This window comes from Lutra lutra, chromosome 10, assembly GCF_902655055.1.
Source record: "Lutra lutra chromosome 10, mLutLut1.2, whole genome shotgun sequence".
NCBI classification, from domain to species: Eukaryota; Metazoa; Chordata; class Mammalia; order Carnivora; family Mustelidae; genus Lutra; species Lutra lutra.
Window position 1 is genome coordinate 41,242,215 of NC_062287.1, and position 72,089 is coordinate 41,314,303.

Here is a 72,089-nt window from a genome sequence, read left to right on the forward strand (position 1 = left end):
ACACATTATAAACCCCACAGTACATTTTCATTTATTTATTTTTTTCTATAGTCAGTTGTATTTTATAAAAATAAGAGACAGGAAATAAATTTTATGTTTGCACACATATATTCCAATCTATCACAAGTTATTTATGCATGTAGATCTGCATATCTTTCTGATCGGTTATTTTGGTATTTGTTCTGGGAATAAATTTAATAATAGATCAGCTTGATCTAAAGATTGTTTTCAGGCTTTGTTAAAGTATATATGGACTAGTACTATTGCTAAGGCATGGAATAGTTGAGCTATCAACTCTCTTTAGTGAAATCTCTACACTCTGCTTCTGAGATGTCTACTATCTCCAAGGACAATATAACCTCTAGAATATATGCTTGTCTCAAAGATACCTGGCAGTTGTTCTTTGCTGAGCCTCAAAGATTTTCATTTAAGTATATGCAGTTCAGTATTCTGCCAAAATCTCCATGCAGACTTTATACTATTTCTCTGGGCCTCTTCCTCTTTTCTGATACCCGGCCTCGACAAATACCACCTACCTCAGCAGCCCTGAGCTTCAATTTCTCTTCACCAAAACAGACTACTGATATCTGTTTTGGTTCACAGCTTTGTGCCATTGTTTAGAGAGGTCAGAACGTCAGGCAGAAGGTCAGGCTGAATTTGGAACTCACTTTGTGTTTCCCTTCTATCAAAAATTATAGCTTTCTGCTGTTTGTTGTCTAGTGAATGGAAAACAGTTATAAACTTTACTTAATTTTATACTTGTTTAAATCTGGAGTAAATCAATCCCTGTTACTCTGCTATGGCCAATACCACTCTTCTCTTTTAAGAACCTAAACTTTTAAAGAAATAACTAAAGAGCTCCTAATAATAACACAATTCGTATATATTTACCTGGTAGGTAATCCTTCAGAGAAAGCCACCATCAAGACCAAAATATATAAGAAAGTGAGAGGTTAGAAAATTATTTTGTCCATTTTGCTACTTTCTTTTTTCCTTTTTTTTTTCATTCTTTCTTAAAGATTTATTTATGTAGCGCCTGGGTGGCTCAGTCAGTTGAGCATCTGCCTTCCACTTAGGTCATATCTCGGGGTCCTGGAATCAAGCCCTGCATCAGGCTCCCTGCTCAGTGGAAAGCATGCTTCTTTTTCCTCTGCTGCTCCCCTTGCTTGCGCTCTCTCTCTCTCTCTGTCAAATAAATAAATAAAATATTTTTTTAAAAATTTAAAGATTTATTTATTTGACCTGTAATTCTGTATTTATTCTGTATTTATTTATTTCTAAGACCTGTAATTCTATTTTAATTTTAAATAGAGGCATGCACTAGTTCAGTAGTACAATGAGTAGCCCAAGCCTTAAAAATCTAGAATCTAAAATTTATCAGTATATGTAGAAGAAATCAGTTACTTTTTGGTGTTCTTATAAATAGTTAATTTCACGTAAGGTTGATGAATCAGTCAAGATACAATTCATTAACTGATCATGAAAGATGATGGGCAGAGAATTGTCTTTGTCCCCTATTTCTCTGTCCTAGACCCTGATGCACATACATCAAAAGAAATGGCCTTCCCTGTAACATGTTTTCCTAGACTAGTTATAGTCCTTCATTGATAAATGTGTCCTTTAGCTTTGTTAATATCATCAACAAAATTGTAGCTCAAGAAAATATTCCTGGCAATCTAGTATGAATTTTGTCTCCAGTTATTATACATTTATCTAAATTATTTAACTCCAGGAAAAATTTTTCAAATCTTCTCTCCAGGTTCTTGAAGCTAACCATCTGCCTTGACAATCCCAATAAGCCACCAGCTACCCAGATTAAAATTATCAGTGTAAGAATTACGCTATAATGAATAAAATTTGGGTGTTTTACATGAAAAGATATACTAGTGTTCAGTATTGTGATGTTACAAGAAGGGCACTTGAATAAAGACTGAAAGACATAGATCAATTACTCTGAAGATTTTGTAAACATTTTAAGGCTCAGAAAATCCTAGGTACAAATGTCAGTGAAAGAATATTCTTCTCACTTGCACATTGTGAAGATCAATGCAGTTTATGTACTAGATTTTCTTAGTCAAATTCTAGGATACCAACAAGACTACTATCACAACTAAAAATAATTGTATTTGAATATTATTAAGAACATTTCTCAATTGCATATGTCCTTCAAGATATATTAATATAAAGGGAAAAAAAGTATTTTAAAGGTGAAAATAAAGCACTAAGACCCCAAAAGTAAAGATATGAAGGCAACTCCTATGCATTAAGAGGGGAATACAACTTTCAAAACATGAAATAATATGTGTATGTGTGTGTGTGTGGTTTGTATTTAAGGGAACATCACATATGGACATTGGGGAGGGTATGTGCTATGGTGAATGATGTGAAATGTGTAAGCCTGATGATTCACAGACGTGGACTCCTGGGGCAAATAATACATTGTATGTTAATAAAAAAAATTAAAAAAAAAAAAAGGAACATCGTAAAAATCCTAACAGAACTGTGGCAAAATAATAGCATCCTAAAACAAAAAGAGTGCTTGTATATTTTCACTAATACAGACTCCCAGATCTGTATGAGATGAAGTAGACTGAAACGTGACAAATGAAAACACCAATCCTAAAAACAGGATGGAAGAGCTTTTGGTTTAATTTATAGATCCAGAGTAAATCTTGCTGTTTCTGTGGCTTTAATGTAAATCTAAAGCACAGAGTAAAAGTATTTATTTTCCATCTTGAATGAAATACAGTTTGATATAACTTACTGGGGTTTAAGACATAAGGAAATAATGGCTATGTCACTCTTCAGCTTTAGCTTAAAAGAATGAAAAGAGGAGGGGCACCTTGGTGGCTCAGTCAGTTAATCCTTTTCCCTTGGCTCCCATAGATGATCCTAGGGTCTGAGGATCAAGCCCTGTGTCTGTGGGCTCACTGCTCACACTCACAGGGAGTGTGCTTCCCTCATCCTCTGCCCCCCACCATGCTCTGTCTCTCAAATAAATAAAATCTTTTAAAAAGAAAATGAGAAAGGGAAAGCGTACAAAAGCTTACACAATCCTTTTGAAAAGCTATCTATATGAAAGCTTTTGGATATTTGAAATTATTTGCTAATAAATTTATTTACAAATGAGTCAATTTCAAGAGTAAAATAACTTTACAATTCACAAGAGTCATCAGGAAGTTTCCTAAATTACCTATACAGCATTTAATCTAATTGGCAGATATGCCGAATATCCCCTTCTAAATTTAATTTTTGGGGCACCTAGGTGCCCCAAACATTCGGTTAACCATCTGCCTTCAGCTCAGGTCATGATCCCAGGGTCCTGGAATCCAGCCCTGCAGTGGGTTCCCTGCTCAGCGGGGAGTCTGCTGCACCCTCTACCCACCCTTCATGCCTGTTCTCTCTCTGTCTCTGAAATAAGGAAACAAAATCTTTGAAAAATAGTTTGAGAAAATAGTGAATTTAGTGTTTAACTTTAGTACTGCGAGCTCCTGAAGGCTTCTCAATATGTTCATTCATTCATTCATTCATTCAGTAACTATTAAGCTCCTACTCGGTGCCACGTAGAGTCCTTCTCCCCAAGGAACTTTCAAACATGAAACAAGTTGGGTGGGTTTTTTTGTCCTCATAAAGCTTTCATGCTGCCTGGAGAGGCTAATATTATAACCAAAGATTCTTGCAAAACATTTTAAATTTCAGCTTAATAGTTTCTGATAAAGTCAGTGGTTCTATGACAGTACCTAATAGGAAATCTGAAATTCTCTTTTTATCTTAATAAATATTAAACTCTTTGAAATTCATAGATGTGATCTGAAACTTGTGCTTATTTTATAAGGAGCTTCTGATTAATTGCAACACTGTCATTGTTTATTTGCAAGTTCATGTTAGTTAGCAGAAGTGAACAGCACAGAGAAATCAATCTAAAGTTAAGTAGGAGAGTATTTATGAAGTGTTTGCTGTTTGCCCACTATGTGCTAGGCATCATTGAATGCTCTAAAAATGTGTAAATGCATAAGGTCATAACAGATCCCATGACAGCTAGAGTGACTAAGGAGATGGGGGAGGCGCAAATAAGAGATGGAATGGGTGCTTGGTTTCGTTTAATTGTTCCAGGATGAGACTATCTTATGTTTACAGGTTGAGTGGAAATAATCAACAACAACAACAAAAGAAAGATATTGAGAATTTAGGAGAGAGATTTATATCGTTGATGGAGTATTTGTGATTTCATACAATAAAATGCGGTGCAAAAACAGAGGGCTTCTTCCTAAATGCTTATTTCTTCCATGAGTTCCTACAAGAAGCAAGCCATCTATCGTATAACAAAAACTAACCTAGGGAACACCGGGAGTGGGAGTGGTGAGGGTTCCAAGCAAGAATAAACTTTATCTGTTTAAATACTGTTATTCCTAAAATGATATAGTAGTTACTGCTACAAAATATGCAACAAATACTGGTATGCATAATGTAAAATCTGGAAGCCCCTCCCATGCATACTCTTAGAGTTAATTTAAGCTAATATTTGTTGCCAAACTCCCCTTCTAAACATAAACTTTGAAGTAAAAATAACAACATAAGTCAACAAGATTTTTTCCTTGAACAGTGAGTTCCAAGAAAACTCTGAGGCCACAGAATAGCAAGACACTGATTATGGAGGAGACTGGAGTACCACCTAGATCAATGGTTTTTCTCATGCAAATGGAATAGAAACAAAAGATAGCATAAATTAATGAAAGAGCACTACAGGAATCACTGGGATCCTGAATTCCAATCCCAGCTCTGCCACAGATTCTCTGTATGACCTTGGGTGAGTCACAGATCTCCTAGATCTCTGTTTCCTCTTTTATAAAATGAGTGGGATTTGCTGGGAGATCACTATGGTCACTCAACATTAATGACTGGTAGATTTTAGAAATTTTATTCCTTCAAGTTGATAAATTGGGTTATATCTTTCATAGGTTCGGGGATTATTAGAAATAGTGTTTTCAAAGGTAGTGATCTTAGATGATAAACAATTTAATGACATTCACCCTAAACCATGAGTCATAGGAGATAAACATAACAACAATGTATTTTTTAAATTCAATTTCACTAGCATTATAAATGGTATCTCTATACAAAACAAAGCCTTTGCCATTGGCTATAAAACATTTAAAGACATTACCTTGGGGCTTCTGGGTGGCTCAGTGGGTTAAAGCCTCTGCCTTCAGCTCAGGTCATGATTCCAGGGTCCTGGGATGGAGCCCCTCATTGGGATCTCTGCTCTGCGGACAGCCTGCTTCCTCCTCTTTTTCTGCCTGCCTCTCTGCCTACTTGTGATCTCTGTCTGTCAAATAAATAAATAAAATCTTAGAAAAAAAGATACATTACCTCAAAAGATTTCTAATATCATAAAATAATTTATATAATCCTTTTCCATTACTTTCAATAAACCATGCTGTAAGAATTCCCCCCCCCCTTAAAATTGACCAAAAATAGGTTGAATTATTATGAAGCATCTTAAATCACATTTTTGGAAAACATGAACATAGCAGAAAGTTACATTAAAAATTTTTTTTAAGATTTTATTTATTTATTTGACAGAGATCACAAGTAGGCAAAGAGGTAGAGAAAGAGAGGGAGAAGCAGGCTCTCCGCCGAGCAGAGAGTCCGATGCGGGGCTCGATCCCAAGACCCTGAGATCATGACCTGAGCTGAAGGAAGGCAGAGGCTTAACCCACTGAGCCACCCAGGCACCCCTACATTAAATTTTTTTAAAGCTTAAAACATTTCACTGATCTGTTTTCTTTGCAACCACCTGATTTATCAGTTTAGATATAGTTCCAGAATAGTAATTTATTGTCATCCATTTAACAAACATTTATGAAGTGCCAATTAAAACATTTAACACTTAGACTCACCTTTCTAATTTGATTGATTTTTATGGAAATATATGTCATAGAGGACTTAAAATATAAATGGATGCTCTTGCTCTCTTGGCTGACTGATAAGAGGAATTAAAGTAATCAATTAGAGAAATACAGCTATTATTTGGGAAAGTAGATGCAAAAATTACCAAACTATTATTTTTAAAATATGCATACTATCGTAATTAAGATCCATTTGTCTGATACTTACAAACTTACCGCTAATTATTATAGACTCATAATTAGCACTTATAATGTCGACTCTCTTGTTAAATATGTGCATGTACTAGATTGTAAAACATCTTTAATGAAATTCAACAAATATTTATTGAACATTTATCATGTGCCTGTTAGTATTCAACAAGACAGTGGTATAAAAATGAGACATGTGTGAATATGTATGTATATGTGCTTCAACAAGTTCATAATCTTTAAATAGGCGGGGCCAACAAAAACATTATGGTTTCAGGAAATGGATGCTCCCTCTTTGGGAGCGTAATGAAGGGAGTAATTAATTCTAATGGAAGGAAATGGAGTTACAGCATTGGATATCCTTTAGTGCCAGATCTTGAGCCATAATTACAACTTCATTGAATACAGGTGATGAGATACAAGAGTATCCTGGGAAAGGAGAATTACATATAATTACTGGGAAGAATGAAGAATATTTCTTGTTTAGGAAATTATAAGGAGCCTAATCAGACTCATGCATAGCATTTATTGTCTTAGGAGAGAAAAAACTGGGGCAATAATTGGGGTCCAAATTTGAAGTATACTGAGTGCCATATCAGATATTTTTACTATCTTATTTTAATTGAAGAGAATATTTTCAACACTGGTTGTGATTAAGAATTACTTCCAGAGCTGCCCTGCTCTCCCCAACCAAGATCAAATAAATGAAAAGGAAAACCCGTAAACTAATATATTTTCCAGCTCCCTAAGTTATTTTCATGCATATTAAAGTTTGAAAAACTACTGTGTGAGAGAAAGGGAGTTTTAGGTTGGCAAGCAGAAATATATATATATATATGTACATATATATATATATATACATATATTTTTTTTTTCACTTTACCTACAACCAGTAGTTGACAAACCTGGATGTGTATCAATAGCTAAAGGGGATCCTATTGAAAATACAAGCATCAGAAGGTGCAACGAAGATTGAGGTCCATAGTGTATGTTGCTAAAAAGCTTCCCAGGCAACTTTTGAAGTAATTTCACCACTAATTTGCAGGGAGGCTTTGAGTATCTGGGAACACAGAATTTTAACACCCAGGTTTGCTAAATAACCTCAGTTCTGCGTTTTATGCTTTCTAAGAATGACCTGAGATTTAGCTGGAAATTATAATTCATTTCAATTTAAAGTTAGCAAAAACCATGCAGCCACTGTATGCCAGGCATTTAAGATTTGGGGGTGGGTGGACTTAAGTAAAAAGATGGCTTTCAAGGACTACAGAAAACAGACCTACAACTGACTATAATACAAAGCAGAGTTAAATAGTACTCAGTGGAAGGAGTAGTTACATACTGGGAAAAAGAAAAAGAACTTATAATTAATTCTGTCTGGTGGAAGTAGACTGGGGGTGGGGATGGCAAATGAAGGAAGCATTGCATGAGAAATTATAGCATAGAAGCTGGGTTTTGCAAGAAAAGATGAATTTCAAAAGGGGGTGCAGATGGCATTTCAGTTAAAAAAAAAAACCAAAAAACTTAGATTCAGAAAAAGTTGTGTTTTAATATTAATAATTTTGCTTCGCATTCCCAAGAGGTAATGTTTTCCGAAATTCTTGTCATATTGAAAGACAAGTGTCTGGTTCTTTTGTACTCATGCAATTTGCAAGATAAGAAGTGCATATTTCAAAACCCGAAGAACTAATCTTAGAAGAATGGAATAACCCTGAGTACTTGACTGTGATTCTCTTTCCTTCTTTTTCTGTCTCAGTTTGCCTAGTTCAAAGAACTCTCACAGTCCATAATGCCTTCCCACATTCTTTTCTTGGTTTTCGTTTTCTTCTTTCGAAAATCCTAGAGATCTGCATAAGAGGCTCCCTGTCCTAAGAAGGGGGAGTGTTATAGCAATGCCGACTGTCTTAACTCCCGTAGAAATGAAGTCTTAATGAAAGGAAAAAAAATCAGTGAAATCCTATGAGAGACAAATTTCACCATGACATTTGAAAATGTTTTCATTGTGAATTTATGCTCAAGTGTGTCTTTTGGCCACATACTTCCAGGATTGATTTGGGGCCGGGGGGGGGGGGTTGTTTTTTTTTTTTTTTTTTTTTTTTTTCATTTTTTTTAATCAGCATGCCCTTTCTTTCTTAGGGCTGGCAAGCAGACCAGTACCCAACAAAAGAGCTGTTAAAATGTGCCAAGGTCCATATAATGAAACATAAATCATACCCATGCAATACCAATTATTTCAAAATTGGGGGTTGACATAAAAATCACTGATTTGTCTCAAATGTTTTAGTTCTTGAGATATTGGAAAGAAATTTAGCTATACCTTTACAAGGCTCCAGCTAAGACAACTGGGCTCCCTAACATTATATGTACCATTTAAATAAGCTCAGAGTATTAATTATAAAGAGTGGTTAAGTTTTACTCAGAAATGCGAAGCATTTATCAAAAGTGCACTCATGCAGTGTATCAGGTAGATTTGTACAAGGAAGATCCTAAAAGGAAAATCAAGAAGCTAGCCTAGTTAATAAATAATTTCCTTCTCTTTTTAGCAATGAAATAATATGGCATAATAAAAAGACTCTAGGTTTTGGCATCAGACGCATTTATGTAAGGATCCCACCACTACTAATAACTATGACCCGGGAAAAATGACTTCATCACTCTGAGTCTCAGTTAACTTCTTCATAAAATGTGGAAAATATAAGTAGACCTCAGGATTATTCTAAGCAATCACGATAATATGAAATAGCATATAGCAATCACAAAATGGCTAGGTATTCAAGTATTTCAAATTGATAGTAAAAGGAACACAGAGTTCCATCACGTAAGCTTTTGTGATGACAAATATCCAAAGAGTAATTCTGTGACTTCGTCGTGTTGAGTTTTCCCATTGATTCATGCTCCAGAATGATAGAGTTTATTATTTCAAGTTATTTCCCTTATACCACAGGGTCCTCAGAGGACACTGGCAATTCTTTGGATTCTGCTGGTACCTGTTCTGCCCACTTGATAGAATGCAACCATTTGTCCAACAGTTCTTTCTCTAGGACTACGCACAGAGTGACTGTGAACTCATGTCCTTAAAACAGCAAGGAAAATTCTCCTGAAAAGGAGTATGGTCCTGCCTAAGTATGCAGTGTGCACACAGTTTAATGACTAGTTTCCCACGTGATGAATCCTGTAATGCGGGAAGAGTTCTTGCCTCTGGGCTCTCTCCACATCAGCCCCCTCCCCCTACTCACTTCCACTCATCCCTGCCAAAGACTCTGAGAGCCAGTCACAGGGAGTTAGCAAATTACTGCTATTCTGAGCTTCTTGTCTGCAAAAGCAGACAATGTCAGAGACACTAAGATCTGTTTAGCATTACAATTTACTGGCTTTGTTGGAGGTAGAAAGATCCTGCATGCAGACACATGCAGGGTGCAAAGACTGATGCCAGAAGAAAGGATAACATCATTGACATCGTCTTGGAGCAAGAGATGGACACATATTAAATGTAATACTGCTGTATACATTTATGCAGAGATGTAACAAAACAAGTAAGATAGTTTATTTAATTACAGACTTTTACTTAGAAATACAAAACATTCTAAATATAGCTAAAAAGAGAATTCTGTATATGAATCCTATTGTTCACCAACATTCCCCCTGTATAGCAACATACAGTTATAGATATAACATACGAAGGCATATTAACTGTACATAAAATATAGACCCTTTATACAAACCCATAAAAAACCCTTTACACAAACATGTATTTAACCTCTATATAAGCATATGTAACCAAAATGCTGTAAAAGAAAATGACAAGATATTTTGATAGAATGAACATTGGTTTTGTTACCACCTAGAAATACAACACTTTGTCAAATGACTCTCTGATGCTCATTTTTAATTACCCTCACTCTCCATAGGAGATCTCTGTTTGCAGAATCTCTACAATTCTCACTCAAAGAAGACATTTCTGCCTCCTGTTACTGAAACGTAGTCCTTCTGCCCTTTCTCAGATTGTTCTTCAAAATCCGTTTCTGTGAGGGACTTTTTTGTGACTTCCTTGCTTGATGTCCTCACTCCTAATAACTTATTTTCTCCTGAAATTTCACTAAGAACATTTTCAAACCCAGAGGTTTTTAGGTGAATACTCATTTATGCATCATCTAGATCCTATAATTAATGTTTTACTAAACTTGCTTTGTCACAGCTTCCCATCAAACCATCCTTCTATCCACCCGCCAATTAATCTCATTTTATTTGATGCATTTTTAAAAATTTGTTATTGAAGTATAGTTGACATACAATGATATATTAATTGGAAGTGTGATTAATTAATTTCATAGTGATTTGACAATTGCCTACATTATTCAATACTTGGAACTTCTTAGGGCTGCCTTCTGTAGAGAGAACTCAATATAGCTTTAGGTCTTACTGAGACAGCAAAATCCCCAATGCGGAGAACTCCTCTATGATAAATTATAAAAATTATAATGTCTTTTAGAGAGACAAGTAAAATAATTCGGCCAAAATTCACTAGGACAAGGTACTATGCGGTGTATTAAAATGCAGGCACTGGGAGGAAAGAGTTCAAGTTCCCATCCTGGTCCTTCCAGTTACAGCCTGCCTAAGCTCATGCAAATTACTACCCACTCTAGTTGTGTTTCATCATCAGGAATGAGGAATATAATAATGTTTGCCCCAGAGGGTGGATCTGAAGATGAAGTGACATGAGGCATTTAAAGTACTTTACACAGTGCTTGACACAAAGTAAGTTCTCAGTAACATCAGCTGTTATTGTTGCAATTTTTTAATTAGTATATGCAAAACCAGATGATAACTGTAATGCAGTTCTGTCCAAGGATATACCTCTTGCATATGCAGATTTAGTGACCTCCAAGGAATTGATTTTAATCACAGTCTGTCCACAGATAGACCTTTACTAGGTATAATTCTTTGAGGTGATTGATAGCCGTCTGTATGATAAAATGTGATAGACAACCCAGATGTTCTATTTCAAGCAATTAAAGGCATGAGCCCCATGTAAGTGGATTCCTCACAGATATGCTGACACAAAATCAGAAAAATAATCCACATCTTCCTTTTTTTTTTCCAGAGCAAAATGTCAGTCTCTCTTAGATTTCTCCGACATCAGCAGAACATTTGCTTTGTTAACTGTTACTCCTGCTGTCAGCAGAAGCTGGAAGATGCCTTGCATGTTTTGCTTTTTGTACAAACCTGAAGCCTTCACAGAGAGGGCACCTTCCCAACATGTGCATATGCACAAGATAACATATTTGGTAGTTGTATTTATTTAGAAAATTATTTTTTCTTGGCTTCCCTGTCCAGTTCCTTGAGTATAGTATACAAAGTATTAAATCATTGATGTAAATAATTTTTTTTTTCAGGAATAATAATCTTATTTGGCAGGGAGGAAGGATGGAGGGAAAGGGAAAGAAAGAGATTTTATGGTCTTTCTGGTTGTTTGGTAGGATCTCTAAATGTGTGTGTGTGTGTGTGTGTGTGTGTGTGTGTGTGCACGTATATGTGTGTAAAATGAGGTATTTTTCCCTGCTCTTGACACTTCTTTGAACGTTCCTGTCTTCCTTCGTCTTCCTCTCCCTTCTCCATTTCATTTTGCCCAGTGAAGCATGCTTATGTCAAGTGAACCAGTGGATGAAAACTTTAATTTATTTGAACAGAGCAAATACCACTGCAATTAAAAGATACCTAATTTGCTTTGTGCAGTGGGAAAGTACAGTCTCAAAAACAGCACTGTTTGTATTTCATTTTAGATTCTAAACATACAGACCGTAACATTTTGTAAATCAGATTTTGTACATATACAATATGGAAATCTTTGTCCACTTAATGTACTTGCTTACTTGATAATTTTGCTTCCTATAATCCTCTATATACCTTAATATCTTGAAACATCAGCATAATTAGCAGCACCTGGAGTTCTCCCCCCCCACCCCCTTGGTTTGAATAATGTAGGGATATTGGTATTTGTTTATTTTCATAAAGCTCACTTAAACCACTTGATCATAAATATGGAATAGAGATGAAAATTCCACCTCTAGCACAATTGGACATATTTTTGTTGAATTCCTCCTGTTTTGCTTTTGTTTTTGTTTTTTTTTTAAACGCATCAGTCCTCCACCTATGTTGAGTTTTTGCTGTCAAGGTTAGTGCCTGTTTCAAGGGCTAGAGGAGAGGAGAGGCTTCAGTGGCTGGCTTTCTGTGTTGGCAAGGCTGTTTCTACAGCTGACTGGATCGACTTTATGCTTGTCCAGCACCATTAATCCTTTGTAACCAGGATCGGTCAATTAACTAAAAAAACAAAACAAAACAAAACAAAACAAAAAAAAAAACAGTTAATGTCATTTGAATTCTTCATGGGAACAATGATTTTGTTCTTAGGCAGCATGGTGTGTGTGCTAAGGGAAGGGGCACATAAAAGCAAATGCCTCCTGAATATTGCAAAACTCTTTTCTTTGTAATATGGCAAACTAACTTCTGTATAATTATTTGCTGTAGTAAAACTATGTGATAATGGGTGTGTGGGGTGGTGTGTGTGTGTGTATACTGCTACTTTTTTTTTTTTAAGATTTTATTTATTTATTTGACAGAGAGAGAGATCACAAGCAGGCAGAGAGGCAAGCAGAGAGAGAGGAGGAAGCAGGATCCCCGCCGAGCAGGGAGCCTGATGTGGGGCTCGATCCCAGGACCCCAGGATCATGACCCGAGCCGAAGGCAGAGGCTAAACCCACTGAGCCACCCAGGCACCCCTATACTACTACTTTTATAACACTTGGTACTTTCCAGTGTTTCTGGAACTATATGCCATCTTTGCCTTTGATTCCTAAAGTGAAAACATGATGCAGAGTGACAAGAAGACATTACCCAGATATCACTGACTCACTGATAAGATTCAGATGTAATAATATTTGCTGACCACATGCATAGAACAGAAATGCAAAGTTTACTTTGCTAGCACTCACTCTTACTCCACCTTCTGTATCTTTAAGATCTTCAGTGGTCAGCTTAATTGTTTATTTATATTAGTACCAAAGATTTATTTTATCTTATATTCTTATCTTAAATCATGGATTCTCTTTTGCAAGGTTGAAATCTCAGGGTTTTTTGCTTTTGTTTTTGTTTTTATTTTTCTCCTGGTATCTTCCTGTATGAACTTCCACAATGATAATTATTTTCTCCAGAGAATGAAATGGATTGATTACATAACATCTGGTTTTGTCAATCATACATCTTTTCAGTTAAATTCAAAGGTGGTTTTAGACACTATTTTCAGAATTATAAGTTGTTGTATGAGGACATCATAATTTCTCACACTACAATGAGTATTAAGTCTTTAAATCATATACTTTTATGGCAAAAAGGAAACGACAAAGAAGAAATAAATAGATTTATTTGGGGATGTTACTATAAACTGGAAACAAAAAGTGTTAGAATTATCAAAATATTATTTTTATTCTTAAGAAGCAATGTATTTTTGCCTAAGTTTACATATGTGTAGGAGTTCTGGTTAAAGATAAAGTTCTGGTTAAAGTTCTGGTTAAAGATTCTGGCACATTGAACATATGGGTTTTTTTTTTTTTCCTCTTCCTAACTATGAAATGGTAGTAAGGATGCATAGATGTACATAATCATAAGCAACCCTGAAAACAAAAATACCTCTCATTAGCATATCAGAGAAGTTGGTTCTTTAGAGCCATCTATAATTGGATGCAATTATATTGACGGAGAAACCAGAGCAGAAAGGGTTGAAACCTAAAATATGCTCAGCAAAAGCAGGAACTCTTCTCCCTAGTGGGCTCTAGAAAGAAGCTCAAAGCCAGAACTGCAACTGCAGAAAAAAATAAAGTATTTGCCTACAGTCAAGATAATTAGTGACTGTCAATCGAATAGCTTCCTCAGGGAGTATCTCCTCTCCTACAGGTGACCACAAACAGAGGAAGGGGTGTTTAGCATTTGTCCCAGGTAAACCCACAAGACTGCTTTCTGTAGAAACTACATAGTTTGCCTGGGGAAAAAAGGTGTGAGTCTTTTTGCCTAAGAGAAAAGCAAAAAAATCAAAGTAACTTAAAGTAAACTTAACATGGAGTGGGGGTGGGAGGAGACAGTGGAGGATCAAAGGTGAGGCAATGGTGCCAACTGCTCCATTCCTGATCCCGCCCTTCTTATTTTTGTGTGATAGACAGTTGATCTGACTGCTTTGGCATCCCCTGCCCCCCTTATGATATTGCCAATACTTTTCTGAATTCTTTATGTAAATTAAATTAGTTCATTTCATTCTCACAACAGCTGTGTGGTATGTCACATTATTATCATCACCTAAGAGAGAAGGAAACTGGCTGGAGCACAGAAACATTAAGTAATTTGCCGAAGTTCACAGCTAGAAAGTATTAGAGCTGAGACATGAACAGAGTCTGGTTCAAGAGTCCAATGTACTTAACCATTGCCCTGGGTCGCCCCGATGTGCTGCCTGCCGTTCAATGTGCCACACATATTCTGTATGCAACTTTCCCATAGAGAGGACAGGACTTCAGAAAAACAGACTAGCAAACCTACAGGAAATACCCATCTCCCTTTACTTAGCTGCTGAGTCTCTTGTTCATAAATATGAATTTGTCTAACCAAGAATCATCAAACATCATCAAACATTTGAGGAAAAGCAGCAGCAAGCAAGAGAAAAGATGAATAAAAGAACTCACATACACACACACACACACACACCCCAGAACCAGAGAAATTTTAAGGAACAAAAGAAAACTTTAAAAATTATGATGATCAATAAAAAGTAAATATTGCGATGGGAGAAAAAGTAATTACATAAAACGAAACTTTCTTGGAAATTTTAAACGTGATTCCTAAAATTTATAAAAGTCCATAGAACGGCTAAATAATACAATAGATCTGGTTTAAATCAAATCGCCCATCTTAAATGACAGAATGATGAACTTTCTCAGAATATGGAGAAAATGAGAGAAATTAAGGAATACAAAGGATCAATGCAGCTATTCCTACGTGTATTAAGTAGAAAATCTGGAATGAAAACAACACAGAAATTTTAAGAAAAAATAAAATTATAAAATTATAAAAACTATAATTTCAGTGATCTTAAGCTATTTTCTATATTAAAGAATTTGCTAACCATCAAGTCAAATCGGATAAAAAGATTTAAACTTGGAGTATTATGGCAAAATTAATGAATTTGAAGAGAAATTCCATGAGCTTTCAGAATGGCAAAAATAAACAAGTTGTTTCTAAAGGAATAAGAACTCAGATTGGGATCACATTTGGCTACCATCCTAACCAAGCTTGATGATAATGGGGCCTTGCCTTTGGGGCGCCTGGGTGGCTCAGTGGGTTAAAGCCTCTGCCTTCAGCTCACGTCATGATCCCGGGGGGTCCTGGGATCGAGCCCCATTTGAAATTGTAAGTCAGAAACATGTATTATTACAAATTAGGAGATCAAAAATTATAAAAATGTATGTACACACATACATCTGTCTATGCATGTCCAGATACGTGTACATAGATAACATGCATATACATAAGTATATGTACATGTGTATATGCATGTCCATACTTTCTGATCTTTTCCCTTTGAGGGTCTTAGTAAAACTCACATAGGCACCTATTTTCAGACATCTAATGTTGTCTTTATTTTTTTTTTTAAGATTTTATTTCTTTATTGGACAGACAGAGATCACAAGCAGGCAGAGAGGCCTGGAGAGAAGCAGGCTCCCTGCTGAGCAGAAAGCCTGATGCAGGGCTGGATTTCAAGACCCTGGGATCTTGACCTGAGCCAAAGGCAGAGGCTTTAACCCACTGAGCGACCCAGCGCCCCCTAACGTTGTTTTTAATTAAGAGATGTATGCTTTCTGCTTGTGCAATCCTGCATCATACTGCCAGTATTTCTCCCTAAGGGTGAAGCAAATTCTAGGGATAATAACTATATATGATGTAGTAAATTATAATCTCTATTAGATACAGAAAAATAATCTCATTACTCTAAGGATGGAGTGGTATATTCAGTTTCGTGGGCTTTATTATCTTCTCATTGATCATGAAGGTTTAAAATGCACAGTTTCTCTCTCATGAAAGAAGCTGAACTGTTACCTATCCAGAGGCTTTCTTGTGTACCAGTTGCTGTTCTGAAGAGTATTTTAATCACTCCACAGAACATATTTGGAGGGTAATTAGTTTAAGATGCTGAAGTCCCACAGCAAGAAATTTGGCCAGAACATGATACAGACAAGACTCAGAAAAACTGTGCAGCTGGAGTATTTGATCAGAATATTCCCTTGCCTCATCCACATTATTCCAGGAGGTAGCTTGGATAAATAATACATACATATATTAATGTGCACATATAATGTATGTATAATGTACATACATGTATGTTATATATGTTTTAAATGTATAAATTATGTATATAGATACATACACATACATACAAAACCACTTTCTTTATATATATAATTTTTAATATATAAATACATTATACTTATACACACACATACATACATGCATAAAACATTTTCTTTACCCAGGCATCCAATGAAGGGCGTTTAGGTTGTTTCCATATCTTGGCTATTGTGAGTAATCTACAACGAGCATGAGAGTGCAGATATCTCTTCAAGATGCTGATTTTAATTCCTTCAGATATATACCCAGGAGTGGGATTACGAGATCATATAGTAGTTCAATGTTTAATTTTTTAAGGAACTGCCATACCGTGTTCCATAAGGGTTATACCAATTTACATCCCCACTGACAGTGTCTAAGAGTTCCCTTTTTTCACATTCTCACCATCATTCGTTCTCTTGTCTTTTTGATACTAGCCATTCTGAGAGGTATGAGGTAGTATCTCATTGTGTGGGTTTTTTAAAGATTTTATTTATTTATTTGAGAGAGAGAGTGCCCACAAGCAGATTGGGGCAGAGTAGAGAAAGGGACAGAGGAGCAGAGGGACAGGGAGAAGCAGGCCTCCCTGATGAGCAGGGAGCCAGGTATAGGGCTTAATTCCAGAACACCAGGATCATGACCTCAGCTGAAGGCAGATGCCTAATTGACTGAGTCACCCAGGTGCCCCCTCATTGTGGTTTTGATTTGCATTTCCCTGATGATCAGTGATATTGAGTAACTTTTCATATACCTGTTGGCCATCTGTATATCTTCTTTGGAAAAATCTCTATCAGGTCTTTTGCCCAGTTTTCCATGGATGACTATGATTAGGATTATGATTATGATTATATTTCTTTTGAGTTGTATGAGTTATTTATATATTTTGGATATTATCCTCCTTTCAGATATATGGTTGGTGAATATTTTTTCCCATTCTATAGGTTGCCTTTTCAATTTATTGATTCTTTCCCTTGCTGTGTGGAAGTTCATTGGTTTAATATGGTCCCATTTGTTTATTTTAGTTCTTGTAGTTTGTGATTTTGGTGTCTTATCAAGGAAATCATTGCCAAGACCAACGTCAAGATTTTTTTTTTCTATTTTTCCTTCTAGGAGTTTTGCAGTTTCAGGTCTTACATTTAAATTTTTCATCCATTTTGAGATTTTTATTATTGTTGTTTTGTTTTGTTTCTGTGTGGTATAAGATAGTGATCCAATTTCATTATTTCACACGTGTTTTCCCAACAGCATTCTGGAGATACTATCCTGCCTGACTTCAAAATAGTGTACAAAGCTGTCGCAATCAGAAAAGGATGGCACTGACATAAAAATCAGGTAAATAGACAGTGAAGCAGCTAAAGAGCCCAGACATAAACCCACGCATAGACAATCAACTAATTTTTGACAAGGGCTAAAGAATACACAATGGGGAAAGGACTGTTTCTTCAATAAATGGTAGTGGGAAATCTAGTATCAACCTCTTCATGAAGCCTTTTCTACTCATCTGAGATCACATGCATTTGTGTGCTCATTCACGAGTGCCATGAATGAACATCATTTACTAAGCACTAATTATTTCTCAGGTAATAAGATACACATATAAATAAAAGTTACAGACGTTGTCCTCAAGCAACCCATAGTCTAGTGAGCAAAACAGGTATGTAGGCAAGTCAACACCTAACATAGTAAAGGAAATAAAGTGCTCTTGATGGAGGGAAGAATAGAATGCTTTAGGAACACAGACTGATATCCAACCTAGTCTCTTGTGAGAAAGAAGAAAAGTCATGGTCAAGATTCTAGACAGAATATCTGAATTTAATTGTAAAAGATGAGTAAGAGTTAATCAGGCAAAGAAGAGTACTGTCTTCTAGGCAGAGGACCCCAATAAAACATATATTAACTGTACTCCTGACTCGTACAGTTTTCTAGTTTGTGTTCCTAAAGGATTTCCTCGGCTGCTTATAGCGCATGAGTGAGTGAGTCAAAGATGGAATCAGTGAACCACATGGAGACTATTTGCAGTAATCTGTGTGAAAGAAGATTGTGGCTTGGACCATGGTTGCAAGAGAAATAAAAAGACCAGGAGGGATTTGTGATACATTTGGGGTGAAGAAATAACATATATAGGTGATGGGTTATTTGCTGGGAAGTGAAGGGAAAATGGAAACAAAAAATCATTCCCGCCAGCCAGATAATAGTGGTATTTTTTTACTGAGAAAAGGCAGTATGATGAACATGTTTGGCATGAGGGAGAAAATTAATAATGTGTTATTTTCATATATATTTTCATATAATAACACATTTTCATATAATGTGTTATTTTCATATATTTCATATAAATATATATATATATTTCATATATATATAAAATATAGAGATATTTTCGTATCTCTAATAAGTGAAACAGAACTCTTAAGAGTCCTCAATATGGCATATTGTTAAAAGAATAACTCTTTCAGGGGTTAGGGTATAGTACTAAGAAAATTAACTTCATTTAAGTTATGTAAAGTAATTTTAGTATCAGTTATGTAGTTAAGTGTAGAAGAAGTTCACAGTCATAAATTATTCGGGAGGACAGGGATAAGAGATGGCTGGAGCCAGGGGCAACTTCATTCAACCAAGGGATATGGCTTTGCCTGGAACATAGCCTTCGTATGTTGGAATGGTGGAGGCATGGGCTGGGAGAGATGGGTAAGCTTATGCATGTTTCTGCATTCTGGAAGCTCCACAAGCCTGATTAAAAACAGTGAATGGCTTTTCTTTGCTCTTAGGAAGTGCAAGCTACTCTCAAACCTCACCCTGTACTCCAGCCCTACTGATCCTTGAACAAGCCTTTCTTCATGATTTTGCAATTGCGAATTCCTCTGCTTTGAGTGCCTCTCATCCAGCCCTTTGATGGTTTGGCTCAGTCCCATTTTTTAGGTTTCAACACAAATCCCCAATCTTCAGAGCAGGTTTTCTTTAGCAGTCTGGCCAACCTTGGCAAGATGTTCCTGCACACCATCTTACTATCATAGTCTGTGTGTTCATATTTCATTGTTCCCAGAATGTAATCTTCACAAAGGCAAACTTTGGCTCTCTTCACTGTAGTTCAAGGTCAGGCACAAAATGTTATGCCTAAGCATTTGTTATTTGGCTGAAAAATAAAGATTGAATATTACAAAGCAAATCAGAGGTACAGTAAATACATGTTTTTAATGATTTCCTCTGCCTAGAAAGCTCTTTACATTCTTCTTTGCATGATTACTCACACTTGTTCCTCAAAATTGAATTCAGATATTATTTCTAGGAATCTCTAACTAGTCACTTTTTCTCCTTTCTCATTAGACCAGGTTTCATGTGCCTCTGTGTCCCTAGAGCATTCTATGTTCTATTGGAACCCTTTGATTTATTTTATTGTGTTGTACTCTCTTGATTTGTAGGGGCTAAATAATCCTTATCCATATGTAAACATGCTGTGATATAGATCATCTTAAAATTATTTTAAATCCCTCCTTTACCACCACATTCATTTCTAGCTGTCACCCTAGTCTATGCATTCCTTTACAAGATAGTTTTTTAAAAAGTTGCTTGTACTTCTGTCTGCTTTCTCTCTCTCTATTTTCTCTTACAGCTTTATTGATCAAATTTTTGTCAAAAAAATCAAGTTAAAAAAAAAACAACCTCTGAGGACATTGCTTTTGTCAAGATCACTAATGACCCCACATTTCTAATTCTGATACCAATTTTCAGACTTCACCTTAAACAATGTATCAATAGCATTTTCAGTGATGACCCCATTTCTAAAGGCATTGCTCAGGCCTCCAAACCACACTACTCATTGATTTTCCTTTTCTATACATGCCAGTTCCTTCTTGTCTTTCTAAAGTCTCAAGGTTGAAGGCCCTCATTCAGTCCCTAATAAGCTTATTATTCCCCAATTCATACCCTTAGCCCTAATATATAATGCCATTGATTTTCTAGTTAATGTTACTAATCTTTAATTTCCACTGAATTTGCCCCAAACTGAAGTCTTTTTGCTCCCACAAACCTGCTCCTTCTCCCATATTCTTTACCAGAGTAGATAGAATCCCCACTCTTCCAGTTGTTGAGGCCAGAATCCTTAGAGTTACACTAAATGGTTCTTTTTCTCATCACAGCATTTAATCCATCAAGCAAATCTTTAGATTATATTTGTAAGTAGACTGCTTTTCTCCACTCCATCAGTGCCACCCTAGGCGATGCAAACCTCATCTATAGCTTGGAACACTATACTGCAATAACCCTGTAAATCACACTGTCTGCTTTTTTGCCTGTTGGGAGTCTGTTCTCCACTCAGCAACCAAAATGAAATAATCCTCATAAAGAGGGGTCTGATCAATTTCTCCTCAGCTCAAAAGCCTGTAAAACATTTGATATCTCTCATAAAACAATCACTGATTTAATATATATATATATATTATATATATATATTCTAGAGCTAGGCTTGTAGGTCTGAATTGTGGCATTCATTGTCTTCCCCTTCAATTTCGGTTAAGTTACTTATTTAAATCTTCTTTGTCTCAGATTTCCCATGTGTAAAATGTTAATAATTAATGCATCAGATACATAATATTACTGTGAGGGTTAATTGACTTAAAACTGGTAAAGCTCTTGGGATGATGTCTGGTGCAAAGTGCTGTGTAACCATTAATTGTTATTCATTGTTGTCTGAAGACCCTACGTGATGTAGGTCCCCAGTCACCGTCTGATCTCTCATCACCCTCTGTCTTGTTCATTTGCTCCAGGCTTGATGGTCTCTAGCTGTTTACCAAGAATGCCAGCAAAATCCACTTACAAATCTCTCTACCTATAAGATATTTCACTCACACATTTACATGGCAAACTATTGCAAATTCCTTGGTTTTGGCTCAAAAAATATTTTATGAAAGTCTCCTTTACTAATCCTCTTTTATAAAAGAGAATACCTTGTCACATTCCATCTTCATGTGCCATTTTTTATATTGTGTATAAATATATATATTTATATTTTATATTATATTTGTGACAAAACACATTTTCCTCTGTTTGTCTGGACATTATCTTCGGTGTCAGAGTTAACGTCCATGAAGGCAGAAACTTTTTGTTCAGTGCGGTAAACCATAAGCCTAGAAACATGTGTGGCACATAAGAAGGGATCAACAAATATTTGTTAAACTTGTCCTTCAATGATTGTAAGCATTTATAATTCATAATGAGGTGTTTACCAAGTGACAATTAATTAACATGTAAAAATGCACCTCATTAGCAGGTTATAATAACAAAGCCAACATAATTAATCAAGACCTATTGATTTTTTTAGATTTCATAAAGTAACTAATTTGCCCATAAGTTGATTAATTAGATACTTTTCTTTTAAGAATTTAATTTCCTGGATTCTTATTGTGTTTAATATTTATTCAGGTCTGAGTCTTACAATAACTATAATTACAGCAATTTTGAGAACATCGTAATTATAATGGCCATATGTCAATAAATCAGTTATTATTAAAGTAAAAATTATGTTTAGTAAATTCCACTTAAGAAGGTAAAAGTGTGGCTCTAAAACATGCCTTCCCTGCCAGCTAGAAAATGTCATTAACCAGAATATCACTGTTACCAGAATGTATCACTCTCATTTTTAGTTGTTGTTGTTGTTGTTGTTTGTGGGGAAGATGTAAAATATATTTAGTATTGTAGCTCTTTAGAAAGAATATTTACCACTAAGAATCTTAGGAGATTTTTTTAAAAGATTTATTTTTTTATTTTTGAGAGAGAGTGTGCGCACTGGTTGTGGTGGGGGAGAGAGGGACAGAGAGTCTCAAGAATCTGTGCTGAGCACAGAGCCCATTGTAGAATTGTAAGGTCATGATCCTGAGATCTCAGTCTGAGCCCAAAATCAAGAGTCCAACACTTAACTGAGCCACCCAGGTACCCCTAAGAATCTTAGGAGAATTTTTAAAACTACAAACCTATTGTCCCATTGCAATCAGGCAGTGTCCCAATCTAAGCTCGATAAAGAAAAGAAAAGAAAAAATTTTTGATGAGGCAGTTTTAATTCAATGATGCTACAGTACCTCCTCCACAGTTGTCTTGCAACCTTCCCCTCTTCCAACCATCATGGATGGAATTCTGAAGAAGTCTTCTTAAGAAACTTGGTACCTCACGATAAATTGAACAAGGAGTAAAATTAACAGTGTCCTTGAAGAGTCCAAGTTATGTACATTTTTCCTTTCAACACTCCTCATTCCTATCAGATCATAGGGGAGAAGACACTAGCAGACTCAAAAGCAAATAAGGCAACAGGAAAACCAAAGTGATAACTAAGGAAACAGTATTAGTGGAGGCTCAGTTTAGGAAATAGACACTGCCTTGGATGGATTAAGCAGTGTGGATTTCAACACAGAAGAATGATGATTATAACTGCTTCAGGACTAGCAGAGAAACTTCAAAGCTGAAGGTTCTGAGTAGAACACCAAGAACACCATAGAACTTGAGGTCCAGTGAAGTTACTACTTCTGATACAACCAGAACCATGGAGAATCAGGAATCACCACCGGAAATATTGAGGGATGTTTTTTGTTTTTTGTTTTAAGATTTTATTTATTTCTGTATTTATTTATTTATTTATTTATTTATTTATTTATTTATTTAGATGGGGAGGGTGACAGAGGGAGAGAAAGAATCTCAGGCAGACTTCATGCTGAGCATGGAGCCCAGCAAGACCTTGAGATCATGACCTGAGCCAAAATCAAGAGTGGGATGCTAGATAGACTGAGCCACCCAAGTGCCCCTGGAAATAATGAGTTTAAGAATATACCAGAGTAGATAGAATCCAAACAGTAGTGTGCTGTTAAGTATGTGGCAACCAGGTTTTAAAGTATTTGCCAGTTAACTGTGGTATTGATTGTCCCACAATGTCCTATAATTAGCACTGAGGTAAAATTATTATGTGAAGCTGTGAGGAGATGAGCAAGTGACATACCATCATGTATTCTTCCCACAGGAGATAGGACAGATGTAAATTCAAAAGCATAGTCTATAGTAAGATGTACTAATTGAGAAGTGATGAGTTTTAAGTAAATATCACCTTGATTTTTTATATAATGTATTTAATTGTAAATTATATAATTTAAATTGTAATGATTGTGTTTAAAAACCAGCTTGTAAAAGTAAAGGACTAATTTGAGTATGTGTTTGGGGAAAAAAATGGTTAAAAGAAAAAAATACCTTTTTGATAGAGACTACAATGTAGTAGAAAAGCTATAAAACACAACTGCAAAAAAAAAAAAGACATCTGTAAAAACATAGCATAATTTGAAATTGTAAAACAAAGCACAACTGAATCAGGGAGAATTCAGAACAAGGATCATTCACATTCAATTTGAAAATGAAGAAAGCTTTCAAGGAAGTTAATGGCTTTTGATAGGGATCTTAAAGGATTAGTAAGAATTTGAGAGATGGATTTGTGATTAAAAACCATATAAACTGACCCTGTAGCTTTAAGCAAAAAAGTAAATACATTGCAAAGTTATTGGGAACTGAGAGAATTAGTAGGAGACAAAGGATCCAACTTAGGAAACAGGGAAGAAAAAGGGCATTTTAGAAAACTGGCTAGAATCTTTCTAGGCAACAAGAAAAATCTAGCCAGAAAGCATCTGGTATACCATTAACCTATCATCATATTAATAATAACAAAAAATGTAAGTTGTAAATGCCTTTAATCCTCACATCACTCATCAGAGTCAATATCCTAGGCAGGGATAATCTGGAAGCATCCATTCAGATAGTTTAGGTCATGGACTAGCAATCTAGACTTAGGAATTGGGAAGTGAAAGAGTGAGAAAAAGGAGAAACCTATCCTGTAATATCATGGGTGAGAAAATGAATATTGCTTTTAGTGATTTGGATATCAAATTTTAGTAATTTGTAATTTGGAATATTATGCTATTTATATGTACCAAATACTGATTTTTTTAAGACTGACTTTTCAGTATTTTTTTAAAATGTGAACCTTGAATAATTTATATTTTGAATCATAACCAAAGAGATATACTTGACATTGATATTTTGGATCAGAAAATACTCATTTGAAAGGCATCCTTCATTGCCTACATAATGCTCAGCAGAAGCAGAAAATAGCTATTCACAATGTATAGTTTTTCTAAAAGGATGATGCAAGTTCAAAGATTTTCTGAACATGTAGAATATAAAAGTGAAATATCAAAATTTGTGCCTGTACCTCTGCTCTGTAATCTCTGTGTTTCCATGATTAATTTGAAGGACAAAGACAAATTAGAAATGTTATCTTCAAAGTGAAACTAAAGCTCACTCTCAGTAAGGAAATGGTTGTTCAAAAATAATGCCCTTAAAGTTCTCAAACAATGGTTTACTTTCTTGTTAGAGTAAAAATCTAGAGTTAGCTAATAACAATTTCTTCAGCATTTTCTTGACTAGACTAGAATCAGAAACCTTGTTGACCAACTAAAAACTGTAATGAAAAACATGCCACAGGGCACCTGGGTGGCTCAGTGGGTTAAGCCTCTGCCTTCGGCTCAGGTCGTGATCTCAGGGTCCTGGGATCCAGCCCCACGTCGGGCTCTTTGCTCAGCGGGGAACCTGCTTCCCCCTCTCTCTCTGCCTGCCTCTCTGCTTACTTGTGATCTCTCTCTCTCTTTCTCTCTCTGTCAAATAAATAAAATCTTTAAAAAAAAAAAAGAAAAGAAAAAAGAAAAACATGCCACAGATTCAACAATGATCTAACACTGACACATTTTGCCACTTGATTGTAGGTTTTTTTAAATGCTCAAATCAGATAACTTCATATTATATTTTTTATTCATAGTTTGAATTCTTTAACTGTTGTATTTTTTCATATAGACAATTTTATTGTAAAAATACTGGTTAAGATACACAGCTTTTATTAATCTAATTTTGATTGTTTTATAAAATGTTAGTACATTTTGTTTTTAGTATGTATTAAATTTTTAGTTTATTGATTTAAAATTCTGAATCCTTTTTAAAATCATGATTCTTTGCAAATAAATACTCAAATAAATACTAGTAATGTCATTTTGCTGTAGTATTTTTATCAGTAACCGCTTTTCAACAGCATTTCCCATAGTAGAAGTATTTCCCCAAATAAAGATGTCTGTGTGAAGTAGAGTAGGAGAAATTTTACCTGAGAGATAACAAATGCAGGATCAGAGGTAGGGAAACCTACTGGGGAATGGTGAGTTATTTAGTAGGACATTTAGTTGTAGATGATAAGCCTTATTTTCTTTGTCATATCTCTATTTCAGCCATGGGAAGCCATATTCTGGAAAAATCTGCCATATATTATACACATTATATTTCATATACACTGGAATGCAGATGATTCATTGATTTAAAAAAAAAAAAAGCTTGAGAATGGGGCAGATGTCATTTCTGAGTACTACGGCTGACTAGATCACATGTTTTCATCTTGATAGAAAGTGGACAGACACAACATGGACCATCCAACCATGCATATGTGGAGACTAATTATATCAGAGTCCAGGTAAGTCAGCAGTGTATATATGATCATCATCACGAGATGTTTAATTATGCTGAAACATTTCCAGGAAAGTGAAAGTTATCAAAGGATTATACAGTGGAAAAGGGTACGTTTCAAGTGATTAAATGTAATAATTCTTCAAGCAAGGAGAAGAAAAGGATTTTTTTTTTAAGGAGGAAAGGATTTGAATGACCACTCAGAAATGAATAAGAAAATATTTTTTAACTTCTTCCCATGCCAAGCCATTGGTTTTCCATAAAAAGGCTAACTAGGAATCCAGAATAATACAATCTTAATGGCAATAACAATACTTAAAAGGTTGCTATTCACTGAACTAGTGGTTTTTTTATTGTCTGAGTTTAGCATTACAATATGCAATCTGCTAGCAACATAGAAAGGAGGTTGTCAGTAGATGAAATATTATACAATCACCTTGTGGAGAAAAACTCCTTTCAGGTAAAGATTCTGCTCAATTTTCCGAAACTTCATGTGCATATAGTAATTCCTTCATGTAGTCTGTTTAACAGTTCACTGCAACAGCACAGAATCATTTTTCTCAAGCAATCAAGCACATTCAGCTAAATGAGACAGAGGATGTTATTCAACCCAGAATCCTAGCTGGGAAAGACTTGATAATCTTACTTCATATAAAATTACCAACTTTTAAGGCCATGTAGAGCTAACACACTGGTTTGAAATCCCAATGAATAAGAGCTGTGGGTCCTTGATACCATAATTTCTGTACCTTGATACAATACGTTTCCTGAGTGAGAGACGGGAAATCGGTCCAATGACCTTTACAGCTACTTCGAGGATTCCTGTTCAGTAAGGAAGAGGCAACAGCTGAAGACTGACAAAGTTACAACAGCATCATCATCAAATGGCACTTCTCTGATTTCGATTTCAGAGGCAGAATTATTCCATTTGAAGAGCGAAATTGGAGGAGGTGATACTTGAATGGCACATGAGAACCTTGTGTCCTATTTAAAAAACCATTTCAGTAACTTTGCAACATCGAACCACATATGCCGCCAACATTTCCCATCAGCAAAATGGCACGTCATTTGCATAATAAGAATGACATCAAGAAATGTATGAAACACATTAAAAGGCAGGTGACTTGGAATCAAGTCTCAGTTTTATTACCGGCAGTTACATAATCAAATCTCACCATCTTCAGGCATCAGTTGCTTCATATGCTAGAAGCAAGAATACTTCTGTCCCTGCATCTAGATTGGACTGGAAATAATAATAACTTCTATACCTGGATATAAATTGAACTGGGTGTTCTCTTGGGGTTCTTTCACTGATGAGATTCATGATTCTCTGATTGAATATGTTCATGCTCCCATAGAAATGAAAGAAAATTAAATTATTTTTCATCCTCTTACCTGCAATACCAATGAATTAAATACCATCATTTTAATTATAATAAAACTACCATGTTGAGGATTAGCAATATGCCCAGCATTGTGTTAAGCACCAGTTAATCCTCAATACAATGCCAAGAGATTGCTTTTAATTTCCCCATTTCACAGATGATGACCTGAACGTTAAAGGGATTAAGAAATGTGTTGAAGGTTACATATGTTCTCAGTAATAAACTGATTTCAACTTGGGTGTCTTGGGGCATCTTAGTGGCTCAGTTGGTTAGGTGTTTGTCTTCGGCTCAGGTGGTGATCCCAGGGTCCTAGGATCAAGCCCCACGTTGGGCTCCCTGCTCAATGGAGAGTCAGCTTCTTCTCCTCCCTCTGCTCTTCCTCCCTGCTCATTCTCTCTCTCTTTCAAATTAGAAAATAAAAAAACCTTTAAACTTGGGTGCCTCAGGTACCAAAGCACCACCTTTCCCTTTTGTGGCAGTTTCTTATTCTTATTACCACTAAAAGACTTTCATTGCAGCAACAAGGCAGTACACATTTTTTCTTCAGCTAGTTATAAGGTTTCCATTATAGCTCTCATCTCATAACAAATTTTCTGCTTAGAAAAATTACAATAGGCTGGTATGGTACTTTTAATTTTTCCAAAACAAATGTCACCTGTTTATTATTATACCAGATTTTTTTTTCCAAATATAACATCTATCTCTGACTCTATTTGTCACTATATATATGTATATATATATATGAAAAGATAAACAACTTTTCCAGAGTTAGGGGATGATGATGGTGTGATAGAACAAGATCTGCACAAGGAGTTAAGCAGAGCTGAATCTAAAGCCTCAGTGTTCCCAATTCCCTTCCAGTTCTTTTCCCAGTGCTTCATAAATTTGTACTTCATGGTTTTCTGCAGGCCTTGACCTTTGCTGAGTTCTGCACCCAGCAGTAACAGCAGTAGCAAGCCTTGAAGGAATAGTATGCGGGGCACAGACTCACCAAAAAACATTTTTCAGTGAGGCATACTAGCCAGTGAAGATCCCTCCAAATTCATGATAGACATCCTAAGGAAAAGTAAATGGAGTTGAATCTCTACTAGAAGCTGGGAGTGAAAAAGCATCTGGGAAACATTTTTATATACTTCTTCTATCATCTGATAACTATTCCTTAGCAAAAATCCAAGACATCTTGTCAAGTAGAAGATTAATCGTATCTAAAATAAAAACAAGAATAAAAAAGATGAGCAAGCAACCTACTTAAAGAGAAGTTATGGTCTGGAAGACAGCGTCTGGGTAATGACAGCCAGCTGAGTCTCCATGAGGCTGATGATGATACTAGGTGTTGAGGGTCTTCTGGCTACCTATACAAGGGCAGCGTAGAGGGAGAGGGAGGGAATCTGTTGCACTCACTTGCTAAGTAACTGGCTCAGCATTTGATCTTCTTGGCTCTTTAAATAATGCATCTAACCTGTGATTATCTCTAGTTTCTTAGAATAGGTTAAACTATGACAAGATGGCCAAGATGATCATTTATGGTCTTATATATGAACATTAAATCCTCGTAAAATCTAATGAATTATCACTAAGAAATCTAAGAGTTCGTGATAATGGCAACTGACATCTACTGAGAGCTACTATTTGCCCGGGACCATGCTTAATGTTTTATGTGACTACCATACCAAAACTACCATACCAAAACAGTATTTTGTAGGAAAGGCAAATGAGGCATATAGACATTAAGTCTTCACCTGCAGTCACACAGATGGTAATGAGAAGAACAAGGATATGAGCTACAAGCCATATCCAGGAGCCAGGATATGGGCTCCAGAGTCTGAACTCTTAACTACTGCAGTAAATAGCAGCTTCTTCTCCCAGAGCATTTCCTATGGGTAAGGAACAATGCCAAGCACATTATTGTATTTCCTCCTTGTATTTATTATCATTCCCATTTTTCCGATGAGGAAACAGAAACTTAGAGAAATGAAGTGAATTACTCATTTAACACAGCTGATTAGTAGTAGAGCCCAGATAAAATCTATTTTTGTTTGCTTATCCATTGCAGTCTCCTTCCAAGTATGCATGTACTCTGCTGTGTTGCCTGCATCTAGTTAGCATCACTACAAAGTAACAGGAAAGAAAATATCTCATCTTGCACCTTCTTTGTTCACATAGAAACTGAGGCTTGGGAGGAACAGGGACTTACTCAAGATCATACAATTATTCACTGCAAAGCAGTGACAAAATGTTTCAGACAATTTATCCAGACAGAGATCATCTAAGTAGGCAATGTTTCCTCAATCTCTCTCCCTCTCTTTTTAAAAAATATTATTTATTTTAGAGAGAGAGGGAAAGCATGGGGGGAAGGGCAGGAGGAAGAGAGAGAATCTCTAGCAGACTCTGAGCTGAGTGTTGAGCCCAACAAGGGGCTCAGTCTCATGACCCTGAAATCAGGACCTGAGCTGAAACCAAGACTGTGTCACCCAGGTGCCCTGATCTTTCCTCACTTAAAGTATGCTCTCTTATTTTTACTCATTAGGTTATGTCTACTATAAGACATACTTAATTTAGAGTTATATGATACTACTTATGATCATTGTTATTATTTTGTATTTGAAGAGAAAAATTTCTCTGAGAACCAGTTTTTCACCTATGTTATTTTTAATCATCTGGAAAAAAAAAACACATGAGAGGGAGGTAATGTTCATTTTCTTCTCAGACCTGGGTTCTGCTTTTACATCTAAAGTTAAAAGATAGACTCTGTCAACGTAATTTCCCATCTAATCAAACTGATAGATTCTTGAAAAGAGTCTGGACAGATTTATACGTGTTATGAATGCCACATCAAGGTTTGTTTCATAAGAGAATTTCTAATATTTGTAGGGTGTATTTAGGCATATTTATAGCATCTTTGGTTGAAAGTACTGGAAAGTAAAAATCTATTCCTCAAGTCACACTCTTACTTTCATAGAGTAGTTTTATTTACAAAAATGGAGTAAGTTTGTGGCAGAGTCAAATTATTTGGGTTTATAATGTTCTTCTTTAGCCAGCAGGAATCTTAACCTGCACAAGGTTGGATGGCAGGCAGGGGGTTCCTGGCGTAAAGGGTGTTGTGCAGATGGTTAATAGCAAAGTGTTCCTAGAATAGGGGAGAAGGACAACCAAAAAATATACTGCTTAATTTATCCAATAAAAAGAAATCAAGGATGGATAATATGGAGACTGAAGATAACTACATCAATAATGATGTTTTGCCCAGTTTCTTGATGTGAATCAGTATAGACTTGGAACCCATTGACTGAAAAAGAGGCCAGCTCTTCTGAAGGAATCACAGTCCAGTTATATCCAGTAATGCTTCCCCCATACCTTCCCAAAAGGTATATTTAGCCAGTTAGTCTGATATTCACACCATGTGAAAAGATGAACACTCCCAACAATTCCAGGATTGTTAGGCCCAGAGAATTAGGAACTAAAAGCACCATCACAGCCTGTGTTATAGGAGGGATATATGCAAGACAGGTAATAAAAGGAGTCCTGACTCAGATCCAGCTCTTAGTGGGTCGGCAGGGTTCCCAAATTCACCTGCTCATCATTTTCCCAGTCACTGAATAAATAATTTGAATGGATATACTTGTAGTTGGTAAAATCCTCATATTGGTTCCTTGATGGGTGAAGGCCATGTAGAAGCTCTGAAAATTTCCCTTTCCTTCAAAAATAGTACATTACGAACAATACTGCATTCTCATGGGAATAACAGTAGTTGATGTCACCCTAAAACAATGAAAAGATACAAGAGTGGTGGTCTCCCTCATATTACCATATATTTTTATGGTAGCTTAGCCCCTGCCAAAACTGGAGGAATCATAGTAGATGACAGTGGATTACTACAATTTTTTCCAAGTAGTCCCATTGAATTTGCTGTACTGGGTATGGTATATTTGTTGGAGAAAATTAGCATAGCCTCTAGCGGATGGCCCTGAGAAATTGACTTGATGAACGCATTCTTTTCTGTCAAGCTCTGCCCTATGAGGTATAGGATATGAACCACATCCATGAGTTCACATAACCAATGATATCTTTTTAGGTTTAGCCATTGAGAATCCTTTTAAAGGTCAGAGGAGGGATTTGATGTCTGCCTGTAAAGCCACCTTGAGCATGTTGTGTTCCTTGATTGAAGGTCACTGATCTTCTCAGCAACTCTGTGTCTCCAGGTTCCAATACTCCCTACCTTGCTTCATTCCTTTAATCCTAAGGGTGTTAATAGCTCTAGCACCACTAATCTCCAGGTTGTAGTTCTAATCTCACATCTTTGTAATTGTTTCTTAATAAACAAACCTTCTTTAATTATTTTATTTTGAATCTTCCTTCTGTTTCCTTTGGGCCTCTGGCTATTTGATAGAAGAGGCTATCACATCTCCCTGAGATATTCAGAAGGAAAAGACAGAGAAGTTGAGAATTAGGAAGATAAAAATTATACAGAATGGTTTGTGACTAATTTTCTTCTCAGTGACTCCTGGACATATTTTAAAAATTTCACCAACATCTAATGAATGATTTGATATGTCTTTGTATTAAAATGATGTTACTCAAGATGTGGCCTCCACATTGATGACATCAATAATACTTGGGAACTTGTTAGAAATGTAATTTCTTGGACTCCATCCCAGACCTACTAAATCAGAGATTCTGGGAGTGGGGCCCAACGTTTTATAATTTAAGAAGCCCTCTAGGTGATTCTGATGCATTCTACAGTTTGAGAACCATTATGTTAAGGTGGATCGTGATCCCACCTTTCTAATACATTACACAAAGGAATACTAATTTAGGTAAAACCAAACACATAGGAGACTCTAATTTAATAAATATATTAAATCAAGATGTGAATAGATAATGAAATATTTATATAATTGCATCTGTTACCAAGCTTTGTCTTTTTTTTTTTTAATTAGAAAGTACATAGAATGTTTAGCTCTGCTATGCCAAGTTTATCATAATTTCCAGTTCTAGAAACCATAGAAGCCAGAAAGAGGTGTCTAGGGAACAAATATAATTACTTAGGCTAGAATTTTTTAATAAATGTTTTCTGTGGTACTACCATGAACTATTTTTTTAAACACAGAAATACAATTTTATTATTGAATATTGATCTTATGTTACTGATCTTACTAAATCCATTTATTCTAAAAGTGTTTCTATTAATTATTTTGGATTTTCTACATAAACAATCACATCACCTGTGAATAAAGACTGTTTTATTTCCTATTTCAGGGTAAATGCCTTTGGTATTTCACTATTACATAAGATATGCTGTGGACTCTTTCTAGAGACTTTATTTTTATTTATTTATCTATTTTTTGCCATGAACAATTAATGAGAAGTATTAGGAAACTAGAAGTGGTGGACTCCAGGTCAAATAATTTAAGAAAACTTTTTGTTCAATGGTATTAAATACATTTATTTATACTATAACTATGCCAGGTCATTAATATGCAGCTGTGCATTAAAATTTTCAGTGAGGCCATGAAACAAGTTACATCTCCTAGAGTGTCATAGATATATTTTTGGAGAAATCTCAGGCCAAGAAATGACATAATTAGTAGAACAGCTAGCTATATCACAGGAAACCAAAGGCAGTTAGTTATAAACTGAAAAATTGAGATAATTGAAGTTATAGGGATAATTCTGGTGAGGATCTCTGATTCTCTGAACTGGATCTTAGAATTATTCTCTAGAATGGTGAAATTGTACCACAGGATTTGAGAAAGCAGAAGGAATGATAGGATCAAGATGAGGGAGGGAGAAATTTGCTTTGTTAGGTCATGACAAATTGGTAGAGTGGCTAAGGTAAGGAATAAGCATAGAAAAGGTACAACTCAGGATGCCTGGGTGGCTCAATGGGTCAAGCCTCTGCCTTTGGCTCAGGTCGTGGTCCTCAGGGTGCTGGGATTGAGCCCTGCATTGGGCTTTCTGCTCAGCGGGGGGCCTGCTTCCCCCTCTCCCTCTGTCTGCTTCTCTGCCTACTTGTGATCTCTCTCTCTCTCTCTCTCTCTCTCTGTCAAATAAATAAATAAAATACTTAAAAAAGTAAAAATAAAAAAAAAGTACAACTCAAGAAAGTTTTATGTACTAAAGGGAATTTTTCACTTAAAGAATAAGGAGAGACATTTATCAATTAATCCATTATTTTATGTGGTCTCAATTAAGGAGTCCATCAGAATTGACCATCGGTGGAATGTCATTGCAAATCCAAGTATACTATGGAATATAATTTGAGATACGTAGGTAAGATTACCTCTTCCATCTCTTTGTGGTCATTGACAGTCGTCAAGAGGAAGGAGTGTCCCCAAAGTTCCAAATAAAGATTTCTCTTTCCCTGGCTTTCCTGCCACCACTGGCAGCATAAAGAGGGAGCCCCAGAACTCTGCCTTCTTCTGTCAAGACTTCCACCTTGCCCTCCTTCATAAAATGTATCCTCTTACCACCATTAATTCTGCCTGGAAATTTTCATTATGACATCAATCCCTGAAAGAGTCAGTGGTCACCAAAGGAAGTCTAGAGTATCCTTCTTTCCCAGACTCTGATCATAAGGTGATAGGGGCAGTGAAGCAACTCACCTTAGGGTGAGCACTGCCTTTCATCCTTGCCTGACTTATTTTCTGTTCAGCACTTAATTCCATCTGATATAATTTGTATTTTACCTATTTAGTAATTTCTCTCTCTCTCTCTCTGTCTCTCTCTCCTCTATAATAAAACCTCCTTGAGGGCAAGGATTTTTTTTTTTTCTAACTTTTTCTCTATCTCCTAAGTCTAAATGGTTTCTAACACATAAGAACTACACATATTTAATGAATAAATGAATAAATGAATGCTTTACTAACACAAAACATGACTAAAGAAGATTCATTGATTCTTCTAAGTATTATTGCTCTGTATTTCCTCCATATTCCAAGAATGCTATATGAAAATTCTGTCATTTCTTACTCTTATTTGTCTATTTACAAATAATCTCTTTTCAACAAACAAAAATTCCTTGGGAAGAAGATCGTGTTTTATCTCTGTATCTCCAGGCTCTTTGGCAGAATCTGCCATATATTTCTTAAACTGGCGAATGCATATATAAAAGTAAGTGAGGAAAATGATATTTGAATTAATAGAAAAAGAACTTTCCTTCAATTTTTAATAGTAATGTAAAGATACACAATGATCTGGGGGGAGGTGGGAAACATTACTTGCAGTTAAAGAAATCTAGTATCTTTTTTTTTAATTTTTTTTTATTTTATTTTTTTATAAACATATAATATATTTTTATCCCCAGAGGTACAGGTCTGTGAATCGCCAGGTTTACACACTTCACAGCACTCACCATAGCACATACCCTCCCCAATGTCCATAACCCCACCCCCCCTCCCAAACCCCTCCCCCCATCAACCCTCAGTTTGTTTTGTGAGATTGAGTCACTTATGGTTTGTCTCCCTCCCAATCCCATCTTGTTTCATTTACTCTTCTCCTACCCCTTAACCCCCCATGTTGCATCTTCTCTCCCTCATATCAGGGAGATCATATGATAGTTGTCTTTCTCTGATTGACTTATTTCACTAAGTGTGATACCCTCTACTTCCATCCACGTCATTGCAAATGGCAAGATTTCATTTTTTTTGATGGCTGCATAGTATTCCATTGTGTATATATACCACATCTTCTTTATCCATTCGTCTGTAGATGGACATCTAGGTTCTTTCCATAGTTTGGCTATTGTAGACATTGCTGTTATAAACATTCAGGTGCACGTGCCCCTTCAGATCACTACGTTTGTATCTTTAGGGTAAATACCCAGCAGTGCAATTGCTGGGTCATAAGGTAGTTCTATTTTCAACATTTTGAGGAACCTCCATGCTGTTTTCCAGAGTGGTTGCACCAGCTTGCATTCCCACCAACAGTGTAGGAGTGTTCCCCTTTCTCCGCATCCTCGCCAGCATCTGTCATTTCCTGACTTGTTAATTTTAGCCATTCTGACTGGTGTGAGGTGGTATCTCATGGTGGTTTTGATTTGTATTTCCCTGATACCGAGTGATATGGAGCACTTTTTCATGTGTCTGTTGGCCATCTGGATGTCTTCTTTGCAGAAATGTCTGTTCATGTCCTCTGCCCATTTCTTGATTGGATTATTTGTTCTTTGGGTGTTGAGTTTGCTAAGTTCTTTATAGATTTTGGACACTAGCCCTTTATCTGATATGTCATTTGCAAATATCTTCTCCCATTCTGTCAGTTGTCTTTTGGTTTTGTTAACTGTTTCCTTTGCTGTGCAAAAGCTTTTGATCTTGATAAAATCCCAATAGTTCATTTTTGCCCTTGCTTCCCTTGCCTTTGGTGATGTTCCTAGGAAGATGAAATCTAGTATCTTTAAAGTCTATATTCCTTTGTCAGTTTTCCCAGATCTTTATAACCACATCCTCTCCAGAGGGGCAGAGATCATGGCCAATTCTACAGACTTGGAGTATCAAAGAGGAAAACTGGGTGGGAAGATGGGCACAATGGGTGAAGGGGAGTGGGAGGTACAGGCTTTCAGTTATGGAATGAATAAGTCATGGAATACAAGGTATAGATAGGGAACATAGTCAGTGGTACTGTAATAGTCTTGTATGGTAACAGGTTGTAGTTACACTTGTGTTGATTTAGTATGAAGTTTAAACTCTTTGTTGTTGTTGTTTTTTTTTGGAAGGCAGCTATGCTCACCACTATACCACCAACGCTGTTGTTTTTTTTTGAAATACAAACTTTTTGAATCACTATGTTATACTCATGAAAATAATGTAATGTGGTATGTCTCCTATAGTTAAAAAGAATTAAAAAGGAGAATATGCCAAAACAGGTTATAAAAGTTATAGGTATTAATACTCAATGTATCAATATCTTTAAAACAAAAAATATGTAGACTGTACAAAACTTAATATTAGTGTGAAAACATAAAAATATAATATGCACATGGACAAAGAAGAAAAGATGACTTGACACAACATTATTTGCAGGATGGGCCTGTCAAAAATTTTTCTTCTTGGAAAATAGCATAGTAGGTTTAACAAATACAGATGAAATTTTAAATAAAAAATGTATAACATTAAAAACTATGTTGCAGATACCATGGTAAATTTTACATATAATAGATGAATTTTTTTAAGTAAATTATTTAAATTAAGATGTATGATATAAATTAACCATGCTATGCACAAGAAAATTACAGAATTTGTGAAAAATTTGAATTCACAATAAACTATACAGCATTGTTCCAAACTAGAACATGCATATGAGTATATACAATGAAGACATTATTTTATTTGTAAGTATATATCTCTGGCTCAATAGTAATTCCCTTGGAGAGAGCATTAATAATCCACATTTCAGGCCTGTTATTGTCATTGTCATGGTTTAATGTCCTGACCATAATGCAAGAGTGAGCCACAAGAGTGAGACACAAGAATCAAGTCAGAAGTGATATTAATACTCCTAAGATTTATGGCCCTGCCAGATGGGAATTATATGGAATAATTCAGAATGAAATCAGGAATTTAAAAAAACAAAAAAAGGAACTTGAATCTATTCTATATGAAGTAATCTAGGATGGTTTGAGACTTAAGAAGGATTTGTGAGGTATCTATTAGCTAACATAAATCCAGGGAATCTGGGATAAAGACCTATTATTTGGAGAGTATGGAGTTGGACTTGATACACAGGAATTATAAATGAGGTCTCTGCGTATTTTTTACGTTCTAAGCAAAGCCATCCAGATGTCAGGACTTCTCCCAATCTCTAGTTGATGTGCAACCCTAGCTAAATTGGGCATATAATCCAAAACTCCATGGGAGAATAGCCTTAAATTGCTTGAAATGTTGTTAATGTTTCCTTGATAGGCAAATATATTTCCTTGGTGGGCAAATCCATTTAATTTTAAATAAATTATAAAAATTTAGAAGTAATGGAGCCAAATGAGCCTGGTGGTGGGTATTAAGGAGGGCACATATTGCATGGAGCACTGGGTGTGGTACATAAACAATGAATCTTGGAACACTGAAAAAATAAAATAAAATAAAAAGAAGTAATGGAACATAAATTTTAATGTTCTTATGTTAAGTTTTAAGAACAATTTGTGTGCCTGTGTGTATACATATATAAAATTATAAATACTGGGATTTTTTAAAAAGATTTTATTTATTTGAGAGAGAGAGTGCATGTGCATACATAAGTACAGGGTGGCAGGGGATGGGGGTGGACTTAGAGGGAGAAGAAGACTCCCCACTGAGCCCAATGCAGGGCTTGATCCCCAGACCCCAGGATCCCAGGATCCCAGGACCCTGATGTCATGACCTGAGCCAAAGCCACACACCAACCAACTGAGGCATCTAGGCACCCCAATACTGTTGTTTAGTAGAAAATTACTCATTAGAATACCTGATAGCTTAATTTTATGAATATAATTAAAATATTTATGTAATTGATGAAACTTTTGATTTTGATATGAAAGTTTACAAAATTACTGAATTTGATAACAGTATTAAATATATGAATTAGCACATTTATGATTTTAAACTGTTGGATTTGTAAGACTCAGTTAAGTACTTGGAGAGGTTCTATTTGTTAGGTAGTTTAAGTACTAAAGGAGAAAATGGATTAAAGGTGATTATTAAAATTTAATAGATTTGTTAAATAGAATGATAACATTTGTAAGTGAAAACTAAAAGCTTAAGTGTTAATAGGTTTTAAAATTTGAAAGTAAAGCAAATGTTAAGTTTAATAGTAAAATAGCTACAAATTTTATTTCCTGTGCACAAAAGCCTCCCTCAAAGACCAAAAAAATTTCCCAATGACAATAATAAATGTGAGATTTGGCAAACTTTGTAATTTATTCTGCTTATAGCCCTAAGATGCTTACAAGTTTTTCTCATTCTGATTACCAAATTCCTGACTACTAATTAATCAAGTTCTTCCCATTCAAATTTATGTATCTTTTGTAGCTTGTAACTACAAGAACAGTTGAATCTGTGATGAAAGCTATATATACTTTTGAATATGTAACTTTTTTACATCAGAAGGAAAAAAATAACTATAAAAATACAGTTATTGCCAAGCTTCATTCTAAGAGAGGAGCAGCATTACCAGAGTAAATAATTGTTCATTAAGGAGAGACACTTAGGTATGTACTGATGTCAGCAAGATGACCAAATAAGATGCACTTTTTTGTGTCCGTTCTCAACATTCTTGACATTACTAATCATCTTAAAGATGCAAATCCAAACCATAATGAGCTATCAGAGCACACCTGTTAGAATGACTGTCATTAAAAAGACAAAAGAGGTGTTGGTGAGGATAGGTAATTAAGGGAAACCTTGTGCACTTTTGGTTGGACTGTAAATTGTTACAACCTCTTGGAAACTGTGTGAAAGGTTCTCAAAAAATGAAAACTTGATGGGGCGCCTGGGTGGCTCAGTGGGTTAAGCCGCTGCCTTCGGCTCAGGTCATGATCTCAGGGTCCTGGGATCGAGTCCCACATCGGGCTCTCTGCTCAGCAAGAAGCCTGCTTCCCTCTCTCTCTCTCTCTGCCTGCCTCTCCGTCTACTTGTGATCTCTGTCTGTCAAATAAATAAATAAAATCTTTAAAAAAAAAAATGAAAACTTGAGAACGACCGTGTAATCCAGCAATTGATGTCACTGTTGGGTGTATATCAAAGGAAACTGTATCACTGTCCCAAAAGATGTCTGCACCCCCATGCTTATTGCAGTTTTATTCACAGTAGCCAAGACATGGACACAATCTAAGTTTCAGTGAATAAAAAGATAAATAAGATGTGGCATATATAAACAATGTAATATTATTTAACCCAAATAAAGAAGGAAATACAGCCGCTTGCAACCATGTGGATATACCTTGAGTGTGTTGGGCTAAGTGAAATAAGTCAGACAAGGACAAATACTGTGTTATGTCACTTATATCTGGAATCTTTAAAAAAATTAAAAAGCTGAACTCATAGAAACAGTAAAGTGGTTATTTGCAAGGGCTGGAGGGTAGAGGGGAGATATTGGTCAACAGGTAGAAATCTCCAGTGGTAAAGTGATTAAGTTCTGGGGATCTAATGTACAGCATGTTGCTTATAGTTAGTAATACCATATTATATATGTAGAAGTTGATTACAGAATAGGTCCTAAAAGTTTTCATTACAAAAAAAGATTAATTATGTGAAATGATGGATGTGCTAACTAATATTTTGTGGTAATCATTACATAGTATATACATGTCTCAAATCATCAACCATACAACTTAAATTTACACAATGTTATATGTCTATTATATCTCAGTAAAGCTATATGGGTGGGTAGAAAACACCTAGATGGATTGTTGCTTAGTTATACAAGGTGATTATTATCCTGTTGTATCTTCTACAAAGTGTGGAAAGGGCTAGTAGCAACAGAAATCAATAAATCGCCATGAATGACAAATAACAGATATTTGTAGGAATAGAGGGAAAATATAGGAGAGAAGGTCACATAAACATGGCATCAGGCAAGGCTTTAAGAAAGGTAGCTGTGAAAAAATTTGTGAAAGAGTTGGACAGAGGACTGTGGCAGGTGTGGCTAAGGGGTGGAAGGACTAAGTTGCTTGATAATTCGATTTTAAGTTCTGACCTTTTCTATGCTGTGCTAGAATTTACCTTTAATATTTAGTGAAACACTTTTGTCCAAATTAGTATAACCAATGGCTGTGGAGTCTGAAGAAAGGGAAGATTTTCCATGCTTAGGGATATAAAGAATAGAGAGAAAAGTACAATCTTAGAATGTAAAATTGAGTATTCAGCAAGAGCAAGAAATTTGATCAAGGTGTGCCTCCTAAACCCACACGAGACACTGGGGAGGTGCCCAAACTTTCCATATGAACTGGTGGGAACTCAGGGTAGTTTGTTTTTAAAGACATAAAGATATGGACAAGAACAGCAACAAAAATAAATAAATAAAGGGGCACCTGGGTGGCTCAATTGGTTAAGTGTCTGCTTTTGGCTCTGTTCAAGATCCCAGAGTCCTGGGACTGAGCCCTACATTGGGCTCCTTATTCAGCAGGGAGTCTGCTTCTCTCTCCCACTCGCCCTCTGCCCCTCCCCCTGCTTATTCTTTCTTGTGCATGCTGTCTCTCAAATAAAAAATAAATAAAATCTTTAATAAATAAATAAATGCCAGAGGGACAGCAGATAATTGAAAGATTTAATGACATTCAAGTGACAAACATATGGATTACTTTTATATGTAATGAAATGTAAAAGATAGACAGTAGACACTTTCTCCTCAGCAAGGAGTTGGTGAGAACACTTACTAAGTGCATCAGATAGAACCCCAGTACTGGGGCACACTGTAATCCTAGTTCTGACTCTTTGTAAAATTTCTGCTGATAGGCAGTGAAATTTGCTGGGATAAGATACCTGTCTTGAAAAATTCTCCAGAAAACCCTTCTCATTTTCTCAAGTTAAGTTCCCTGTGTTTTTATTCATGGTTCGGAAACTGGCTTATACTCTGTTCTTTAGGTAACTCTTAGCTCTACCTACTTCTTTAATTTCAGTCTTATCTGTCATTTTGGATGCAAATATTCTTGTTAGCAGAGCCTTCATCAAAGCCCTGCCCCTTTCCTTCTGCTCACTGAAGGACAGGGATGAAAACATTATTTCCATGTTTCAGGAGAATCTCTTTGTGGTGTTTGTGGCTTTTTCTCTTTACTGCCTCCTCAGATATCTACCCATTAAGACATGTAATAGTGTTTTATAATTTTTTTTCTTACAACATATTTATAACTATAACTACTAACTCGGGGCAGAACTTTTAAACTGAAGGATTAAATTCTTAAAATTAAATGACAGTATTTGTCACGAATCAACAGTGTTTATAGAGATCATTTTCAAATGTTCTTTATCCAGAGGCCTCTAGCTAGAGAGTAACAAGTTAGAGAAGCCAGTCATTGAGACCATAGCCAAATTTTCCAACCTCAACTGGTCTCCTCCAACCCCCTCAATGTAATTAGTATTCATCTTCAAGCTGAGATGCTTCGGAGAAAGATGTGAGACAAATCAGCAGGATTTCTTATTAATAACAAAAGCAAAAATAGAAAATGTCATTAAATAAAAACGTCTACAGAATTGTATGGGCTAGCAGCTAACCCTTTAATTTAAAAAAAAAAAGAATCTGAAACATGAGTAAGAGTAATTATTAGCTAGTGTCATTGCTTCTTTTGCGTAAGGAGCCAACTAGCTGTGGAAAGAGGTGCAGGTGACCTAGTAGGCTGAGTTATTGAGAAGGAATCACAGATGGAGAGAGAACCCCTCCGAACATCCTTCATTCTCAATGAGCATAAAACCAACAGCATTTCTCTGGTGGAATAAAGCCTCTTGTTTAATTACAAAAACAGCCCTCTTATGAGTATAGCCTCTATTCCCCTTTCAGGAAGCAGTTGCTTGAGCTATTTCAAATAATTTAACCAATTATTTGGTGGTTTAAATCATTTCAAGAGTATATTTTTCTAAAGAATAAGCTTAAACCAGCTGCATGAGAGACAATATCATGCAAAAGGAACCTAGAGAATGGAACTCTCAGTTACTGGCTCTAAACAAAGCCAATTCCTTTAAGCCTCATAGTTAGATAATGATTAAAATACCAGTGAATGTTGCCTTTCTCATTTATCGCTAAGTGTTGGGCTCTTTCATGTCCTAGTGAGAGAAAGATTCCCAAAGTCCTTTTCTCCCACTTACAAGAAATTATATGGGTTAATAGAATAATATTTATTTGCCTTTTCATCTACCTTGCCCTATTTCCACTTCCCATAGGCAAGGGATTTTACATATTATATAATCTTCACTTGGTCCTAGGAGAAGCAAATAAGCATGCATGTATGTCTGACAAAATCCTAAGCACTTTTATGTGTATAGTCTTTTTAAATTATTTTAACTTTTCTACAAGATGTCATTATATCATTTTACAGATTATAAAACTAAGGCTTCAGGAAAGTAAAAAAATTACTTGCTAAAGGCCAATTGGCTAATGTGGAACAGAATTAGGATTTAGAACCTGGTATTTCCTTGGGAGCTTGATAGGTAACTGAATTGGAATTTCTTGGGAGAGAACAAAATATTTTTATTGTACATTGACATACATAGAAAGCAATCAGGAAATGGTTGTTCAATAAATCTTAAGTCATTACTCTTTGTTCCACTTAGGCACCTCTTCTAGTGCCTAACCTGTCTTCTGCCCCCCAGTGGTAATTCTGTGTGGAGTAAATCACAACATTCAACATAAAGGTTTGTAAAAATACTAAGTGGCATATTTCAAGAAATACTCATTTAAACTTGGAGCCATTAAATGAGTCAGGACTCAATATATAACTTAAATTGATCGTGGGAAGTAGCAAATGATAAGCGACATTATGGGAGGGCAAGGCAGGTACAATAGTACTATAATTTTTAAAATAGTAGGTCTAGGGGCACCTGGGGTGGCTTGGTCCGTTAAGTGTCTGCCTTGGGCTCAGGTCATGATCCAGGGTCCTGGGATGGAACCTAGCATCAGGCTCCCTGCTCTGTGGGAAGCCTGTTTCTCCCTCTCCCTCTGCCTGCTGCTCCCCCTGTTTGTGTGTGCTTTCTCTCTCTCTCTCTCTCCAAGTAAATAAAATCTTAGAATTGCCTAGCCTAGCCTAATGAGATCTTCATCTGCCATCCTCATTTACATTGGCTTCTTGTACATTTCTTCGGTTTAGTAGAGGAGTTGAATACCTGAAGAGGTCAGTCCTTGGGATTAGGTGCTACTAAAAGCAATGGCATTGTATAAACCCTTGCAAAGCATGACTAGAGGGGCACCTGGATGGCTCAGTGGGCTAAGCCTCTGTCTTCGGCTCAGGTCATGATCTCAGGGTCTTGGGATCGAGCCCCACATCGGACTCTCTGCTCGGTGGAGAGCCTGCTTCTCCCTCTCTTTCTCGGCCTCTCTGCCTACATGTGATCTCTCTCTCTCTCTCTGTCAAATAATACATTTAAAAAAAAAAAAGCATGACTAGAGCAGAGGGTAACATAATCCTTGTTAGATATTCTTTTTCTCCTTTCTTTCCTCTCTGTACCAGGAGGAATCAATCATATACCTCATGAAATCCAACAGAGACAATCCAATTGGAGCTAAGCAGGTGGTACACAAGCATGTAGACGTACACTGACACTCCCTTCCCTTATAGATGTATGTACTTTCTCCTAATTGAAAGCACAGGGCCAAGTCACAGGATGTTACACTGTAGGTCGGTGGAATCCCCTTTCACCAGTTTCTGGTAACAATTTCCAATAATAATTCACTCTAGCTGTGCACCAGTGTTACATAATTTTTCTCACATAGTATTATTTTGGGTTCAACAGGGAGGGCAAGTATTGAAGAGGGATTCAGAATGTACATGTTGGTGAGGATGTTTTCCATGTTTCTAGATTTCATGTTAAATGGAGGAGGAGTTTTAGAACTTGGTAGCCTTGCGATGAATATATGTAACATCTGTAAATGTTACCAGCACAGAAAATGAGTAATTTTTCACTGAAAGGAGATAAGTTGAACTTTTTGGAATACTTTCATTTTCTTAAGAATGTGCATTTCACGAAGCCTTCAGGTTCCACGGATTACAGGGAGACAATAAGTCTTCCCCACCCCTAACGTGACACCAATAACGTTTCTACTAAGGACAAAAAAGAAAATTGGCTGTATCTTTTCCAAAGCAATTGGCAATAGGACTGTAGTTATCTTTTATTTATTTTTTTCCATTTTTAAAATAGCCAAAACTGAAGGAACAGCCTGACCAGTCAACTTGCCTGCACAGTTGCAGGGCAGTGATGATCACATGTCTTTGGGGCTGGCTCTGCCTCCCCCCAACTCATTCAGCAAAGGTACCATCTTCTAAGCAAAATGACACTTTGACAACTGTAGTCATTATAAGACAAACGCTACTCTCAGGAATTGGAAACACTCTGCTGTCAGCTTTCTGGCTCAGGATGTTCCCAGGCTTATGATTATCTCACAGCCGCAACACTGGAGGATGTTGCTCTTTTGTCAAGTCTCAGCTAGGATTTCTTCTCTGGGGTAGCCAGACGAGATGCTGGGTGGATTTCGCCTCCACTGCAGCATCCGTCTGACCAAAGGAGAGAAGAAAAAAGGAAATGTCTGTGACTTAGACTAATTCCTCCTCTCAAGTTTCAGAAAGGTCTTTTTTTTTTTTTAAGATTTTATTTATTTATTTATTTATTTATTTATTTATTTATTTGACAGACAGAAATCATAAGTAGGCAGAGAGGCAGGTAGAGAGAGGAGGAAGCAGGCTCCCCCTTGAGCTGAGAGCCTGATGTGGGGCTCGATCCCAGGACCCTGGGATCATTACCTGAGCCGGAGGCAGAGGCTTTAACCCACTGAGCCACCCAGGGTAGCCTTGGATATATGAATGATTTAACCGCACGCTTTAAAGACCTGTGAGACAGGATTCAGGCTGTGGCTATTTGTGGCTATTTGTGGAAACATGACTGTCCCTATCCTTGCTTTTTATTGGGATTGTAAAACACACAACACTAGAAAGCAGACTTGGATTGTACTTCTAATTTGTATCACAAATTATTTACCTTCTCTGGATTTCACTTTCTCTCTAAAATGAGCTGTGTAGGTTAGAGGGTTTCTACGGTCCCTTGGTGTCAAGTTTCTTTAGTTTTTGTTTGTTTGTTATTGTTGTTGTTTAAAGATTTTATTTATTTATTTGACAGAGATCACAAGCAGGCAGGGAGTCACTGGGGGCGGGGAGCAGGCTCCCTGCTGAGCAGAGAGCCCGATGTGGAGCTCCATCCCAGGATGCTGAGATCATGGCCTGGGCTGAAGGCAGAGACTTTAACCCACTGAGCCACCCAGACACCCCAAGTTTCTTTAGTTTTTATAGACTTTTTAATTTGCTTCAAGCTAATGATAGCTTGAGGTGCAAACCCTCATCACATTAGTTTATAGCATATTGTAAACCGTCCTCCCCCTATACAGACACACCCTCTTTAAGAACAATGGGAATTAATGCTATTGAAAATCTGCAAAAATGTCAAACACTATTGATTTTATCTCTCTTAATCCTCAAGTTTTTAGAATTTATATCATTACATAAATTTTTCAAGTAAAGAAGCCAATGATTTGATAGATTAAAAAACTTGAACTGACTTTGCTTGCAAATAGCAGTTTGGAGACCAAAGCGATGTTAATCCACATTTTTCTGATGCCTTTTTCTATGTATCTATTTACGTCATTCATAGATAAAAAGTCTTCTATTTTTTTATAAGTTTTTTTAATTTTTTTATAAACATATAATGTATTATTAGCCCCAGGGGTACAGGTCTGTGAATCGCCAGGTTTACACACTTCACAGCAGTCACTATAGCACATACCCTCTCCAATGTCCATAACCCCACCACCCTGTCCCTACCCCCCCTCTCCCAGCCCCCCTCAGTTTGTTTTGTGACATTAAGAGTCTCTTATGGTTTGTCTCCCCTCCCTACACCATCTTGTGTTTATTTGTTCTTTTCTACCCCCCAAACCCCCCACGTTGCATCTCTACTTCTTCATATCAGGGAGATCATATGATAGTTGCCTTTCTCCAATTGAAAGTCTTCTATTTTTTTTAAGATAATTTCTCAGTAATTTACAGAATGACCTCTGTGTGCCTGGCTGTATTCTAGATACTGAGAATACACATCCTGCCATCATAGAACTTATGTTCTAATGGAGATGGAAGATATATACAATACAATAAAAGCAACGGGTACATATCTTGCTATCATGCATTATTAGACCATGATAAACAACAAAAAGAAGAAGAAATCCTGGCAGGAGGATTGAGGATATTGAAGTATTGATGAAGGTGAGGGATAGTATGCTTCTTTGAATGGGTTGAATAAAAATTTTCATTATGAAGGTGACATCTGAGAAAAGGACTCACAGAGGTGAGGGAATCAGCCATTCAGGTAACCTGAAGGTCAGAATTACAAACAGAGGAAACAGTGAATGTAAGATTCCTGAGGAATTACTGTCCCTGTAGTGTGTAAGAAACAACCAGTGAGGATCAGGTGACTGGAAGGTGGGAAAGAGATACAAAGTAGAAGATAACATCTGAGAGAAAATGAGGTACTGGGTGATGGTAGGAAACAGACCTCTGGGTTCTTACAGGCCTTTAGAAATTCTTTGCCTTTAATTTCAAGTGACACATAAAGCCAATAGAGAGTTTTGAGGGAGGAATAACCCATTTAACTTACATCATGAAACACCATTTTGGTTGCTATGTTAAGAGTAGAATATTGAGTGGTAATGGATGAAGCAGGGAGAACAGTAAGGCACTATTGGTGATAATGATGTAAATGAGAGATGATACTGGCTTGGACAAGTCCTACAGTGGTGGCATAGGGGTAGTAAGATGTGGTAAGAGTGTGGGTATTTGAAGGTAGAGCCGGAAGGACTTCCTGAATTGGATGAGGGATAAGAATAAAGACAAAAATTAAGAAGGGGTCCATGGTTTTTGTATATTTGGCTTGTGTATTAAATATCTATGGAAACATTAGAAGATTCAGTGTCTGAGATCAGAGTTCATAGATCTGAAATAGAGATACAAAATTTTAAATAATCAACATATATATGATACTTCAGTCTTTTTAATTTTTTTTATTTTAATCTTTATTAATTATTTTTATTAACATATAATGTATTATTTGCCCCAAGGGTACAGGTCTGTGAATCGTCAGGCTTACATATTTCACAGGGTACTTCAGTCTTTTGAGAATATATGATATTTCTATGGAATAAGAGTAAATACAAAAAACAAAAAACCCAAGCGTTTCAAGAACTAACCATGATGTATTCCAATATTTATGTAATGACTACTAAGGGAAAACCACCAAAAGATTATGAAAAGTACCAGCTAAAATGTAGGTAGGAAACCAGGATCTGTAGTTTCCTAGAAGCCAAGTAGGGAGAAAGCCTTAAGAATGAGGAAAAGAGGATGCCTGGGTGGCTCAGTGAGTTAAAGCCTCTGCCTTCGGCTCAGGTCATCATCCCAGGGTCCTGGGATCAAGCCCCACATCAGGCTCTCTGCTCAGCATGGAGCCTGCTTCCTCCTCTCTTTGCCTGCCTCTCTGCCTACTTGTGATCTCTGTCTGTCAAATAAATAAATAAAATCTTTAAAAAAAAAAAAAGAATGAGGAAAAGATTCTGCCAAACATCAGCGATAGGTAAAATAATAAGTCATCTGGAAATTTACTGTTTGATTTAACAAAGTAAAGATCTTGGTAACCAAGATCTTGGTAGAGACTGCCTCCCTCTCCCCCCAAAAATTGGATTGCATTTAGGAGAATATCCAAGGAAAGAAACCGAGACTGTAAGACCAGACAATTCTTCTGAGCAATCTTGCTCTAAAGGAAGAAAAATGTGGTGGTAGTTGACACAGGACTATTATAAGGATGATATAGATGGTTTACTACAGACAGTATCTGAAAATTGTAGTAAAGAATGTAGTAAATGAAACAATAGGACCAAGGTTGATAAGCATTATCAATTTATTCATCAGTAAGTTTTTACCAAACGCCTTCTTGCATCAGGTACTTCTCTGAGGTACTGGATACACAGCAGTGAGCCTTCAGAGGAAGTCTTTGTTTACAAAGGAAAAAGTTCTGTGCAGAGAATTGACAGTTTGCATAAAAGAAAGAGTGGACCAATGACTACTAGAGGGTTGCATGTTCAAAAATCTGCTGTTGCTGTTTGAGAGATCCCTAACACTGCCTTTAAGTTAAATAATTCTCTAGAAGGACCCACCAAATTCAGAAAAGCACTTATACCTATGACTAAGGTTTATTACAACAAAAAGATATGGGCTAAAATCAGCCAAGGGATGATTCACATAGGGCAGAGTCAGGAAATAACAGGTGTAGGTTTACCATTGTCCCCTCCCAGTGGAGTCATGCAGACTGCAGTTACAACTACCAGCAACAATGTGTGGCAGTATTTATGGAGTATTCCCAATCAAGGACAATCACTGAGACCTTGGTGCCCAGCATTTTACTGGGGGTCAGTCACATAAGCATGACTGTTTACTCAGTCTTACTAAGTCATGACTTTAGTTATCAGTCTCCAGCCCCTCCACTGGTCAAGCTAATACCACTGGCCTAAGGCCCCATCAAAAATAACATCATTAAAATAAACTGATGTGGCCCAAGAACCCAGGTAAAGACACTCTAGAAAGCAGAATATTCCAAGAGGTTAGAGGTTGCCTTGTAGGAGCAGGTCAAGGACCAAATTTTTTTTGGAAGATATTCTCTCATACTGTAATGTAGAATTTTAATGTTTCCATATAGCTATCCATATCTCAAATACCTATTGTAATCTTTAAAAGGATCTGGTATTGTCTTACTTAAACAACCTCTCGTAGCTTCCAGAAGCTCAACTAGAATTTCTGAATATTTTAGCAGTTTAATCTGATTTTTCTTTCTATTCCGTTGGCTAAAAACTGTTGGGTGGTTTATGTTACTTGATTTCAAGAAGGCTCTGGGCTGAATCAACTGTGTCCAAATTGGTAAACAAATTATTTTTAATTACTGAGCAGCTTGCAATAATTTAACAATTTTCATTCAGAAGATGAAAAAGATGGAATACATTTTGTGACAGCTGAAAACTAATATCATATCAGACAATCTGAGAACAAAAATAATCTTTAACAGACATGAGAATATTGAATTTCAAACCCACTGTTTCTCAGCATAGAAATAAATATTTCCAGTTGTAAGAAATAAGAGATTTTAAAAAAGCCAACATCTATTTATGGCCTAAAAAGAGATAAATAAAATATACAAACAACCTTCCTTCAACATATAGACTATAACTATTGTCACAGTGTTTAGAGAACCCTAAAAATACCTCATCACAGCAATCCACATATATTTGCCTGCATATATTCTGAATTTTTTGAAGTTGCCATATTACTATCATCAATAACCAAGAATCAAAATATGGTGGTTCCATAATTTTCACATATGCAATTTCAGCTCTGACACAGAACACCTATTTTAAATATTGCCTACAAGCATGTGCTCAGAAATTAAATAGGGAAGGAAGAATAATACTGATTATTTAACCTGGGGGAAAAAAACCATTGTTGTGTTCAAAGACAAAATGTCCATTTATTAGTTTTATCAGTTTTGGAATCTATCAGTTTGGGAGAAGGAAGGAATTGTTGGAGGACAGCAATTGGGTTTGAGGTGCTTGGTGTGGCACCTGCAATGGTGCCATGTTTTCAAGGGTTCTTCATTAAAGCAGTTTGCACTTGATTTCTAAGGATTATCCTTCACCAGATCTCTAAATCAATCAAAGAAGGATAAGTATTAATGTTTTTACTATATTCTAGATAATGCTAAATACATATTCTAGTATTATCTAATTGTTTATAGGAAAGCCCTGTAATAATGGTGTTATTATGTCCATTTTATAGAGAAAGAAATGAGAACTACAGATACTGGATAACTTGCCTAAAGATAGACAGAAAGTTAGTAAGGAGCAGGAATGAAACCTGAACCTTGTTCCAACCCAGATTACCATTTGAAACTGTGGAGGTGTTTTACAGAGATCCAAAGGGTGAGATTAGTAAGGTCATGAATAGTCCACAGAATAAACCCTTAATGTACTTCTTCATTAAAAAAAATAATTGAACCAAAAAAGAAATGCTTATAGAGCAATGGAATTCCTCAGTGCTAGTCTACAGAAAAGATAATAATCCTCAAGGGATACACAATCTAGTCAGGAAGGAAAGGTTCTCCAGTTTATTATTATAATCCACTTTGATGGGAGGTGTAAACGAGGAGGTTGTGGAACATAGGAGAGAACACTCTGTTCTATTCTGAAGCTAACGAGGATCATATGAGAGCTGTGCTCAAAGCATACATTCTTCAAGGAGGTGAACTGTGGAAGGAAATTCCAGGTGAAAATGGCAAGTATAAAGAAAAGCACAGAAGCATGAAAGATTGCAGGCTGGTTATGGAAGGGGGAATTTACTGATCTGACCATAGCGTGTCATGTTCAAAGGGATTTAAGAGCAGATAAGACTAAGAACAGATGAGGTTCAGATTATCTATTTTAAGAAATCTGGACTCTATTGCACAAAGGATAACCATTGAGAGGGGAACATATGAATAGATATCTGTATATCAGAGTTTTTAAAATGCTTGCTTTTGTGCCTTAAGTATTGGAACAGTTTCTCTCTAGAGTAGATGGCTTTTATTTAGAAAAAATATCTTGATGAGTTTCTTTGAATGTGAAAGATAGAAGATGTTCTATTTTCACCTGCCTTCCTTCACTGGGACATACTTTGGAAAGAGGCAGTAAAACAAAATGATATGTAAGCTGGACTGAATATAAATTTATAGCAGTATTATGTACAGAAAAAGAAGTGAGAGAAGGGAAAAGGCTGAGCAGCATCACAAGTGAGCAGAGAGAATGAAATCACCATTAAGATTTTGAGCATTGAGAATGCCAGAAATATTCTTAATAACATCAGTCTTATGGGACTCCATTGTAATTTTTACCTCAGACTCTGCTAAAAATTTACATATACGCTTTGTGTAGATGTACTTGAGAACAAATATTGAAAAGGGACTGTATCCCATATCACAGTGGCACATGTGAAAGAAGAAAGCAGCTGAGAGGGAAAAAAAAATTAAATTCTGAATGGATTTAGAGTCCATTCAGCATACAAAGTAAGTGACAGAAGAAACTATAAGAATAAATTTCCACACAGATTTGCAGATACCATGAGGTAAGATGTTGCTTCCCAATAACCCAAGACAGGGATTTTTAAGAAAATTTCATGTAAATACAATAGGACATTGATAAATAGGAAAGAAATAGAACAATTAAGTGATTCCTACAGTATCCTGCGTAAGTGATGACAGTGACTTGGATTAAAGAGTCTGTGGTAGAGATGGAGAATATTAGATAGGAACAGAGTGACTCTTATGAGTAAAATCAGAAAGATGTAGAAATTATTTAGAAAATTTTTAAGACATTTTTCCCCCATGAACAGTGGGTTAGATGGTAACGCCTTTTAGTGAGAGAGGAGTAAAGAGAAATACATAGAATTAAAACAAGAGATCTGTTTTGCTGTGTTGGACTTGAAATGTGTTTTGGATAACCAAATGGAGTTGTTTCTACTATTCTGTTGATAATCACCTAAGAAAATAATATAGATGAGGCACCTGGGTGGCTCAGTCAGTTAAGTGTCTGACTCTTAATTTTGCCTCAGATCATGATCTCGGGGTTGTGAGACTGAGTCCCACATTAGGCTCTAGGCTCAGCAGAGTCTGCTGGTGTCTCCCTGCCTCATGCTTGCTCTCTCTCTCTCTCTCTCACATAAAGCAATATTAAAAAAAAAAAAAGTATGTATGAAGAACAGTTGTGGACAACAGATAGAGCCCTCATGTACTGCACCATTTAGAGACCTAACAAAGAGAGCAAGGAAAGGAGACTAAAATGGAATAGCCAGTAAGGCAGGAGAAGAGTTAGTTAAGCAGAATCTGATGAAAACAAAACAGGAGTATTTCAAGAACATAGGCGTCTGGTTGTGCCAAATGCTGTCGACAATTTGGCTAAAATGAGAGGAGTTAAAGAATCTTTGAATTGGATGGGCTTTTTTTTTTTTTAATATTTCTCTTTGTGTTTCAGTTTTGGAAGTTTCTGTTGACTTTGAATTCACCCATTCTTTCCTGAGTCCTCTCCAATCTACTGATGAGTTTGTCAAACACATTCTTTTTTCTTTTTTTCTTTCTTTTCTCCAAAGTTTTATTTAAATTCTACTTAGTTAATACTCACTGTAATACTGGTTTCAGGAGTAGAATTTAATGATTCATCACTTACATACAACATTCAGTGCTCATCAATAACAAGTGCCCTCCTTAATTCCCATCATCTACCTAGTGCATCCCCCCCACACACCTCCCTCTAGCAACTCTCAGTTTGTTATCTATCATTAAAAGTCCCTCATGTTTGTCTTCCCTCTCTCTTTTTTCCCCTTCCCATTTTTCATCTGTTTTTTTTCCTAAATTCCACGTATGAGTGATATCATTTGGTATTTGTCTTTCTTTGACTGACTTATTTTGCCTCACATTATATACTCATCTTGCCATGTTGGTGCAAATGACAAGATTTCATTCTTTTTGATGGCTGAGTCATATTCCATTGTGTATATATACCCCTTCTTCTTTATTCATTCATCAGTTGATGGACAGTCTTAAAAAAAGACAGTCTTGAAAAAAGACTATATTTTTTCCTGCTTTGTTGAAGATTATTTGACCCTAGAGTTGAGAGTCCATATCTGGGCTCTCTACTCTGTTCAACTGGTCTATGTGTCTGTTTTTATGCCAGTACCATACTGTCTTGGTGATCACAGCTTTGTAGAAAAGCTTGAAATCAGGTAACGTGATGTCCCCAGTTTTGTTTTTCTTTTCCAATATTTCCTTAGCATTTCAAGGTCTCTTCTGGTTCCATACAGATTTTAGGGTTGTTTGCTCCAGCTCTTTGAAAAATGCTGGTGGAATTTTGATTGGAATGGCATTGAAAGTATAGATTGCTCTAGGCAGTATAAACATTTTAACAATGCTTATTCTTCCAATCCAAGAGCATGGGATGGTCTTCCATCTTTTTGTGTCTTCGTCAACTTATTTCATGAGTGTTCTGTAGTTCCTCGAGTACAGATCCTTTACCTCTTTGGTTAGGTTTATTCCAAGGTATCTTATGGCTCTTCGTGCTATAGTAAATGGAATCAATTCTCTAATTTCCCTTTCTGTATTTTCATTGTTAGTGTATAAGAAAGCAACTGATTTCTGTACATTGATTTTGTATCCTGCCACATTACTGAATTGCTGAATGATTTCTAGTAGTTTGGGGGTGGAGTCTTTTTACATATGGGTTTTACATATAAAGTATCATGTCATCCACGAAGAGAGAGAGTTTGACTTCTTCATTGCCAATTTGAATACCTTTTATTTCTCTTTGTTGTCTGAGTGCTGTTGCTAAGACTTCTAATACTATGTTGAACAAGAGTGGTGAGAGTGGGCATCCTTGTCGTGTTCCTGATGTCAAAGGGAAGGCTGTGAGCTTTTTCCCATTGAGGATGATATTTGCTGTGGGTTTTCCATAGATTTTATGAAGTTGAGGAATGTTCCCTCTATCCCTATACTCTGAAGTGTTTTAATCAGGAACAGATGTTGGATTTTGTCAAATGCTTTTTCTGTATCAATTGAGAGGAGCATGTGGTTCTTCTCTCTTCTCTTATTGACTTGTTCTATCACATTGATTTGCAAATGTTGAACCACCCTTGCAACCCAGGGATAAATCCCACGGATAAATCCCACCTGGTCATGGTGGATAATCTTTTTAATATACTGTTGGATCCTATTAGCTAGGATCTTGTTGAGAATTTTAGCATCCGTATTCATCAGGGATATTGGTCTGAAATTCTCCTTTTTGGTGGGATCTTTGCCTGGTTTGGGGATCAGGGTAATACTGGCTTCATAAAAAGAGTCTGGAAGTTTTCCTTCTGTTTCAATTTTTTGAAACAGCTTCAGGAGAATAGGTGTTATTTCTCCTTTGAAAGTTTGGTAGAATTCCCTAGGGAATCTGTCAGGTCCTGGGCTCTTGTTTTTTGGGAGGTTTTTTGATCACTGCTTCAGTCTTGTTACTAGGTAGTGGTCTATTCAGGTTGTCAATTTCTTCCTGATTCAGTTTTGGAAGTTTATAGTTTTCCAGGAATGTGTCCATTTCGTCTAGGTTGCTTAACTTATTGGCATATAACTGTTGAAAATAACTCCTGATGATTGTTTCTATTTCCTTGGTGTTAGTTGTGGTCTCTCCCTTTTCATTCATAATTTTATTAATTTTGGGCTTCTCTCTTTTCTTTTGGATTAGTTTGGCCAATAATTTATTGATCTTATTGATTCTTTCAAAAAAACCAGCTTCTAGTTTCATTGATGTGTTCTATTGTATCTCTAGTTTCTATCTCATTGATCTCTGCTCTAATCTTGATTATTTCCCTTCTTGTGTGTGGAGTTGGCTTACTTTGTTGTTGATTCTCTAGTTCTTTAAAGTGTAAAGACAACTGGTGTATTCTGGATTTTTTCAATTTTTTTGAGGGAGGCTTGGGTGGCTATGTATTTCCCCCTTAGGACCATCTTTGCTGTATCCCATAGGTTTTGGACCAAAGTGTTTTCATTCTCATTGGTTTCCATGAATTGTTTAAGTTCTTCTTTGATTTCCTGGTTGATCCAACATTCTTAAGCAAGGCGATCTTTAGCTTCCAGGTGTTTGAATTCCTTCTGAACTTCTTCTTGTGGTTGAGCTCCAGTTTCAAAGCATTGTGATCTGAGAATATGTAGGGAATAATCTCGATATTTTGGTATTGGTTGAGGCCTGATTTGTGACCCAGTGTGTGGTCTATTCCGGAGAAGATACAATGTGCACTTGAGAAGAATGAGTATTCTGTTGTTTTAGGGTGGAATGTTCTGTATAATCTATGAGGTCTATCTGGTCCAAAGTGCCATATAATGCTCTTGCTTCTTTATTGATTTTCTGCTTGGATGATCTGTCTATTGCTGAGAGTGGCATGTTAAGATCTCCTACTATTAATGTATTCATATCAATATGACTCGCTATCTTGATTAACAGTTGTCTTATGTAGTTGGCTTCTCCCATATTGGGGGCATAAATATTTACAATTGTTAGATCTTCTTGGTGGATAGACCCTTTAAGAATGATGTAGTGTCCTTCTGTATCTCTGATAACAGTCTGTAGTTTTAAATCTAACTTATCTGATATGAGAATCACTACCCCAGCCTTCTTTTGAGGCCCATTGGCATGAAAGATGCTTCTCCATCCCTTCACTTTCAGTCTGGATGTATCCTTAGGTTCAAATGGATCTCTTGTAGACAACATATGGATGGGTCCTGTTGTTTTATCCAATCTACAACCTTTTGCCATTTTATGGGCACATTTAGGCCATTCACATTGAGAGTGATTATTGAGAGATATATTTTTATTGACATTGTGTTCCTGTGAAGTCTTTGTTTCTATAGATTGTCTCCATAAATTTCTGTTCAATGATATTCTTGGGTTTCTTTCCTCTTTTATAGAACCCCCACTCCCCTTATATTTCTTGTAGTGCCAGCTTAGTGGTCACATTTAAAGGATTAAACCTTGCTGGTCTTGGAAGCTCTTTATCTCTCCATCCATTTTGAATGTCAGTCTTGTTGGATAAAATATTCTTAGCTGCATGTTCTTCTCATTTAGTGCCCTGAATACATCTTGCCAGACCTCTGGCTTGCCAGGTTTCTGTGGATACGTCTGATGTTATCCTGATGGGCCTTCCTCTGTATGTAAGGAATCCCTTACCCCTAGCTGCTTTCAAGAGCTCCTGTCTAAAATTATGATTCAACATTTTCACAATCAGGTGTCTTGAGGTCTTTCTAGATTTTATGATCTTGGGGGAGAACCTTTCTGCCTCCAGGATATAAACAGATTATTTGCGGCTAACAGAATTCACCAGATTAGGAAAATTTTCATGGAGAATTTGTTCAACTATATCCTCTAGTCTTCTTTCTTTCTCCTCCCTCTGAGGGATTCCAGTAATTCCAACATTGGAACATTTTATGGCATCATTTATTTCCCTAATTCTGTTTTCATGGTTTCTAAGCTGTTTGTTCCAGGCCTCCTCCTGATCCTTTTTGTCTATCAGTTTTTCCTCTAGATCACTAATTCTATCTTCTGCCTCAGTTACCCTAGCTGTTAGAGAATTTAGATTAGATTGGAACTTATTGAGAGCATTGTTAACATCTTCCCCAGTGGCTCTCACTTCTGCCGTAATCAATTCCATTTTGTCATTAAAGGCTTTCTCCAACCTAGCTATCGCCTGGATAATCGTTAGCCTGAATTCCCTTTCCAATAAACTATTTATGTCCATATTGAATAGCTCTGATGGAGAGGGCACAGTCTCCGAATTTTTCTTCTGTTGGGCATTCCTCCTCCTAGTCATTTTGGTGAGAGATGGCTGAGGGGATGTGTAGCTGAATGTATCAACCATGGTGCAGGCAAGGTGCACCCTGGAACACTTCTGAGCAATCAGGAATCCTCTCCAAAAAGAAAGAAAAAAGAAAAAGAGAGAGAAAAGAGAAAAAAAAAAAAAAAAAGGAAGACCCAGACTGAATGGGCCGCAAAGATAAGATTTATAAAGTATACAAACAAAAACAGACAAACAAAAAGTCCAACAAAGTAAATGACAAGGAAAAAAAAAAAACTCAGCCAAAATGAATCCCAAGTATAAGATTTATATACTACCAGAACAAAAACAAATACACAGAAACACTGACAGAAGAAAAAGATGGGAAGGTTGTTATAAATTCTCAGTGTGGGCGAGGAAGTTTATTTTGATTCTTCCTGGGTGTATCTTGATATTTTTGTTACATGACTCAACTTTTCTGAGATAAAGGGGGATTAAAACTGGTTTATATATAGGGATAGTATTGACTGGGGAAAGAGGATTACCTTGAAGCTTATCTCTATATGAATATTTAAAAAAAATAGAAAAGCAAAAGAAAAACACAGGTATATGTATCAAAAAGTTCATGTTAAAAGGTTATTATGGAATTTGTTGTACTGAACTTCTCATTGTGATGGTAAATAGGTTAAAAATTATAAAAAATTGAAAAGAAAGAATAATGGGAATGAATTAAAAATAAAAGTTATATCTATGAAGTAGTGATGGTTGTCCTCTTTTGGGTTTTCTTTTTTATTTTTTTGGTTTTTTTGTTTTGTTATTTGGTTTCTTTGGCTGACTTTCTGGGGGAGGGGCCTGCCACGTGGTTTTTCAGGCAGTCTTGCTAGAGTTGAGTCCTCCTGCCCTCTATCAAGGGGCTGCGCTCTGAAGAAACCGGTTTCTCAGGCCTTTGTTCTCTGGAGGTTTTTTGTTTTTTGTTTTTGTTTTTGTTTTTCTCCCCTTGGTGGCTTTTAGTGGTTCTTTGTAGATTTAGAGGAAAGCAAACTGCATCCAGACCTCCCTCTCAGAGAGAAGCCACAGTCTGTTCCCCTCTGCATGTTCCAGAGCACATAAACTCTCCTTCTGCTGCCCTCAGAGCACATCCCCAGTCACAGTCTCAGGGGTTGAAGGAACTCCTGCTTGTGCCCCAGTGTTACCAAAACCACGAGAAGTACTAGTCCAGAGAGCTGGCTTCTAGTGGCTGCCTCTACGGCAGCTGTCTGGGCAGGTCCAGACTGCTGGAGAGAGCCCAACCAGAGACAGTGCGCTGAGATTTTCCCGTTGGCTTGGGCTGGGAGTGTTCAGACTCTCGGCTGGTCCTAGAGAGCACCGGCTAACACCTGCACAGACCTCTCTCAGGGGAGGGTGTGGAGCGCAACTCAGACCCCGGAAGCACAGCTTGCATGCCTAGTGCTAAAGGCTGTGGTTCTAGAGAGCGCCAGCTGGCATCCAGCTGGCTTATGCATAGGGGCAAGCTCAGGGACCAATGCCTGACTTCTTTGCCGCACTCTCTCTGGCTCAGTGCCAGCAGTGGCCATCCTGGGTCCATGGGCTTAAGCCCATGTCCCTAACCACCTGATTCCACCAATTTCCCCTTAAGATCTTTTGCTCTTTTTGAGTGCTTTCAACTAGACTCCAAATTAATGCTGGTCCCCAATCACAGGCTCTCGTATTGGGGTATTACTTTCCAATTGGTCCCTTCTGGTGGCTCCCTCCCACTTTGTTTATCTTCTGATATCAGTCTGATGTTCCCACTCTGCTTTACCTATCCATTGTGTCTTCTGCCCTCGTAGAGATCCAGAAGAGTATAATTCTAATCTCGGGCTGATTTTATGGGTGATCAGAGTTCTTTGGTAGGTAATTAGCTCACTTTAGGGGACAGGTTGAAACAGCACCTCCTACTTCTCTGCCATCTTGACTCCACCCCTAGTTTGGCTATTCTTGATAATGATGCTATAAACATTGGGGTGCAATTATCCCTTCTAATCTGTATTGTTATATTCTTTGGGGAAATACCTAGTAGTGCAATTGTTGGATCATAGGACAATTCTATTTTTAACTTTTGGAGGAACCTCCATATTGTTCTCCAGAGTGGCTGCACCACTTTGAATTCCCACCAACAGTGCATGAGGGTTCCCCTTTCTCCACATCCTTGTCAACACTTATTTTTCTGTGTTGTTAATTTTAGCCATTCTGACAAGTGTGAGATGGTATCTCATTGTGGTTTTGATTTGTAGTTCCCTGATGGTGAGTGATGTTGAGCATCTTTTCATGTGTCTGCAGCCATCTGGATGTCTTCTTTGGACACATGCCTAGTATTATCTTCTGCCCATTTCTTAATTGGATTCTTTGTTTTTTGGGTGTTGAGTTTGATGAATTCTTTATAGATTTTGGGTACTAATCCTTTATCATATATTTCATTTGCAAATATCTTTTCTGATTTTTTAGGCTGCCTTTTAGTTTTGTTGACTGTTTCTCTTGCTGCAGAGAAGCTTTTTATCTAGATGAAGTCCCAATAGTTCATTTTTGCTTTTGTTTCTCTTGCCTCTGGAAAATTGTCTCATAAGAAGTTGCCATGGCTGATATCAAAGAGGTTGCTGCCTATGTTCTCCTTTAGAATTCTGATTCACACACTTAGGCCTTTCATCCATTTTGAATTTATTTTTGTGTATGGCATAAGAAGGTGGTCCAGTTTCATTCTTCTGCATGTAGCTGTCCAGTTTTCCCAACACCATTTGTTGAAGAGACTGTCTTTTTTTCCCCTTTGATATTCTTTCCTGCTTTGTCAAAGATTAGTTGACCATAGAGTTGAGGGTCATTTTTTGAGTTCTCTGTTGTGTTCCATTAATCTATGTGTCTGTATTTGTGCCAGTACCATACTGTCTTGATGACTACAGTTCCTTAAATAGAGCTTCAAGTCTGGGAATTGTGATGCCTCCAGCTTTGTTTAACCAGCATTCTTTATTTCTGTTATATTTTTTATATCTAACATTTCCTCTTGATTCTTAGAATTTCTACCTTCCTATTTGCATTAACTTCTTTATTCCTACATGTTGTTTACTTGATCTCTTTAAGCTCTTAACATATTAATCATGCTTATTTATTTTATTTAATTCCAAGCCTGTGTCATGTCTTGAATCTGGTTCTGATGTTTGTCTTCTCTCTTCAGGCTATATTTCTTTTTCCTTTTGTCATGTCTGCTTTTTTTTGTTATTGTTGTTGTTGGAAGCTGCTGTTTTAGGTAATAAGAACTGGGTAAATAAGCCTCTAGTGTGAGGATTTATGTTAACCTGGCAAGTATTTTGACATTGTTTAATGTTTGTCATAGCTACAAGTACCAGAAGCTTTGAATCCTTATCTTCTTGTTTTGTCTCCCCTCTTCACTTTGGGGTTCTCTGTGAACTCCTCCTCAAAGCGTATCTGTACGTTGCAGTGCTTTCAGCAGTGATCCACTATTATTATGCTGGAGCTCTGTTGGAACAGTAGTAAAGTGTCAGGGAGGGGATCATTCTACTATCTCATGATTAAATATCAGTCCTCCAGCAGGCCTGAGTCTCTGGCCTATGAGCTTCACAGGTGTTTCCTTTTGTATAGCTTTCCATCCTTTTTAGTGAGACAGGAAGGCTAGCACAAGACAGAATGAGACAAATATATTTAACCCATTGTAACAGGGCTCTGATAAAGTCTTTCCCACTGGAGAGTAGGCCTTTGTATTGGAGAAGGTTCTAGACACATTTCATAAGAATTTCTCTTTTCTTCTCTTGCCAGAGCCACAAAAGGATCTTTCTCAGATCTTCACCATGAGAACCTGCTGTGGAATTTGGAAATATAGTCCTTTTAATTACAGGGACCCCTCTTTAACTACTGACTCTCACACTGGTCCACACTTAACCACAAAATTACCATTGAAATGTTCCTATAGATTTATGGCTCTAGGAGTTTCTGCCACAGGTGGTAAAATCTTGGTGTGGAGACTCTGAATTCACCTGTCTCTCTTAATTTCAGTGTGGCAGTTTGTATTGCAAATTTAGCTTTCTGCTGCATCCAAGAAGAATTATTGATTTTCAGTTTGTCCAGCTCTTTCTTATTGTAAGGATAAGAGTAACAATTTCCATATTCCTTATATATCAGACCTGAAACCAGAAGTCAGTTGCTTTGAGTTTAATTTATCAACTCATGCTTATCCTGTTTTCTATGTCATCCAGGTCTTTTCAAATGAATAACCTGAGCTTTAACTAAGGCTTCACTGCCTGAGTTATAATGTTGTTAAGTGTTATCACTCTGTAGAGTTATTTGAATTTAACATGGCATGGAAACATGTGTAATATGAAAAACAACAGATCTGTTTTCAGAAGACCAGGCTCCAGCCCTTGATGGTAGTCTGACTTTGGGTGTTAGTGTTATTAAATGAATGAAATAAAGTATATGCTCAATCAATGTTAGATTTTATTAGTGTTATTAAGAAGTATTTCTTAAGCTTTTAAATTATATATTGTTAGTAATAAAATTATCATTTTAAAACTAAGTAGTTGATTCTCCCTCCTTGTCCCTCTTCCCCTCCCCTCAAATAAACAAACAAACAAACAAATACAATCTTAAAAAATAAAAAGGAAATGGAATTGATAAGTGATAGGATTTTGCCAGATCTTACCTTTCTTTTATTTATTAAAAGGTTAAAATTGAAAGCAGTAAATATAAATCAAGCATACTGCGTGAGGGCATTAAGTATAAAAAGGACTTTTTTGGCCACTAAACACAGTGTAGTAGAAAAAGAATCTGTATAAACAAAATTGTAGGTATAAACAGTAGCATTTTATGTATAAACAGAAGACCAAAAAAGGGAAGTACTGTTTAATGTAGATTTTAAAAATTATTATTTTGTCTAATCCCTTAATGCAATGACAACAAATTCTAATTGATTCTAATTCTGAATGGGAATTTCTGGGTTTTGAGGACCAGAGGAAAAAGGGAATTTTTGTGAAAGTCAAAGACATCTTATGAAAGTACAGTGTTCACATGACATGTCATTGACAAAAGAAAATCTGGAAAAAATTTAAGGGTTAATAACTAAAGAAGCGGAAAATCGATAAAGATTATAATAATAGTATATATTTAAACATGAGCAAGGCACTCTTCTAAGGGCTTTACATTATATCATTTAACCTTTGCACAGTCCTATTACATAGTGTTAGCTTCCCATTTGGTACAGAGGAATGAGACACAAAGAGTTTAAGGAACTTGTTCAACTTCACACAACTGATGAGTAGCAGAAATGAGTTTTAAGCTCAGACCATTTATTTTAATTATAACCTCACAGATTATGACACTATAGAAGTTTGTTGTTTTGTTTTGTTTTGTTTTTAATAATCTGAACATCAAGCATTACTATGAGCTTTTCGGAAAATTAAAAACTTTAAATATTTTTTTGAGGTTACAGCTTTTGTGGTCATGAGGAAAAAGTCAAATGTGAAGATACAGATACCATGTTCTGTTATACTTTTTTAGAATAATTGCACAAACATACAAATATTACTTAATTCATCTTGTTCTATTATGATAGATAATTATGATAGATAATTTCTGAGTGCTTATTATGGATCATAAAATACTCTAAGTACTTAATGTATTAGCTCTTGTTACTTTCATAACAACCCTCAAATATAATGCAATGGTTATCCTCATTTTACAGAGACACGGAGAGGTTGTCACCTTGGTAGTAAGGAGTTGAAATTTGAATCCAGGATGTCCAACTTCATTTTCCTATACTTCTAGGCTCTTTGGCTTTCACTGTAAGTTTATAGAGATTCCTGGCTGCCTGGGTGGCTCAGCTGGTTAAACATCAGACTCTTGATTTCAGTTCAGGTGATGATCTCAGGGTTATGGGATCGAGCCCCACATTGGGCATCACACTGAACATGGAGCCTGCTTGAGATTCTCTTTCCTTCTCCTGCTGCCCACCCCTGTTCATGTTCTTTCTCTCTCAAAAAAAAAAAAAAAAAAAAGATTCCAACCTTCTTTCTAATTTTAATTATTTTATATTTTGAGACTTATAGCATGAATTCACTGAAGTTTCAGGTGATAGGAATTTTCTCCATCTCTTTGACACTTGTCAATATTATTATAATACAATAAAAGTAAAATATCCAAAACAACCACTAGGATTTGCAAAATTCTATTTAGTTAATTTGCCATGGAGAAAGTGATTTGAGTTACTGATCTTTTCCTCATTACTTCACTGTACATATATAATTTCTTCATAATATTTTTAGCTAGTCACAATTTGTTTACTTCTGGTCTATGATACTCTTCTTTGGGAATTAGACTTTTGAGATAGAACTAGCAAGATTATAGTTTGCAATAGAATTGAATATATTATTAGGTAATAATTCTTTGGAAAATAAATGTATTGGTCTTACTACTTGACCATGATTTGAGCCTAGTTAACTCAAACATTGACACTTAGATGATTTAGGAAGCATTATCTAAAGCTGACTAAAACCTAAAGTATTTTTTACATTATTTATTTATTTAAGTCAACTCTACATCCACTGTGGGGCTTGAACTCTTGACGCTGAGATCAAGAGCTGCATGCTCTTCTGACTAAGCCATCCAGGCACCCCAAAGCTGAAATATTTAGACACCATGTGTAAGTTTCAAATAAATGTGTTTCCATTTTTACTTATACATAGATATCACCTGTACATGACACACTTGCAAATATACACATTATGTAGGGGTGTGTGTGTGTGTGTATTTAATATCATCTAATGTGCTGCAGTGTATATATATATATATATATATATATATATATATATATATATTTGATATATATCAAATATATATACATATTTCAAAGCTTTAATTTCATTCTTCAAATTCTGTGCTATAATGGCAATGTGTACATAAATTATATTAAAAGACAGACTCTTCCCTTTTTTATATGCATACCTGGTATTTAAATGTTTGATGTATTGCTAAGTACCTCGATCTTCCAAAAACAATCAATTCTGGGAAGATTACATTGAAGTGTAATAAAGGCAATGAGAAAGAAAATGAGAAAATTTTGAATAAAAAACATCTATCTTCCTGAACATTCTTTTCAGAAATCAAAGACATGACACAAAGTAATACAACCTCTAATTGGAAAGCCTTCAACTTACATATGTTATGATACATCCTGTCTTCAAATGAGAAGCTGGCTTCAGTTTTTAGTCAAGATAAAACAAAAGGGTTAGGATTTACACAGCCCCTGTAACAACTAAAAGGAGAAACAAACAAAATATGAAGAAACAACAGTTTTCAAGCCTCGCACGTTAGGCATCAAAGGACAGAGATCTCTGAGAGGGGAAACCAATGAGGTGAGCCCTATCATAGCCCCAAATTACTGCCTAGAAAGTGAATCCAAACATCTATCTAGAGAGGAGAGCCCAAACAGAGCACATAAGTCTGCCAAAGTGAAGGAAAGAGAGCCTGGAATCCATGGAGGCCAAGGTGACAGCAGGTCACAAAGTGAAGTGTCAAACAGGAGAGAGCAGCCAAAATAGAGCACTCCAGAGATCTGAAGACCCCCACATACACACCTTTAAGTCTTCAGCTCATTACTTATCTGTGCATGTATGAAGAAGACAAGAAATAGAAATACCCAAAAAGATCAGAGCATGAAATCCCTGAAGCTCACAAAAGGCCATAAATTGTTCATATTCCTATTAGCCAGTGTGAAATGTATACTAATTCGTCATTACCAGGCAATTAATTACCAGGTTATTGCCTCAAAATAGGGCAAAATTAGCCCTAAAATAAATGCTGTTTTGATTTCACTTAAAAAGCATATGATTAAAACTTTAAAGGATTAAACTGTTTCCATGTAGCTTAACTATATGCCACAAAAATGCTCAATAATATTTCAATGAAATTTATAAAAAGTCTAGTACTCAATTGGTAAAATTCAGAGTGTATCACATATAACAAAAATAACTAGGCATGCAAAGAGACCCAGCAATAGTAGAAAGACCCAAATCCAACTTCTTGAGATAAAAGAATATGTCTGCAGTAAGAGCTACTCTTAATGAAATAAAAGCAGACAAAATACTCAAAAGAGTGAATTTGAAGACATAGTAATAAAAACTACAGTTAACCCTTGAACAATGCAGGGATTAGAGGCACCAACACTTTCAAAGTCAAAAATCCACTTATAACTTTTGATTCCCTCCAAATGGTAACCACTTATAACCTACTATTTACCAGAAGTCTTACCAATAGCATAAATAGTTGACCAACACATATTTTACATGTCACATGTGTAATATACTGTATTCTTACAATAAAATAAGAGAAAAATGTTGTTAAAATCACAAGAAAAATACATTTATAGTACTGTACTGTATTTATTTAAAAAATATCTGATTATGACTGGACCCTTTCAGGTCAAGTCCTTATTGTTCAAGACTCAACTGTATTTAAAATAAAACATAGGTGGAAAAAAAAAGAAAAATAAAATAAGATATAGGCGGGAAGGGAGTCTGCAAAATAAAATAAACAGCATCAGTGAACTTAAGGACAACTTGAAACAGTATCAAATAAAGGTAAATTGAATCCAAAGGTAGGAAGGGCAATGGATTTTGAGAAGGTATTTTAAGAATTATATCTTGAATTTTTCAAAATTTGAGGAAACTATAAATCCACAGAAGTTCAATGAACCCCCATAATAAGGAAAACAACATAAAGAAAAACAAATCAAGGCAGTTAACAGAGTTAATTAAATCCATTTAATTAAATCAAGTTGATTTAACTTGAAAAGCAATCTGAGAAGAAAGACAAATTACCTAGGATAACAGAAATAAGAATTATAGTACACTTCTTTGTGGAGACATCAAAAGCCAGAAGAGGAGTGTCATCTTTGAACTTTGAAAGGAAAAATATTTAAATCTAATATTTTATATTCATCAAGAATATATTAAATGAAATAAAAATGAAATGTGGAATAAGGATTTTTTAAAAAATGAAATGTTTTAAAATGAAAGTGGAATAAAGATTTAAAAAAAAAAAAAACTCTGCTTTGGTTGTTTCACTCCAAGGCTTCTCTTTTCATTAAGGTGCCTCTGAAAAATTGCTATTTCAGCTTTTCTCCTTGCTTTTTAAAAAATCTTTATTGCAATGTAAATCACATACTGTAAAATCCACCCAATTAAAGTGTACAATTAAATGGTTTTAGTATATTTACAGAGTTGTGCAAACATCATTACAATCTAAGTTTAGAGCATTTTCTTACCCCCCCCCAAAAAACCTTATTTCCATCCCTTCCCAGTCCCCTAACCCAGTCCTAGGCAGCCCCTAAGCTGATTTCTTTCTCTATATATTTGCCCACTGTAGACATTTCATATAAAGGGAATCATAAAACACATAGTCTTTTATGACTGGCTTCTTTAATTTAGCATGATGTTTTCAAGGTTAATACATGCTGTAGCATGTATTATTACTTCATTCCTTTTTATTGCAAAATAATATATCATTGTATAGGGTGTAACACATTGTATTTATTCATTTATCAGTTGATGGACATTTGGCTTGTTTCCACTCTTTGACTGTTATGAATAATGCTGTATGAATATCTGCGTATGAGATTTTGTGAAGATATATGTTGCCATTTCTGTTAAATGTATGTCTAAGAGTGGAATTACTGTGTCATATTACAACACAATTTTTAACATTTGAGGAAATGCCAAAATGTTTCCAAAGTGGCTATACCGTTTTACATTCCCATAAGCAATGTAGAAAGGTTCCAATTTTTCTATATCCTTGGCAACATTTGTTGTTCTTTTTTCTTTTTTATTATAGCCATCACAGGGGGTATGAAGTGTTAGCTCACTGTGGTTTAGATTTGCATTTACCTAATGGCTAATAATGTTGCACATCTTTTTATGTGCTTTTTGACCATTTATGTATCTTCTTTGGAGAAATATATTTATAAATCCTATACCCACTTTATAATTGTAATATTTGTCTCTGTATTATTACGCAGTATGTATTCTTTATATATTCTGAAACCAATTCTTTATCAGATATATAATTTGCAAATATTTTCTTCTACAGATTGTTTTGCTTATTTCTGGATTATGTCAATTTAGCACAAAAGTTTTAATTTGAATATAATGTGATTTATCTATTTTTTTGTTTATACTTTTTGATGCCTTGTCTAGAAGACCATTACCTAATCCAAGGCATGGGGATTTACTCCCATTTTTTCTTTTAAAAGTTTTACAGTTTCAGCTCTTAAACGTAGGCCTGCTACCCACTTTTTTTAGCTTTTGTGTATAGGGTGAGGGAGGTAAGGGCCTACTTCATCCTTTTCTATTTGTATATCTAGTTGTCCTAGTATCATTTGTTGAAAAGGCTATTCTTTCTCCATTTAATTTTCTTGACATCCCTGTAAAAAGATCAAATTATCATAAATGTAAGGGTCTATTTATGGACTGTCAATCCTACACCATTGATTGAGTTATATGTCTGTCTCTATTCTAGTACAGTGCCTTAATTACTGTAGCTTTGTGATAAGTTGTGAAATTAGAAAATGTAAGTCTTCTAACTTAAAAAAAATATCATTTCCATATGAATGTTAGGATCAGCTTAAAAATTTATGCAGAAGAATATAGCTTGGATGTTGATTTGGATGTTGACACAGTTTGAATCTGTAAGTCATTTTGGGAATATTGCCATTTTAGTAATATCAGGTCTTCAATTGTGAATAGAGGATGTCTTTCCATTTATTTATGTATTCATTAGGCTCTTTTTTTTTAAAGATTTTATTTATTTATTTGAGAGAGAGAAAGAAGAATGAGAGAGAGAGCACACAAGAGGGGGGAGGGTCAAAGGGAGAAGCAGACATCCGGCTAAGTACAGAGTCTGATGCAAGCCTCCATCCTGGGACTCTGGGATCAGATGCACTCACTGACTGAGCCACGCAGGTGCCCCTTCATTAAGTTCTTTCAACAATGTTTTATTGTTTTTGATGTGTAAATATTGCACTTTTGTTAAATTTATACCTAAATATGTTTGCTCTTGAAAGATTTTGCAAATGCAGTTGTTTTCTAAATTTTGTTTTGGAATGATCACTGCTAGTGTAGAGAAATACAATTGATACTTGTATAATCTGTGTCCTGCAAACTTACTCTTTTATTGATCTAATAGTTTTTAGTTACTTCTTAATGATTATGATTTCTTATGTATAAAATCATATCATGTGTGAATAGAGATATTTTACTTTTTTCCTTTTCAATCTAGATGTTTTTGTCTTTATCTTGACCTAATTGCCCTTATGCTCTTCAACGTGAGGCTCAGTAGAAGTGGTGGGAGGATATCCTAGTCTTTTTCTTGGTCTTACAATGAAGTCATTCATTCACCATAGAAAATATTATTCACTGTAGGATTTTCACATATACTCTGTGTCACTTTGAGGCAGTTCCCTTCTACTCCTACTAGTTAGTGCAGTGTTTTCATCATGAAAGGATGATGTATTTTGTTCCTTGTGCTTTTGGTCATATCCAAGAAATCATAGTCAAATCCATTATTGTAAAGTTTTCCCCCCATGATTGCTTTGTTTCTTTCATTTATAATATTATTTGAGTCCTTTCTTTTTTTTTTCTTGGTTGGTCTAACTGAAGACTTGTCGATTCTGTTTATCTTTTCAAAAAATTATCTCTTAGTGTCATTATTTTTTTCTATGGGTTTCCTAGTTTTGATGTCATTTATCTCTAATCTGATTTCTATTATTTCCTTTCTTCTTCTAACTTTGGACCTGGCTTTCCTTCTTTTTCTAGTTGTGAGTTTAAAGTTAGGTTATTTGAAATCTTTCTTTTTTTATAATGTAGGTATTAATCACTATAAACTTTTTACAAATACTTTCAGTTCATCCCATAAGTTTTAATATGTTGTGTTTCCATTTTTATTTTGTCTCAAAATAATTTTTGATTTCCATTTTCATTTGTTCTTTGATCCATGGGTTGTTCAAGAGTGTTTTTTTTAAAACTGGAGTATAGTTGATGTATAATATTAAATTAGTTTCAGGTGCACAACCTAGTGATTTAACAATTATATACACTACAAAATGCCCATTATGATAACTATATTACAATATTACTGACTGTGTTACTTACGCTATACTTTCCATCCCAATGACTTATTTTATCACTAGAAGTTTGTACCTCTTAATCCTCTTCACCCATTTTTTCACCTCTTCACCCCCTTCCCTTTGGCAACCACCAGTTAGTTCTCTATATTTATGGATCTGTTTCTCTCTTTGTTGTTGTTGTTGTTTGTTCTTTTTTTTTTTTTTCCAATTCTACAATTAAGTGAAGTCCTGTGGTATTTGTCTTTCTCTGTCTGGCTTATGTCACTTAGCATAATACCCTCTAGGTATTATTATCTCTGTTGTCACAATGTCAAGATCTTTCTTTTTCATGGCTGAGATGTGTATATATCACATCTTCTTTATCCACTCCCCTATCAATAGATGCTATCCATTTCCATATCTTAGCTTTTGTAAATAATGACACAATAAAGATAGGGGTAAATATATTATTTTTTATTTACTATTTCATTTTCTTCAGATAAATGCTCAAACATGGAACTACTAGATCATATGGTACTTCTATTTTTACTTTTTTGAAGAACCTCCATACTGTTTTCCACAGTCATTGCAACAACTGATATTTTCACCAACAGTGCATCTGGGTTCCCTTTTCTCCACATCTTTGTCAATACTTTTTTTAAAAAACCTTTTTGATTCTAGTCATTTTGAGAGGTGTGAGGTGATATCTCATTGTGGTTTTGATTTGCATTTCCCTAATGATTAGTTATGCTGAAAATCTATTCATGTGTCTGTTGATCATCTGTATGTCTTTGGAAAAATGTCTATCCAGGTTCTCTTTACATTTTTTCAGTTGGATTGTTTGGTGGTTTTTTTGGTATCCAGTTGCATGAGTTCTTTATATATTTTAGATATTAACTCCCTTTCAGATACATTATTTGCAAAATTTTTCCCATTCAGTAAATTGCCTTTTCATCTTTTGATGGTTTCCTTTGCTGTGCAAAACTTTTTTAATTTAATGTGGTCCCAATAGTTTATTTTGCTTTTCTTACCCTTACCAGAGGAGACAGATCCAGAAAAATATTGCTAAGGTTGATGTCCAAGAGGTTACCACCTGTGTTTTCTTTTCAAAGTTAAATAGTTTCGTGTTTCTATATGTAGATCTTTATTCTGTTTGAAGTTTATTTTTGTGTATGGTTAAGAAAGTGCTTTATTTTAATTCTTTTGCATATAGCTGTCCAATTTTTCCAACACAATTTATTGAAGACTGTCTCTTCTTGATTATATATTTTTGCCTCCTTTGTCAAAGATTAATTGACCATTTATTTTGCATGGGTCTTTTTTTCTGGGATCTGTTCCACTGATTATTGTGTCTGTATTTTTGTGTGTTCTGTGTGTTGTTTAATTTCCATATATTGTGAATTTTTCCATTTTCATCCTTTTATTGATTTGCAGTTTTATATCATGTGGTCAGACAATATACTTGATATAATTTTAATCTTTTTCAGTTTATTAAGAGTAACTGGTGGTCCAACATACGATCAAACCTGAAAAATTTTCTGTTCATACCCAAGAATAATGTGTATTCTGGTGCTCTTGAAATGAATGTCGGTATATGTTTAGTATGTCTTTATTGTGTATAGTGTTATTCAAGTTCTATAATTCCTTATTAATTTTCTGTCTGGATGACTTATCTAATGTTGAAAGTGGAGTACTTAAGTCTACTACTATTATTGTATTGCTGTCTATTTCCCCCTCCAGTTCTATTAATTTTTGCTTTAATATCTAGGTGCACTAATGTTGGGTGCATATATATATATATATTCATTTCTCATATCTTCTTGAGGAATTGACTCATTTATCACTATATGGTGACCTTCTATATCTCTTGAGACCAATTTTTACTGAAAGTCTATTTTATCTGATATATGAATAACTACTTCTACTCTCTTTTGATTACTATTTACATGGGACAACTTTTTCCCATCCCTTCACTTTCAGTCTATATGTGTCCTTAAAGCTAAAGTGACTCTTGTACTCAGCATATTGTTGACTCTTACTTTTTATCCATCAAACACTCTGTGACTTTATTGGAAAATTTAATCCATTTGCATTTAAAATAAGTATTAATAGGTAAGAACTTATTATTTCCATTTTGTTAATTGTTCTCTAACTTTCTGTAGTTCCTTTATTCCCTGCCTCCTTGCTTCCAGTCTTCCTTTATGATTTACTTTTTGTAATAGTACATTTTTAATTTCTCTCTCGTTATGTTTTGTGTATCTACTACTAAATTGTGTGTGTGTGTGTTAGTGTTTACCATCAGGCTTACATACGACCTTATAATATTCTGTTTTGAGATAATAGCAAGATAACTTCAATTGCTCACAGAAACTATATACTTTTACTACTCTTCCCCACATTCTATACTATCAGTATTATAACTTACGTATTTTATATTGTGCATCCATTAACAAATGATTGTATCTATAGTTATATTTAATACTATTCTATTCTAGCTTTTATGCCAGAGATAAGAATGATTTACACACCATTAGAGTATTAGAGTATTCTGAATTTGAGTATATATTTACCTTTATAAGTGAGTCTTATACTTTTATAAACAACCAAATGGGGCTATAGCCTTGCCCACATGGGATGGCATTGTTTGCAGGTCTGTAACTGAGATTCTTGGGCATGGGCCTGCCCCCTCAAAATGATCCTCCTTCAACTTGAACTCCATCAGGGTTTCACAGTTTCCTATCTGGAACCCAGAGTTCCCACATAGACACATTTTTTTTTCCATGGATGGCTGCCAAAATATTGTGGCTGGGGGCAATACAAGTGGGGGACCTCTTATTCTGTCATCTTGATGACATCACTCCTCCATAATCGCTTTAAACTACAATAGTCTACACTAAACTACAATTAGGAAGAGAGCACTAGGTTGGATACTTTTTAAAAGTAGAAAACTATTCTATATATTCCCTTCAAGAAGCATAGTTTAAATGCAAAAACCTTAAATATGTCAAAATGAGAAGAACAGAAAAAATATACCAGAAAAACACTAATCAAAGTAAAGCTGGATTTCAGGTCAAAGAAAGTTACCAGAGATAGAGATGGCCAGTTTACAATGATAAAGTTGTCAATTCATTAAGTGGACATACCAACATTAAACATTCACATATCTAATAACAAAACTCTAAATTAATTTTTAAAATGACTGGATTATAAGAAGAAATAGACAAATCCACAGTTATACAACAGAGTGTCGAGATACATAAAGTAAAAAATTATAAAAATAAAAAAGGAAATAAAAATATCCATAAGTCCAATTGGAAATTTCAACAGTCTTCTTATAGTAATTGGTAGAAGTAGGATATCACTAAAGATATAGAACAGGTGAGCAACATTATTAATCAAATTAACCTACTTGATATTTATAGAATTCCCCACACAACAAATGCAAAAAT